Consider the following 60,948-nt stretch of genomic DNA (forward strand, 5'->3'; position numbering starts at 1 on the left):
CCTTCACCCACAGAGCAGTTCAGGACTTGCTATCCACATGGCAACTACGGGGATATCCCAGAGTGTTCTGAGCCTTGCACATAGGCAAGGCATAAGCTTGGTTTGGTTTTCTTACCTAGGCAAGTGAGGGAGGTGTCAACAGTGCCTTTGCCAGAGTCAAATTTTCCTAGTAAAGCTGGGCTGTTAATGGTTCCTAGCCCCTTCAAGGGCAGTACCAGTTAGGATGATCCATCGCAATGTCTGATTAATCCAAATGGCTGGCTGTAAGAGACATTCTTTGCTGTAACTTAACACTTCAGGCATAAAAGTCACTCACAAGGTTGGAGCAGTATTGTCACCCCTAGTCACTTCCCTATGACAAATTATCAGACTGGAAATTTGTAAAAAGAAAAAAGAAACATCTACAGAGAGTATAGCAATTTTACCATGGCCCACAACAACTCTGCTGAGATTCATCAGTCATGGAGTGGCATGCCAGCAAAAGCCGCCATTATGGGTAGAGATAGCAGAGATGGAAGCAGCCTGTGCAGGCAGATGTGACCTTGCCTTCTTGATGTCTGCCTACTGGTAATTCATAATGAGCTTTGCAAGAAGGCAAATTTCACCTTGTGGCCAACGACAGGCTGATCAATAGCAAAAGATTTCTGGACTCCCAGAGGGATTCCTAACGCCCTATGCTATGCCTCTTCTGTGAGATAGCTGCCTGGGAACCTTGGCACCTGTGAAGAGAGCACTTAAACACTGAAGGGATTAAAGATGGGGTCGGTTAAGCAAAGCAGTACAATACAGCATTCTGAACCTGACATTCTGCCCCCTCTAAGATGCCCCCCCAGGTTTATGTGGGTAACGGGAGTGAAATGTTTTAACTAATCTAGGAGCATGGACATGTACAGAATTCACCCACTCATCGAACCCAGAGTCAAAGTCCTTCCATCTGATGAGGTAAAACAATTGATTTCGTTTTATTTTCGAGTCCAATATTTGTTGAACTTCATAGTGGGTTTGATCATCAATTAACGTAGGGATGGGAGGGGCACGGGTGTGCCATTGGTTTGCAGAAGGGGCTTTTTTCAATAAACTAACATGGAAGGTATCATGTACGTGGCGTAGATTCTTTGGTAAATCCAAGGCAACAGTCACTTTGTTGATTACTTTGCGAACAGGAAAAGGTCCCAGATACTTTAACGCTAGCTTGCGGCTGGTTTGGGTTGCTTTCAAGTTCTTTGTAGAAAGGTAAACGAGATCCCCAGGTTGCAATTCCCATTCCGCTACACGGTGGCGGTCAGCGTATTTTTTGTAATCCTGTTTGGCTTTGATGAGGTGTTTTCTAATTTGAGTCCATTGTTGGGCTGCCTCCCCCCACCACTCGGTGACATCTTTGGAAACTGGAATAGGAGGGGGGAGCGCTTCAAATGGAAATGGCTTGAAGTGAAAGCCATAGACGACTTTGAAGGGAGTTTCCCCCGTGGAAGCGTGCACGCTGTTATTATATGAAAACTCTGCTAAGGGGAGCAAGTCAAACCAGTCATCCTGTTGGAAATTAATGTAACAGCGTAGAAATTGTTCTAATATCTGGTTAGTTTTTTCCGACTGACCGTCTGTTTCCGGGTGATGGCTTGAACTCAAACCTTGTTCAATACCCAGCAGTTGTAAAAGCTCCCGCCAGAAGTTGGCAACGAATTGTCCGCCGCGATCCGAGATCACCTTGGATGGAAAAGAATGTATTTTTACAATGTTTTTTATGAAAATGTCGGCTAGCTTTCTAGCAGAGGGAATTGTGGTGCAAGGTATAAAATGAGCTTGCTTGGAGAACAAATCAACCGCGACTAAAATACAGGAGTGCCCCTTTGAGGGGGGTAAGTCAGTGATAAAGTCCATAGAGATTATTTCCCACGGTCTACTTGGCGTTTCTAAAGGTTGTAAGAGGCCTGGAGGTTTGCCTTTTCGGGACTTGGCGCTGAGACAAATGGGGCAAGACGCTACATATTGGGAGATGTCTTTGCGCATGCCCGGCCACCAAAATTGGCATTGCACTAAGTGAAGCGTCTTTAAGTACCCATAGTGCCCCGCCGTGGGAGCATCATGACAACGTTGCAAAACTTCTTTTCTTAAACTTTTGGGTACATAGAAACGATCTCCCCAAAGCCACTCCCCTTGATCGGAACGTTGCAGTCTGTCTTTGGGCACATCCTCCCCCTCCTTCTCCACTTCAGCTTTCAGTTTTTGTCTCCACCCTTGATCGGGTTGAGGGGATAGAGTTGCGCGACTGCGTGTGGTCACCACGCCCCCCAACTGCGTAGGCAAAAAGACCGTGTCAATTGTCTCCTCCCGTTTGCTCTTGTGTTGGGGCATGCGCGATAGCGCGTCGGCCAAGAAGTTGGTTTTGCCGGGGAGAAAATTTAAAGTGAAATCGAACTTGGAGAAGTATTCTGCCCATCTCAATTGCTTGGCGTTTAATCTGCGAGGGCTGCGTAGGGCCTCTAAATTTTTATGGTCCGTCCAGACCTCGAATGGATGACGGGCTCCTTCTAACCAATGCCTCCAGGTAGTGAGAGCCGCTTTTACAGCAAAGGCCTCTTTTTCCCACACATTCCAATTCCTTTCCGCCTCTGAAAACTTTCTGGAGAGGAAGGCGCAGGGTCTGAGTTTATCATCCGCCCCCCGCTGTAGCAGCACCCCCCCAATTGCAGCGTCGCTGGCGTCGACCTGCACGATGAAGGGGCGATTTTCATCGGGGTGCTGTAGAACGGGCTCTGAAACAAACTGTGTTTTGAGGTGATGGAACGCGGCTTGGCAGTCAGGCGTCCAAGACAATTTTGCACTCGGTTTTTTAGCTTGGTCCCCCTTGTCTTTGGTTTTTAACAGTTCGGTTAGGGGGAGCGTGATTTGAGCGAAGTTCGCAATGAACTCTCTATAGAAGTTGGCAAAGCCCAAGAAGGATTGTAATTCTTTGCGGGTCGCGGGGGTTTGCCAATTTAATACAGCCTGTATTTTGCCTGGATCCATTTTCAAGCCCTCCTGGGAAATGCAGTAGCCTAAGTAAGTGAGTTCTGTTTTGTGGAACTCACACTTAGAGAGCTTAATGGGCAGTTTGTTATTCATGAGAGTGGTTAAGACTCTTTTTACAAGGTCCACGTGTTCCTCCTCAGTTTCCGAATAAATTAACACGTCATCTAGGTACACTACAACGCCTTTGTAGAGAAATTCATGCAGCACTTCATTGATCATGGACATGAAAACCGAAGGGGCCCCGGCCAGGCCAAATGGCATAACCAAATATTCATATTGGCCGAGGGGCGTGTTAAAAGCGGTTTTCCATTCATCCCCCTCTCGGATACGGACATGGAAGTAAGCGTCTTTTAAGTCTAATTTCGTAAAGACCTTACCTTGAGCCACGACGTTGAGTAGATCTCTGATGAGCGGGATGGGGTAGGCGTTGCTGGAGGGGACCGCATTGAGACCCCTAAAGTCCGTGCACAGTCTTAGGCCCCCGTCTTTCTTTTTGACGAAAAGCACAGGAGCTGCGTGGGGGCTGTTAGCCAGGCGAATGAATCCTCTTTGAAGGTTTAAGTCTATGAACTTGCGAAGCTCCTCTCTTTCGTTAGGGCTCATGGGATACAGACGGCCCTTGGGCAGCGCGGCGCCCGGTAATATTTCCATGGCACAGTCCGTCCTCCTGTGAGGAGGTAAAGTATTAGCTTCTTCCTCTGTGAAGGCTTGGGTGTATGCTCTGTATTGCTTGGGTATTTGGTTAATTTCTTCCTGGGTGAGGAGAGCAGGCTCAGTTATAGTAGGGTTAATACCCCAGTTCTGATTCCAATGATGATTTTTGCACGATTCATGGGTGAATGTGATGCTTCCCTCTGCCCAGTTGATATACGGGTTATGATCGCATAACCACCGGCTTCCCAGGATCGAGGGGTATTTTGCCGTGGCACTAATGACGAATGATCTTACTTCCCAATGTTGCCCCATGCCGGTTATGACCGGAGTGGTTTCGGTAGTAACTGGATTCATGTTAGTGCCATCCATTTGCTCGAAAATTACGGGTATTTCCAGATCTTTCACAGGAAGCACTAGTCTGTTTACTAGGGCTGGTGCGATAATGTCTCTGGAGCAGCCTGAGTCAATTAGGGCTTGTATGCGAATGTGCATTTTCTTGTCAGGATTCACTAAAGTTACTGGTATGAAGAGAATGGACCCAGGAGGTCGGTTCGGAACCGGAACTGACTGAGGTTTGATCTGCCGTTTGGGTCCTTTTACGACAGATCCATTTCGTTTCCCGAGGCGGGGCTCTCTGGATTCTCCCCCCCCCCCCGTTAGGGCTGTTGGATCGTATTCCATAACTTCTTCCAATTCTAGTCCTCTTTCGGGGGGGGTTCCTCCTCGATGCTCCCCTACCTCGTGCGGTTCTCGGAGCTGGGGTAGGGCGCGGTGGCGCCGGGTAAGCTGCGGGGGATGGGCGTCTTAGCTGGAGCAGAGGTCTTTGCACAGGCCGATAAGGGCATTGCGCCGCAAAATGACCACCTTGACCACACTGCAAACACAGCCCTTGTTGCCATCTAGCATCTCTTGCTCCACGAGTAGCATATCCAGCCCCCCTGCTCCCTCGGATAGGAGTGGAGGAGCGTCTTTGGCCCGGAGGTTGTTGGTGTTGTTCCACTAAACGAACTTCTAGCAGGCGGTTTTCTACTTTGCAGGTTAATTGTATCCACCCTAACAGCGTAGGAGGGTTATCCTGCATGAGGGCTCTGTCCAACAATTTAGGGTTTAAACCCTGTTTGTATAAAATAATCTTGGTGGACTCTTCGCACCTTGGGCATTTGGCAGCAAGTTGTCAGAATTTTGTGGCATAGTCTCTAGCCGACATGCTGCCTTGTCTAATGGCCTGCAATTCCGTTCGGGCCCTAGTTTCTTCTAGGGGGGTCTTCATATTGGGCTCGAATTGCATCCACTAGCCCTTGGAGCGTATCTAACTCAGGGGCCCCCACGTTATAAAGTCCCACATACCAGTCGGCTGCTTTACCTTGGAGACATGATCCCAGGTGCTCTATTTGACTGGCCTCACTTCCGAAGAGATGCCCCCAACGATTGAAAAATTGTACTACTTGTACCAGAAAGAATCCCAATTTGGAAGGGTCTCCATCAAACGTAGCGTCCAGTTTGACCCATCCCATGGGAAGATCTTGTCTGGGAGCTGGTGCCGGCATTGGGTAGGCATCGAGCGGAGCGAGTTGTAAAGGAGGCTGTCGCGGCGTTGGCGGTAGCTGTGGCGGAGGTTGCTGAGGGTAGGGTTGAGGTTGGTGCGGTAAAGGCGCTCCCGGAATCGGCTGAGGAGGTCCCCTCGGTGCCGGATGCACTGGTGCTGGCCGGAAAGGTGTCGGCCGCCCCCGCGGTAGGCCTCCTGGCACTGGTTGAAGGGGAGTGGGAGCCGGCCGCAACGGAGGCGGGTGAGAAGAGATGGGTTGGAGAGGAACCGTATCCCCTCGCGGCCCCGGTGTCGGTAGAGGCCTACCCGCTCCTGGGACGACCGGTGGTGTGGTTCCTCCCGGTAGGCTTGGGGGCTGGTTCGCTTGTGTCGTGGGTGGTGGGACTATCGGGGAAGCTGGCTCTAGCGGTCGTCCTGGTTCTCCCCCTCCTCCTCCAGTCCCACTACCAGCCGGAGTGATAAGGCGATCGGGACGAGGGTCTTCCGGACACGGTTCTCCACCTCCCCCACCAGCGCCGTCGTCTCCTGATGGAGCCGGTTGCTCGGGACGGGGTTCATCTGGACATGGATCGTCTGGGCAGGGCCCTTCCCCGGTGACAGAATCCTTGTCTCCCGTCTCTGGTGGCTGTTTCGGCCACAGTTGATTTTGCAGGTTAGCCAAACTTTGGCTGATGTCAGGCAGACCAGCTGGCGGATCACGGTCTCTGTCCCCCGCTACTAGCACTGAAAGCAGGTGGACGGCATTGGCCAAACTTTCTTCCATATTTACGAGTCTGTTCTCCAACAGCTGCACTCTATCTGTAGTTTCCTCCCCCCGTAGTTCCGTGTACTCGCTAGCTCCAGCAGACTGCGAGGTCAGCATAGTTTCGGGCGGCGGTCCCGTGGTTAGCGACTGCTGCCACGGCAAGGGTGCTTCTAGTCCTTGTTCCTCTTGAGATCTCGCGGCTAAAACTCCTTTTGTCAGGCCAGTGATTGCTGATATTCCTGAATCAATGGCAATCGTTCGGCTCTGGAGCTGTACCCATTGGTGCTCACTTACATCTTGTTGCCCCGACCACGGGGTGACTTCCGCATAATCCCAACTCAGGGCACCACGGCGGGATGTTTCCCACTCCGTTTGTTCGGTCGTCCTGTTCCAGAACAGCCACGGTCGGCCCCCGGTTTGTTCGGGTATGGATTCCAAACTGCGACGACTATCCAGCTGCAACTGCGTGAACATCGTGCTGGCCCTCCGGTCCCTCGTTTCCCTTGGTCTTGCACCCCACTGCATCGGGGTGGGCAAGGAGAAAAGTGGTGCGGCTGTGGCTCTAGGCCGTGTATTAGCGCTGCTGGGAGCGAGGGTATAAATCGTTGTAACCGAGGAGCCGTCTCCTCTCGGTACAGGTTCTTGGGCTTCCAAGCCTTGAGAGCCAGGGGAGGCATACGGGTCAAACAAAGGATCCCTGACTGGGACAGCTTTGGAGTCCGTTTGATCCGGCTTAGGCAGTGGAAGAGGTGATTGGTAACAAAATGTCAGAACTGTGGCTAGATAATGTCCTTACTCCAGACTACCTCCTGCAATCAGACAACAGTCCATTGTTTCCAAAAGGCTTTTACTGAAGAAATAGTCCATTATAGTCCACTAGCCTGAATGCAATATTCCGGATGGTACATGTGCATTGTTACCAATGAAGAGCAAAGCATGAGGTACAAAGTAACAGATCACAGTCGGCCCAGCCTCCCCCCATAGTTCTCAAAACAACCCCTTTGAAGTCAGGATAGCGAAAGTTTCCCAAGGCCGGTTCTTGGTGGAACATCGGTAGCCAAAACAATCCTCTTCTGTGAGATAGCTGCCTGGGAACCTTGGCACCTGTGAAGAGAGCACTTAAACACTGAAAGGATTAAAAATGGAGTTGGTTAAGCGAAGCAGTACAATACAGCATTCTGAACCTGACAGTTTCTGCATGCCCATCTGGGTGCATGGTCAGAGGACTGCTAGTAAGTGTGTGAGATGGTTCTAGTCCAGAGAAAAGTATACCACAGTGGAAATGCACAGGCATAGCATAACCCTTGTTCCTTGGTTGAAGCACATAGGGATAGTTGCCAAACAGCCCTGAAAGGAATCCCAGGCAGAGCTGATGTTTTGCTTGATCAAACACTATAAAGTGAGCTCACTCATCATATATCAGTCATCATGGTTGTCAAGTCCCAGGTGTACAGCTGGAGTAACATTATGCCATTGTTAGAATGCAGGCTAGGAGGGCTAAGGGTACCAACTGGGCCCTGGCCTACCCATAACATTGCCCATTTCTACACTACCAGCAAACTTGCACTGGAGCAACCCCAGCATGGCTTGGCACTGGTGTATGTATCTTCAGATGTGCCAGTGTTGCTATTAATCTCTATCTCTGTCTGATCCCAACAGTTTAAAATTGCCAATGAGTTGGCAATAATAGCAACAGCAAAAAGTAAATGTAACTATATAAGAAATACATAAGACATGCTGCAAAAAAAACCCTTTTCCCATATTAAAAATAATCTTAGCTGTGTGGACAAGGAAAAAAATGCTTGCCATTCTCCATTGCTCTGAGAGTCTGTGCCATTTTATAATAAGATTTTTGATGATAAAAATGGGATGATCTATGACTTTTAAGTCTTTTTTTCATTTCTAATTATAAAACTGATGGGAGCAAACGACCTTTCAATCTCAGAGGTATAAGCTCAAAAATATTCTTATGGGATTCTAGTATTTATTCAGGAGGGGGATAAAAATGAGATACAGAAAGCAATAAGCCAGAAGAGTTTTCAGTTCTAGGGGAAAAGAGAGTGAAAAAGAACAATATGTCTGATCATTCACTGCTACTTTATGGAAACCAAGAGTTCCATGCTCCTTATTTCCTATAACAAGAGGAATTGGGCTGCCAAGAGCCATTACTCCTTCCTCCAACTAGTATTCTCCCTGAGGCCTCCACACATCAAATGCGGCCCATCTCACATTCAGAAGATCATACACAAGATCCTTGACTAGAAGATGCATGCTGTTAATATTCCTATATTTACCAGGCCTTCAGAGCCCCTTGGGCAATCAGACTCCATCCCTAGCAGCCCTCCTGGACCTCATCTGTAATACTGACTTATTCCCAAATAAACAGGACAAATTGGTTGGAAGTAAATAGGAGCCTAATCAGGCAGTGCTAAAGCAGCATCTGTCCTTCCAGACTGCAGCACCTACTAGAAGTTCCTTGAGGCTGTTTCTTATCGGCCAACCCCCAAACAACTCTATGACATTTAGGTTAAGCTGAGAAAGGGTGACTGACCAAGAATATGCAGAGGAATTTGTGTGCGGAGAAGGATTTGAAGCCAAGTCTCTCCAGTCCTAGTCTGATATGCTAAACATGACATCATACTGATTTACAGATGTAGAGTCTCTCCCAAAGGAACTCTAGGAACTTGCAGTGTGACGGGGGCTTTGGGTCTCTATAACAGAGAATTCATTGCACCTTATCCAAACTACAGTTCCCAGTATTCTTTGATGGGAGCCATGATAGTTAATCTGGTATAGAAAGACTGAACTATAGTGAACTGTATGATCCTTTGTCATTGTTGTGCTTAGAAAGAAAAATTCTTCTTCCTTCAGATACATACTCTCCAAAAAAAAACAACCCTTCAGGGATGGTTAAATTGTATTGCTTTAAGCTCGTATGTTTTCCAGAAGTAGTGTGCAGAAGTATTTTCCTTATATGTGCCTACTCACAGAGATATTCTTAAAATAATTGTCTTGATCGAGCTACTTACACTCAAGAGGTCAACAATGGTCTTAACTCATTTGGAAGATATAAAGGGCAACTGATTGCTCTGGGGCTTGATACTCTTTGCAAATAGCATTTCTGTTGGCAGATGGCCAAGCCAAGAGGGAAACTACAATAAGATAAGCAAGACAGAACTATTGTGTTCACTTTGTCCTCGTGCTGATAAGCTAAACAGACTGTCTTTGCTGGAAAGAGACTGATTTTGGATTTGTTAATAAACAAGGCAAAATGTACTTTGTTTGGAAGTCCTGCTAAAAATAGAAGCATCTGCATGGCCGCTGCTGGATAAATTTGGTGAGAGCAAAAAGGGATAATGATAAAAGTCAAAGAAAATTCAAAGAATTATTGCAGTTAAGAAAGCATGACCCAGGCCACAGAACTTCACATAGTACTTTATCAGACTATGTCTAGGGAGGTCCAGGTGCAAAGCCTTTCACTGCTGGGAAGCTCACTGAGGCGACCTTGGGACAGTCTCTCTCTCTCTCTCTCTCTCAGCCTAACCTTCCTGACAGGGTTACCAGCCTCAGCATGGGTCCTGGAGTTCTCCCAGAATGACAACTGATCTCCACACTATAGAGACCAGGTCCCCTGGGGGAAATGACAGCTTCAGAGGATAGACTATATGTCACATTCCCACTGAGCTTCCTCCCCTTCCCAAACTCTACCCTCCCCAGGCATTGCCCCTCAAACTCCATGAATTTCCCAAACCAGTGGCATCAACTATATCTTCAAAAGGTTTTTGCAAGGATAAAATGAGGGGAGCAATGTATACTTCCCTAAGCTCCTTGCAGAATGGATGTGATAAAATATAATTAATAAATGAATAAAAATAAAGCAAAGTAGAAACAGGGAAAACTTCATGGAAAGGGTTGATCATAGAATCATAGAGCATAGGGTTGGAAGCAACCTCCAGGGTCCTCTAGTCCAGCCCCCTGCACCGAGCAGGAAATCTCTCTGGTTTAGTCTTCATTCAGCTCTACACATGTCTCTGCACGTATTCCTGCTCAAGAGTACTCCTCCCCTTATAATGCCAAACCTTTTCTGAAGATTACTTAAGATGATTTTCTAAAGTTGATAACTTAAGAGTGTTTGTGATCATTCCATGGCAGAACAGAAGTTTAGCCCCTTGTTCCTATTGTGTGTGAGTGTACATATAAGAAGGGAGACTAATTTCAATAAACCAAAGCCACATCTCTTGCAGTACATGCTTCCAGACATTACAGCAGTTCAGCAAAAATCAAAGAACCACTCAGAGATTTACAATGTACAGTTATATTTTCAGAAAACGTATGTGTACTATGCTTTTACTGAACTTCATTTACATGCTCCCAATTGCATTGGGCCTCTGCCCTGAATACAATCCCCTAGAAGACAGGATAATTTTTAAAAGGATATAGAAGATCTATATTTGAGTCGATACTAATCAAGTGATTTTGAGTTTTCTCTATACTAAAGGAGTAGGTAAGTGTAAACAATGGATCATGAACACTGGCTCATGCATGAAAGTACAGAAAGTATAAAAATATATTTCAAGGAAATGCAACATTTTGCTATTAGCAAAGATGGAAAGTATCAATTGTTTGATAATAGCTTAATATCTAGAATTTTGATTTCCTAAAGACGCTTTTAACTGTGATATGAACAAAAACGGATATTGCTAGGATATAATGTATGAGGAACATCATGTCATTAGTGTATATCCGGCCAAATCTGTTTAACCAAAACCAGTGAGGACCATTCCCAGCACAATAAATGACAAACATCCTCTGAAACTGAAAGCAGTTCATTTCAGAGGTACTTCCTGTTTGTAAAGTGAGCTACTGACACCATTTAGGTACTGCGCTAGCCCAATCTTGTCAGATTTCAGAAGCTAAGCAGGGTTGGCCTTGATTAGTAATTGGGTTAGAGACCACCAGGCAAGACCAGGATCACAACGCACAGGCAAGCAATGGCAAACTTCCTCTGTTAGTCTCTTGCCTTGAAAACCTTAGCAGGGGGTGCCATGTCAGCCACAACCTGATAGTACTTTCCACCACCACCACCTGGTTGTTCATGTGAACTCACAGTGATCAAAAAGTAATGATCCTGCATCTTTTCCATTTGAACATATGATTTGTGGGTGATTAGTATTCTGAATAAGTGTGACAGTCTGCCACCAAAGCATTATATCACTTTGAAACTGTCAGGGTCTGCTAATGCCCAGAGGGTTCAAACCATGTGCAATAACAGCTTTCCCATAACATAATATTCTCTTTAAAAACAACCCCCCCCCAATAGTCTGTCTCCATCTGCTGTGTGGGAATGCCATATGATTTTTCTGAGGATCACCATTATTACCATGTCTACACATGGATATTTCATACTTTGGTCTTCAAATGTTCCCCTTTGCTAAGGGGGAAAAATAACTTCCCTTCTGGCAGGCTTGTAAGGGATAGTGCAGGCAGCTGGAAGAAACTAGAAAGACTTTCAAAGCCAGTGCAAAGTTGACCTGCCAGATGTGGTAGGCCATGGAATCTCACTGTAGCCCAGAGTCCTTTGGGACTACTTTCCACAGACTGTCTATCAACTTCTCTGGAGCAGTATACAAGGTCCATTCACCAAACTCATTTCTGGAAGCAGATGGAACGGCACATAGTAAAACAGACATTTCAGTGGAATAAATCTACGGTTCCTTAAGCCAACAGCATGCTTCTTATTTCCTGGATAAAGATGAGAACTAGAAGCATAAGTCTTTCTTTTGTGTTTACATTGCATGTGGAGTCAACCAACTACACCAGGGTCTCCATCTGGAGTCATTTTACAGCACAAGAGTGAGTCTCTTTGAGAAGAAGCTAATATAAAAATACTGGTTTGGAGAAAAAGCAATATGTTTTATTGAGCTGGTAATAATATATATATTATTGGGTTCAGCCATATGTATATGGCTGAACTCGAGGCTTCCATTAATGTCAATGAATATATCTAAAGAGATTTATTTTTATAACAACTTCAAAGTGGTAAGGCAAAACCAAGGTTGGGGTTTTCTAATACTCACAGTAGCAAAACTCTCCAGAAGAAAACTCCGGTGGATTTGCAGGCCAAAGCTTTCAAAGTCCATCACATGAATAACATCATTCAAAGCACAAGGAAGGATGCTCTGGTGGTTCATAAGGCACACTGTGTGTCTTCTGGAGACCCCTTTTGACAAGGCACATTTACCTGTGAGTAAGGCCCATTGAGTTCAGAGGGGGTTGCTCCCAACTCAAATAATACAGGCATAGGGTTACTTCCTCTTATTGATGGTAGTGGTAGACAAATGAGTTGATTGCTGTCTTAATTTTTGTATCCTTAATGACTAGCAAGTCTTGAATGTACCCTTTTTTACTTTCAAGATATTATGTTAATGGAAATTTCTTGTATACCTTCACAAGAATGTATCTGTGAATATTAAGTTGCTCATAGTACAGCCACAGGGAAGAAAGATTTGTAGTATGTATTATCTACCTATCTACAAGTACATGTTTTGAAAGAAAGCACTGGGGGCAATTTGGAGAAAGAAAGGGCAGGCAAGCAAAGGATGAATACTCCCTTCCCTCCCACTGTTTCTCCACTTTAGTTCAGCACCCAAAGTGCATTAAAAAAGAAGTGTAGGGAATCTTGTTAACATTCACATGTGTGACAGACTGCACTTTTTGAAAGTTTAGAACTGCTGTACACGACAGCTGTAGGACTGTGAAGAGTTAATTCTGATTGGGTAGCATAAGCTGAACAGAGAAAGACTTCTGAACTGAATGCTGGGGAGAGGGGAGTCTGATCTCACGCCTAGCTGAGAGGAGTTGAGTACTGACAGTTTGCAGATTAATCCCTGACTGAGACAACACAGACAGTAGAACTGGGGGAAAGTTGGTAAGGAAGTTTGGGAAGTAGGCACAGAGTCCCATTCAGTTCAAAGAAAGGGGCTAGATCATCTAGAGAGAGGAGAATTTTCCTACCCAATCAAACAAGGAGTTAGGTCTGAACAGATCTCTGGCCTGGTGTGGTTAGCAACTGCCTTGTCTTGAGTTTTTAACTTAAGGTCTTCTAAGTTAAAAACTCAAGACAAGTACTGATGTTTCAAGAGAGGGGTTTGGGTACTGGTAAGCGGGTACCAGCCTTTTGGAAACCAAAAAGAGTAAGAGAATACTCAAAGAAAGTTTACTAGAGTGTTTAGGAAAACACTGGAACAAGAAACCTCTCAACATAAAGATTTAAGTAACTGTGAAGAGCTTAAGAAACTCTCAGTAGTCTGAAATATAAAAACTAAAGTCTGTGCATGTACTGATTTTACCTCAGAGTTATTTATATTGAGTTACTTCAGAAATTTTCAACCCTTGATTTCACCTGACCTTTCCCTTCTATGTTAAATAAAATATTTTGTTATTTTTGAATTTAAAAATGCCTCTAGTGCCATTTAAGCTAAAATCAAAAGTATGGGTGGGGGAGGGGGCTCATAACATGTAACATACAGTTAGCCCATGATGACTAAAATAGGTTAGTAGAGTTTACCTTTTCATATCATATGTGATTGCATATCCCCTTCAAGCACATATTTGCAGCCATAAACCTAGAAATGTAATAGACAGGCAGATGAATGAACAGACTGATAGATCGATCTGAAATTCTTAGGAAGCTGAATTCTGCACCCAGTACTAAGTTCTATGACCTTTTTACACATACATAGAATTGCAGCATTCAGATAGTCCAAGGATCCCTTGGAAGACATGAAGCAGTGCAAATAGCATACTATACAGTCCTTAATCAATGGATGTGGACTAAAATTACTGTGGACTGATATCCTTATTGCTTTTCTGCCGCTTCAAGAACTGGGACCACACAGCCTTTAGAGTTAAAAATAACTTTTAAAAAGAGGAATGTGCAAATAATTGCAGGGAAGTTTCAGGAGGGGGTATCAAACACTGACAATTAACCATCATTTAAATGTAGTCAAATATTGTCAAAGATTCCCTGAAGATGAGTGTGTCCTCATGGAGGTGGCAACCAGCCTGTATTTTTAATTAAATCCCTAGGAACCTCTGATTGCAGAGGAAGAAGCCAAGGTTCCTTGCTCCCTAGTCCTTCAGGAATTAAGGATCCCAGAAGTGAGATTCTATGGTCACTAACACAACATGTGTCCCAAATAAATTGAATAACATCCCGCAAAGTTGGGGATCAAAATACTTCCTACCTGTTAGAAATGAAGATGGTGCCGACGGACTGCCAAGCCTGTGTCCAACTCTTTATTAATTTCTTTAGGGCACGCTAAGTGAAAGAGTGCAGTAGGCTGTGCAGCAAAATTATCTTCTCCATCCAGATGTTCACTACTCAGGATCTCCCACAATTAGGTTAGGCAACAAAATTATCACACAGTTTAATACATTTGTAACAGCTGGGAGTAACTTCTAAATCTGATTATAATGCTGCCTGGGGAACAGTTTAGCTGTTTAAACTGTCAGGCTTTCACAGGGCTGTTTTACAAGCAGCATCTCTGCAACGAACGTCTCTGCAGAACATTAGATCTGGAGAAAGTGGTGAGGTCTTCAGAATCCCAAAGTCAAAAGTCTCTAGCTATTTTGCTCTCACAAGAACTTTCAGTTTAGTCCCACAAAATAGCCTGGGTATAGTCACACTGGTCATACCATCCAAATGCACTCTGGCTGTATAAAAGCCATTATGTATACTTGGTGTTAGATTAGGACTTGGAAGTTGTGGTTCAAATCTCTGTTATGGTGCTTTGATTCAGCACGGCAACTATGAGAATGAGCTGTGATCCGAGAGGTCCTCAGTTAAAAAACACAGCATCATAATGGTACTGGCCTCTTCCAAAAACTCACTAGCAGCACAATCCTAAGCAGAGCACTGAAGTCAGACAACCAGTGTGGTAGAGTACTTAGAATGTTGGATTAGGATCTGGGAGGCCCAGGTTTGAATTCCTTCTTTGCCATGGAAGTTTGCTGGATGACCTTGGGACAGTCACACACTCTCAGCCTAACCTACCTCATAGGGTTGTTGTGAGGATAAAATGGAGGAGAAGAGAACGATGTAAGGCACTCTGAGTCCCCGTTAGAGAGAAAGGCGGGGTTTAAATGATTATAAATAAATAAATCTGGGCTGTCCACCATCCTGTTTTAAATGTGTTGTTTTTAATTAACATGAATTTTAATTGTATTTTTAATATGTTGTTATCCGCCCTGAGCCCGCTTGTGGGGAGGGCGGAACACAAATTTGAAACAAACAAACAAACAAACAACATTGAAGTCCTAAATCAATAGGCTTAGAATTGTTCTGTAGGTGACCTGAAACTGATCTGAGGGGGAAAGTTCTTCTTTTCCTTCTGGGTTTTAGAAGAAAGGTTTTCAAACAAACAAACAAGGGCCTATAGAGCATGACCTTTCCAGATATCAGTTCAAACACCCAAGAGAAGAAAAAAATGTAGATAATCCTCCTCCTCCTCCTCTTCCTCATCATTAATAATAACAGCCCTCTGAAATAACAGCCCTTACCACTTATCTGCATCATTTCCTTATCCATATAGTGGGGGGGGGCTATATTTCAGAATAACATTTTTATTTTAAAAGAAGCTAAAACAGGGCAATATTCAGGAGGTGCAAGAAGAGTCCTCTTACAAACTGCCCTTTATACCTTCTGTTTGAGGCAGAAGAAGCATCCCAAGACTGAGAGCCAAGCTACAAGTGATGCCTGACACAGGTTGGACACTTGTCGGCTTCCCTCAAGTTTTGATGGGAAATGTAGGCATCCTGGTCTTGCAGCTGTAATGGAGAGCCAAGCTGTAAAACCAGGACGCCTACATTTCCCATCGAAACTTGAGGGAAGCTGACAAGTGTCCAACCTGTGTAAGGCGTCACTTGTAGCTTGGCTCTGAGTGATCAGCAGTGTAATCCTACACAGAATTACTCCAATCTAAGTCTATTGATTTCGATAGGCTTAGGCTGGAGTAACTCTGGTTAGGATTGCACTGCAAAAAAGGCAAAAGCTCTTCAGTGATTGGTGAACCTAATCACGCTATCAGAATATGGACCTTGTTGGCCATATATTTGGTCTAACATACAAAAGTGTTTAAATGTGCTGAAATTCTACAAAACTAGCTCTCTCCAAAGACAATTTCTTCACTTTACAATTTTTAACAAATTCTGCTGGGCTTGGCTGCCCTCTACATTCAGATAGGGGAAATACAGCATACCTTGAACAATTAATCTGATGTTATTGAGAAGAAGAGTTATATGCCTCTATTTCTTAAGATGCGTGAAAATGTACTATATGAAAGCATAAATATATCTGTGATAATATATAACATTAATATATTTGTGATAATGACTTTACCAGGTTATGAGGAAGTTTTTACAATTGCACCGAATGATTCGGTGAAACTCAAATTATGCCTTTTGTAGATGAGGAGGAAAAGTAAATTCTGGCAGAGGGATGCTTCTACAGCCAACAACAAAGCTAAAGTTTCCTCCTTATGGCAAAAAATAGCTGCAGCTCTGGATTCAGGTTATCAAAAGATCATTTGCAAGATTTAAGCATGATTACTGGAAGTAACCCTGGAGAGTCCTGAGGTACGCATGGGGGAAGGGTGAGCATCTGAAGTAACAACTGGGATCAACATTTGGAAAGAGATATGGAAGTTGGTTCCAAGAGAAGCTTCAGGAATAAGAAATCCTTCTGAGCATGAAAATTGCTCAAAGCAGCCAAACAAGTTTGTTGAAGTGATTGAAACAACAAGCCTTTGAGGTAGGTTAGGCTGAGAGAGAGACTGAGAAATTGAGATTGGCCCAAGGTCACCTTGGGCAAAGTACATTTAAACCCTAAATCCTAATCTGGCATTATAACCACAATAGCACACCAGCTCTCAATCCAGAATCAAGGCTGTGTCTATGCAAACACAAAAACAATGTGTGAGAAGTGGATTTAAATTTCAAGAAATTTCATCTTCCCTCATGTTATGCCAAGATGCCACCATGTAAAAAAATATGGCACTGCAAATGTTTACAGTATCTGATTTAAAGTTATACAGTTTCCCTTCAGCCATAAACCAGAACAAATACTTAAAAGATTTATTACATCCTTCCCCCCAGAGATTTAAGTAACTGCAGTTAAATAATAGAGCAGTTAAACAACACAGAGACCCATTATTCTGCTTCCTGGATTCTTGAGAGGCATATTGTTTTTCAAAAGGATTAAGGTCTAAAATCAGAGACTCTAAATATGTCCTTTATCATTTCAATTGAATAAAGGGCACATTTGTAATTTTTTCCCTTATGTGCCTTGTTGCACTGCACTGACAGTACAGGCCTAAGTAGAATTACACTGTTCTGAGCCCATAAAGTCAACAGATTTAGAACTGTGTAGACTTTCTTAAGATTTCACCACGAGTTTCCCTCTTGTCCTTGAACAGAAAATGATCTGCTCTTGGAGGCTTGAGGTCTTGCTTCAAGCTGGGCTATACATTTTCCTTAATATGAAGAAACTTCTCAAAACCAACTCCATTTAGAAGAAATTATACCCATCTTTCTGCCCTCATAAGGACCACCAAGGTGGCTAACAAATTAAAACATACATAATAGAACCACATTTTAAAATGATTAAAACCAACCAAAACACATCATTAAGCCAGAACTAAAAATATAAAAAGACAAAACAACAATTAAAGCAATTAAATCATTCGATACACAGGAAGGATCACTGAAGGAATGCCAAATGAAACAATTGTCTTCACCCACTGGTGGAAGATGGCAACAGAAGGAGACAGATGAATCTCCCTGAGGAAAGAGTTCCAGAGTTTTGATGCCATGAAAGAGAAATCCATTTCCCAGGTCACCACTGAGCTAAGGGTAGGCACTCAAAGCAGGGACTCCAAAGATGACTGCAGTTCATAAGGGAGTAGGCTGTGAGGCGGGCAAGCCAGCCTGCCTGCCATCACTGTGAATGCATATCTACTGGGGGGGGGGCGGCTTTCTTCCTGTAGTGTAGCTTTCTTCCTTCACTGTACTCGGCTATGCTTTGCTAAGAGGCCTTATCAGTACAGCTGGAAACGTGTGGGAACCAGCCGTGGGAAATTCAGCTTGGCATCTTTTGCAGGACTTTTGCTGACTTCAACTGACTAGTTTGGACTGGGGAGAGGAGGGCTGGGGTATAACCTCTCGGGGAAGACTTTACTTCAGCATTCTAGGCAAGCTCTATGTATCAGTGCACTTCTTGTAACTCATACAACCATATTGGATGAAGTGGATAGTCTGAGAGAATCCCCTAGCCAGGCCTGACATAGGCAGTCCCTCAGACATGATTACAAGCACACTTCATTCTATATGTCCCAGAGGAGTAATCACAAGGATATACTATAAGTATTCAATGAGTATCATGTGCTGTTCTACGTGAAATTCTTTATCCATATTTTTTCTGTATATATTCTGTATATATTTATCTATTACCTTGGAAAGTTGATGTATTTTGAGTATATTGTATATGAAATTCACTATATGAGTGCTTTGCACTTTGTAGAAATTGAGGACTTTTATTGGTCTTACTGGGTTGATTGTATCCCACAGGGGACCATCGGTCCATTTTGGCTGTGAGGCTAGCCAGCTGAAGCAGGTAAAAGGCACTCCTGGCCACATCGGTGGTGGTGGAGAGTGCCCTCAAGTCATAGCTGACTTATAGCGACCTCAGGCGGGGTTTTCATGGCAAGAGACTAACAGAGGTGGTTTGCATTGCCTGTCTCTGCAACCCTGGTCTTTGTTGGAGGTCTCCTAACCAATTACTAACCAAGGCCTGGCCACATCTACCACCAGCTTATCCAGCAGGTCCAAGAACACCCCCAAACTATGGACCTGTTCCTTTAAGGAGAGTGCAACCCCCTCCAGAACAGGCAACACCTTAAATCCTAGGTCAGATCTTCTGCTCCCCCGTAGCTCTTCATTGGAAGAGTCTATCTACAACTAGGGTAACACTGAGCCACATTGTGGCATACCAGAACAGCATATCCCTGGAAACAATTGCTAAAATCCATGCTGCTGGTATGAACACATTCCAAGAGATGTGGAAGAACAAGGTTATGAAATGTAACTGGAGGCAGGAATAGAGAGGCTGCTTTAATTATGGAGTGGTGGTAGCTTATGAGACAATCCCTTAAGTCACTGTGTGTTCCTTTTGCTGATGTATCGTTGCAAGCATCCTTTCCACTAAGGGAAGGTATGTCAGGCCATTGCATATCTTAAAAAGTATGAAACAGCCTCTTGGCTATCAAGTCCCATGGAAGTGATCTTGTCAGTTCTGTGTTAGGTACCAATCTTGATACACTGTTGATGCTGAATTTTTAACTCACCCCATTGCACATGGAATTTTCTCATGAAATTACTGTGTATTATATTAAACTGAAAATACTCTTACCGTAGCTTGGTCTACCTGATCAACTATCCAGATTTTCATGGAAAATGCTCAGGTTCACATTTCAGTAAGTTTCCAGCATTAAGCCACGTGCATTGCTCTATGAGGGACAGGGATATATGCTTGGTATGCTGAAGTTATTGCTGTATCAGCAGCCACCCCACTCCAGCAAATCTGAAAATGTGAACCTCTGCTGAGCTTACACAAAGCTTCCGTCATGATGGCTGTGTTAGCAGTCCAACCCTCTCTCATGCTGAAAGGACAGTTTATGAATATGGTTATATCATAAACCCCTTCTCCCCATGTGCTTCAAGCACCAGACATGCTGCCTGGATAAGCAGAACTGTTCCCAACTCCAGCTGGAGACAGAAAAATACTGGAATGTGAGTCATGAGGCAAGATTGACTATCAACCCCACACCTTGGAGATGTGCAAAGACTTAAGACAAAAGAAGCTCCTGCTTTATCTCATGACCCTTCCAAATCTCCCCTCATCCTCCTTCCCATTCTGGGCTATTCAGAGACTTGATAAGCCCTTCCCATCCAAATATCACGGGTCATCAGTGACTATTTTTACTTACAGTTCCTCCCAGATATGCACAATCATACCTTTCCCAATTTTATTGTCTCACCTCTGGAGACAGCTGTTATTGTTTTGGGGAAGAAGCTGCAATCCTGCCCAGGGTACGTTCCACAGTATAATTACCCCATTAGGGTAACAGCTGATTATCAACAAAATTATAACCATGCAACACACTGCAGAGGCAGTTTCCTTATCAAAAGTTCTTGCATCTAGCCATTGGTTATTCTGAATTTAAAACTCTGGAGATTAGTTAGTTTGGCTTCCAAGAGGCAATTCAACTGATCTTGGTAGCATGTCAATGTGTGGGCTCAGTGAATCTTTATTGGAGATGGCTGATTAGGACATTGCCTTTTCTTCCATGCTAGGTGATAAATACAGAGCAAAAAGTGGAAAAGATGTATTTGCCCAGTGATCTCTCAGTTACACCACGGTTGGCCCACTATGACCAGAGCTCTGTCTGATAACGTATTTAGTATGAAGGCCAGCCCAACTTGAATAGTACTCTCACTCTCTCTGTCATGTTTGTGTTTTTTGCGTAGCACTTAATTTGTTCTTGTATGCATCCAAAGTACAGTTTATTTATTTTGTACATTTTCTTCTGCCCTTCCTTCAAATGACTCAGTGTGACTTTGCCTCCCCCTTTTTATAGTCACAACAATACTCACAAGGTGGCTTAGTCTAAGAGACAGTGACTGGCCCAAAGTCCCCCAACAAGGTCTGTGACACAGTGGAGATTTGAAAATGGTCCTGGTCCAACAATCTAACCACTATACTATATTCTCATTTTAAAACTTTCTTTTTTAAAAAGAGCATCTTTGTTTGTCTTCCTACATAATAATTTAGTTGTTCAAAAAACTCTCCTGCACTTCCTATTGTGTGGTGGAAAGGACAATATGAAATGCTATTTTGCCACCATATTTAGTTAACAGACAACCCATTCTTGTATATGTGTACTCAGAAGTAAGTCTTACTATGTTCGACGGAGTTTAAGGTAAAGTCCTACTATGTTTGATGGTGCTTAGTCTGGTAAATATTCATAGATAGGATTGTGGCTTAAGATTTTTCATTAGCCTTGGTACCTTTCTCTAAAAGGATAGTTACGAGTATGAGCTTCCTGCCTCTTAATTTTACACTGCATGCTTCTTCTTCCAAACCCACAAAGGAGAAAGACCTCAAAAACACATGAATACATGAAGCTGCTCATCCTGTGCCAGGCCACTGGTCCATCCTATCCCTCCCTAAATGCAACCAAAACCGAAGTATGTGTAATTAGAATAAATCTTTCCCTGTTTATCGCCTCCCCCACATTCCTCCCTCATCCATGTCTCTTTTATGGAAAATTTTAAACTACAAGTTCCTCAGTGCAGAAATCTGTTTTCTTATACTCTGTAAAGTGCTGCGCACATTGAAGGCATAATCATTGTTATTAATAATAATAATAATGTCTACTGTGAGTGGCAGTGGCTCTAGAAGATCTCAGACGGAGAAGTACGTCATTATTTTACCAAAGAAAAACTAGCAGCACTGAGAGGAAAAAGTCATGTTAACAGCCATTTGACAACAGTGTATTTCAGCTGACTCTCACATTCACACACACCAGCTCTGTGTGGTTCCACTGGTTTGAAATATAGCTTCACATTTATCTTGGCTGCATTAACAAGATCTGTTTTACCAATACATTTATATTTATGATGACTAAGGGCAGATTATAGCTGTTAAAGTTGGTTCTCCTGACATGAAAACACTACTTTGTCATTAATACATTTTCTAGTATAAACTGTGATGTCAGGTCAATGGAAAGGGTGAAAACTTTCCTAAAGCATGCACACATTGGGGGTTTTTTTCCAAGCAATTGAGCCCTAATGGAATAACAAAAGGTCATCATAACAAACCATTACAGCTTTGGTCTTGGCAAGGAGGCCTACAGAAGAATCTCCCAAGCAACAGCCATCATTTCTCCAGTGTTATGGCATGAGGATGACAGGAACGGTACACAGATGGGAGCGCAGCACAGCAGTAGCCATATGAAAAGCAGAGCGATCAATTAGTCAATTGTTTACCAAGAGCCTTCCTAGCTGATGCTGTCCAGAGCTCTGCTAAAGAAAGAAGATCACACCAGCTGTCACAGGGCAGGCACCCACAGAGCATGTGCTTGGCAGCTGCTTGATTCAATGTGCTACGTTGGGTGAGACTAGCGGGCCAGAACAAGAGGGGTGAGCATGCCTGATCCATTTGTCCTGCTCAATACCAGCATTTTCTGTGAGCCACATCTGCAGCTACTTATTGAGCTTTGTGCCAGCAGTATGATGTGCAGGAAGCTAGGGGATTACTACTACTCTATGCTGTAATCATTTTTTCCTACATCATTTGAGCCAAGCATTTTGTGGGTCATCAGGACAAATACAGCCATCCAACCTGTAGAACCAAAAATCTCCAGGTAGAACAAGAGATGAATGAACTGCCCATTTTCCTTTCCTTTATTCTTCCATGGCATCACCCAGATCCACGTTCTGCTCCTCCTAAGTTTCTGCTTAACCTGAAGAATGTCTAACATTCATTTTTAAAAATTAGCACATGCAACTTTTTTCTCCTTTTTTACACAAGCACAGGTGAAATGGCATTTAAATTTTGTGAAAAGGACTGACTTTTTAAACAATTCAGATCTTAGCTCAGTCCCTAGAAATGTGGCTATGCATTAAATCAAAATGATCTGATGAATGAGTGCCATTCTTGTAAACAGAGGTGGTCTTAGTGAGCATATTACCAATCTATTCTGTTAGTTGCTGTTGAATCTCACTGCATCCTGCTTCCCTTCCAAGACACTTGACCTTGCCTGCAGTATAAAATATTGTTTGTGGTACATCTAGAATGTGGGACTTGACCAGATATAATGTAGTGCATTCTAATGTATGTGTAGATGCAGTACATTTATTTTTATACATGATTTATTCATTTAAAGGAATCACACCAAAACCAGTTGTTCACAGTGAACCACAACAGTAAAGACAGATAAAAATAAAAACGAAACACATGCACAATTTAGGCATCTCTTGAGAGTGGCTTTTGAGTTTAGGGCTAAGAACATCTCTTGTAACCTTTATTTTAAAACTTAATTTTAATTGAAAATTCCCAAACTACTTTACACTTAATCAAAGCTGGGTAAATTTTACAAAAAATGCTTCCTGTTTCTAGAAATCAGAATTTAAAATCTTAAATTTTCAACAAGTATAAATGTTTAAAGTTAATGGCTGTTAGTTAAGTTACCAAAGTTACATAAGTGGTACAGACTAGGTATAAAAACAAATTGTCGAATAGTTGTCATTTGTACCTTTGTTTCTTTTGTGATGCATCTTGAGGGTTTGGAGGGGCCTGGCCAAGATGGGGTTCATGGCTCTTCTCCATGTTACCGATGCCACCACCTCATTCTTCTCCATTCTATCGGCTTTTAACATACGTGTGCATGCACACCCACATTTCTCTGGAGTCAGTGTTAGAAGGGCTAACATGAGCCAGACAGAAACATGGCTCCACTCCCTCCAACATCTTTGCACCCCAGACACGTTTGCTGAGTCACAGAGACTTCTTGGACAATCTCCCATTCTCTGGAAGAGACGCTTGGTAGGAGCACAGTACAACTATCATATGGTTGCAGCAGCTTTTAGGATGATCTCCCATTCTCTTGTGAGAATGGACGGGTCAGTCATCTCCAGCTGGTGGTGGGCCATGTGCAAGGTCACACTACTCAGAAGGTGCCTGACCATACCAATCCCTGATGTTGGTTCTGTTTGTGGCTATGTGTAAGATCAGAATACAAATACTTTCATCCAAAGCCTAAACTATGTAGGATTAGAACGGGAAGAATGCATGACTATTTTAGCCAAAGTTACGCACTTCTAAATCCCTCTGATTTCAAAAGGGGACCTAAATACAAACGAAAATCTCGCTCATCAAAAATAAGAACACAGGAGATTTTCTGCTGGATCAGACCAGTGGTTCATCTAGTACAGCATCCTGCTTCATACAGTGGCCAGCCAGCACTCCTTAAGGGTCAATTAATGGAACAGAAGCCAAGAGCTGCTACTTATATTGCCTTCTAGTATGGATAGTCAGGTGTTTACTGCCTCTGGATGTGGGGGTTCCTTTTAGTCACCATGTAAAAGGTAAAGGGAGTCCCCAGTGCAAGCACCGAGTCATTACTGACCCAGGGGGGGACATCGCATTATGACGTTTTCTTGGCAGACTTTTTGTTACGGGGTGGTTTGGCATTGCCTTCCCCAGTCATCTACACTTTATTCCCAGGAAACTGGGCTAGTAGCCATTCATGGACTTCTTCATGAATCTGTCAAATTCTCTTTTAAAGCCATCTATGCTTGTAGTCATCACTACATCCACTGACAGTAACTTCCACAATTTAATTAATTGCTGAGTGAAGGAGTACTTCCTTTTGTCTGTCCTTGGGACAAAATTCATGGGACTTACACTGAAGTGCTGATTTGGCCAGACTGGATCCTGCATTACTTTAACATTACAGTTATTGAATAAGATACTCATTGTTCTAAGACAGTTGGATAGGATACTCATTGTTTTAAGACAAATCATTCTCTTGATCAAAAGACTTTTTCTAACACCCGGTTATCTTGTATACTGGATCTCCTATTTTAATGGTTCCAATTTTATCTACTCCAAAAAAGCTTCCAAACAATGGAGCTGATTTGTAGATATGTTTCTGAGCTGGATCACACATACGATAACTGTAAACAACAAAGAATCTTTATTAGTGAAGTTTTGGAAAGAGACAATTGTCAAAGTAAATTGATATGAAAGCAGAAAATCGACATTAGTGGTTCAATGGCTCATGTGGCACAGTGGTTAGACGAGAACTGAGGACCCCTAGGTTCAAATCCTCTCTAGCCATAAAGCTGACTGAGCCAGTCTCTCTCGGCCTAACCTACTCATAGCATTGTTGTGAGGACAAACAGGAGGAGGGGAGTGAACCATGCACTTCCTGAGAACTCCTTCTGAGCTGCTTTGAGGAAGGAGGCAATAAAAACCTGGATGTGGTAGATGTGCCAAAACAATGCCGCTGATTTCAAGATATTTCAATTATCTTTTGGTGCTTATACAAAATATTTATCGGCAGAGCACAACATAGCAAACCCAAATCTTAGCTATACAACTAGACATTTTTAAAAATCCCTAAAATAAAGGCCAGACTAGAAGAGTTGCAAGGAGATCAATGGTCAGATTTACCCAGCATTTTCAAAGCAGGTGGCTTGACTCAGACTTGGGCCATAACACAGACGGAAAAACAGTTCCTTCCCCTCATAGAGATTTTTGCCAGCTGGAACCCCCTCCAGGTTGGTATATTAACAGAAGAAGGGGAAAGACAGGGCTTGGTTTTGGTTGGTGTAACTGCAGCGGAGGAGTTCATATTCTGCTCCCAAGCACCATGGCTACGATCTGAATTTGGAGCACCTCCGCAGCTGCAATTTACATTTTAAAAATTTCTAGGCAGATTTATTCACAATCTCTTGGTATCTTGTCTAGTCTGATTGGAAGTTCTTTGGGTAGGTTGACTGGGGACAGGGGTCGTTATTCCAGGATTCCTCCAAGGAGCATGGGACGATGTGTATCATCCCTGGTTCTGTCCTCACAACAGCCTTGGAGGCAAGTTAAGCTGAGAAACAGTGACTGGTTCAAGGGACATTTGGTGGCTGTGCAGTGAACTGAGGCCTCTCAAAGCTCAGAGACAAACTACTGTGACTGAAGCATCTGATGTTGTAGCTGTTAGTTGAAAGTTGGTCTCCAATTTTTATCAGAGCAACCTCATGGGAGGAGGGGGCTTAATCATTCTTCCCTTGCACCATTTTCCTAATCAAAATCAGTCTCCTCAGAAAGCTGCTATTCACCCAGCTACCGAAAAATAGGCACGCCTACCACTCCATTTCAGGGCAGTTTCCACACAGACGTTTTCCTCTGCCTTGGCTTCATTACTGCAATGCTGTTTTCAGGAGCATCCACCTGACATCCCCCCCTCTACTCATCCTGCTTCCATGCCTTCCCCACCCCCCCCCTTGCTGTGATCCTTCCCAAATCTTGATTGTTATGATCTTTTTGGAAAGATCACGGGCAAAGCACCTTTGGATGAAATGTGGTCAGGAAGCTGTGCGTTTTTTTCAGGCCCTGCTCACATTGGGACCTTACCTCAGTCTTTGTAGCAGCCGTTTTCCCCCTTAACTGGGGGGCTCAAAGCAGCACACAAAAAACAAAAAACGAATAACAATCTAAAATAACAATACAACAATAGCAAAGGAATAGTAGCGGGGGTGGGGCGGGCTGCTGGGCAGGTGGCAGAACTCAGATCCTGGTAGAATAGTCTTTCCTGACCAGCAGCAAGGTGCACATCTCTCCTTACAATTCTTCGACCAAAAGGGCCAAGGACTTGCTTTAAAAAAAAAATTAAAGCTAGGAATTAGTACGTTGTTGCAGAAGATTGCTACAACATAATAATGCTGTAGGTATTACGGCTTGTTTTTATCGGCCTGAAAAAATACCTCCAATGGCAGAGGGAAGTGGCAGCAGAGGTGAGCTGAGACATGGGAAGTGTGGTGAAAACTTCCAAGTGGATGCTCCATTGATGCTGTAAATGCCTCTGCATTCACAGCAGCTATGAGAGCTACACAGAGAATCCTCTCTGTGCGGAAGCAGCCCAGAGTTAGCAGCATATTTGGGAAATGGGTTAGAACAGGAAAAAAAGTCCAAGGAAAAGGGTTCTCTCTCTCCACGAGCATCTCTGCTTTGATCACAGTAGGAGCTCGATGGCGATCTCCTTTAAAGTAAAAACAGAAGAGTCTGGAGATCAATGTCTCATGTAGTTTGGCCTGACTTCAGTACTCAAGGCCTTACAGAGCTTCATACGCTTTCCACAAGCATCACTGTACAGCTAAGAGCTGGATCTATTATGCTAGCAACCAAAGTCCCACTGAAACTGTTTCTGCTATTATGAATTATCCATCAGTTATACATAACTTTTAATAGGGCTGTTGCCATATAATCTGAACATGCAGGTTGGGAGGTCCCTAGTTCTAATCTTGTTTAGTAATCAAATCACCAGGGAACCTGAGGCAAGCTTTGGATACCACCCCCTACTGGGGATAATACTGACCCACCTTATAAGACTGTTGTACTAGTTACCATGACAATATATGTGAAGCAACTTCATATATTCAAAGTACAATATAAACATGCTCAACTAATGTCACGGCTGAGCTAAAAAGACCAAAGTCTGCCAAGTACCAGACCACAGCATTTACACACCGAAGCACCCTGGCTCTTCACACTGGCAGGCTGAGGCAAACAAGTGGCACTATAATGAACCTGGTTCTGCAGGCTGGTTAACCGGCAGTAAGATGTTACCCTAAGAACACTTTCCTCAGAGTAAGCACCATTGAATATAATGGCACTTCCAGTAGCTATGCTTAGGATTGCTTCCTTAGAGAACCAGTTTTCTTCCAGCATGTGATGCAACTTGTAGTCACTGAGTGGTGGGAATCCAGGGGAACTAGCTGGTCTGGAGAGGCCCACTTAGTCAATGGACTCGACTATCACAATATTTTGACCATTCAATACAGTTTTAATCAGTTCACAGTGGTGTGGGAGGGAGGAAGCATTGCAACCATTCAGACCACCTTGTTCCATTGGGTTCCCACTCTGAAATGACAGCAAATGTTATGAGGGAAGGGGTCTTGAACCCAGTGACTTCAATGCTGTTAAATGCAAATATTTCAACCTCAGTGGAGCTTAGCAGAGGTCGGCAATCTCAGAGAGATATGGAAAAGTGTGTTGATTTCACCAGCCATGAGAATAAATGCACTATATATGAAGAAGTCCCAAGGCTACACTTGCGATAAACATTCTAAACACAATATGCCTGATCTTCCATCTTTTGAGAATAATGTATCATCGGATTCTCATAGGTGGCTGCAGAAAGTGTGTGGTGAAGGAGTTGAAAGAGTTAAAACTGCTTTTCAACCCCTTGTCCACATTTATTTCCAAAGCTTCAGTGCTGTCAAATAGCTGACAGAGGTGGAGATCACCACTACTGTTTGGAAAGCTTGGAGACAGAGTGTTGAGAGAATTGTTTTCTTTTGACCATTTACTCAGTAGAGATTTAGTACCCTGACATGCTCAACTCTCCCCACACAGGTACGCAAGGCACTTTCCATTTGCCAGTTTTGCCCTTCAGATGATTATGGAAGACCTTTTCTCACTCAAATTTATGGTGTCCTTCTTGGGGTTTATATTTACATTTATATATTTATGACAAGTTAAAGGCTCTATAAACTCTTGAGCGTTAACATCACTGTATAAAAATTTTGCTTAACTACAGCAAATTTAGATAGATACTGTTATATGACAGGTCAATTTATAGAGAGGTAACCTATTAAATCATCTGTTTTATCATGAGGTCTGTTCCCCTGACCACAAAAAACCCTATTATCATTCATCATCTGCTTTAAAATAATTAACTGATTAAAATGAAATATATTTGCATATTACCAAAACTTAAATATAGATACCTTTTTGAGATATGGGAGGAAATATAAGATAAACTGCAGTTTAATAAACATAAGATACTATTTTTGTTAGAAAGAAAGATCATAATTAATATTCTCTTTTGTCATTTCCTACTGCAATAATTCATCACAACCAAAATAAAGCCTAATAAAATTTTAAAAGTATGAACTTTCAAAATAACTGTTTTACTGCATTGTTGATTATATATAATTATGCTGCTCTGATTGCATTGTTTTTAATAGTGTAATCCACTGTGTCAGTGAGAAAGACTGACTATAAACAAAGTAAATAAATGAATAAAACAACCATTTAAAGTTGGCCACAGTCATTAATCAACTGAAGTGTAAACTGATTCATCTGTGGGGCAATTAATCTAATCTGTATCAGTACAGGAAAACAGACTTACTTAACTAAGACTGCAATTAGGCTACATAAGTCTCAGTCACATTTCTTCTGCAGGCATAGTACTACACAGTATTAAATTGGACTGTGGATGCTCAGTACTAATAATAGCAGCTAAAGCTGTAGCAAATACTCCACTGCAGTTCAGTGGCTAACTCTGAAGTTGCTCAGTATGTTACCTTATCAACTTGAGTGGCTGCCTCTGAGTACCGTCTTTCTATGTCTTTAATGTTTGGCATAGCTTGCCATGAGGATACTCCTGATCACTGGGAGAATTCCCTGCCAGCTCTGGATATCCCTGGAGATGGCCAGCACTGGCATGGAAATTCTGTAAGAGTCCCACAACAAGACACAGTATTAGAGATGAATGTGAAGAGTTGTGAACCAAATATGGCTTCCCACATAAAAAGGGGTGATCTTTAATCTATTTCAGATCCTGACTTGAAGTTTACTGCATTGCATTGTAAAGTAGCCTTCTAGAAAATTGGCAACACCTGTTATGTATTAGATCACTGATACTCAACCCTTCCATCCATAAAATGGATCCCTGCGATAGATAACAGCATGTTAAAAACACAGAAGTTACCATAACAATAAAACATCAAAGTCACTGAAGTCTAAGGAGTACAAATTGCTTACTGCTCATTAAGCCATGTCTTCACTCAATCAGCAGGTTAGCTGGAAGGCACCAGCCATGTACTGATAATCTACCATAGGAACTACACTAAACTGTGACTGAGGCGTGGCTGTGCAATGATGGGTAACTAAAGGTTATGGACTCTGTCTCTGAGGTGACTGAGATCTTGCCTACAACTTGAAACAGTGTCAGCATGGAGTCCTCACCTACTATTCCATTCCTCTTGTTTAAACACCAAAGTATTTAATGAACTCAATGGAAGCTAAAGCAGTGGAAGATTCTGTACCAATTCTAACCAGGCTATAGTACTAACTGTCATATTAATTTTGGATCAGGTTATTTAGATGCAGGTCAAAATGACCTATACTGTCACCTAACATTAGGATCAAAGTCCTGGAGAGCTTTAAAAAAAAAGAACAAGGATCAATAGTGTATACCCAAGATCACCTGATGCAAATCATTTAGCTCAGAAATCCCTCTAAATACCATCAGAGATTGTTTTAGAATATGAATTTTCCCCACATCCTTTCAGAGCATTTTTGCAGATGAAGCACGGATTTCGAATCAATATCAGCTTGGTATGAAATGCAATGTACAAAGTACAATCAAGCAGAATTTATTTGTTAACTTAGATTTATTAGTTCCAAGCACAAGGCCATGAATTTGTCCATATGGTGAAAATTCAGTCCATTTTGTTGGAACTAACTTCCACCTAATGTACTTAAGATTGGAGTGCCAGTTCTGTAAATCTACTTATTTTTTTATTTGTATCTTGTCTTTCTCCATAATGGAGACCCTAAGTTGCTTACCTAATTCTCCTTTCTTCCACTTTATCCTCCCAACAATCCTGTGAAGTAGGTTAGGCTATGTATGTGTGTGCCGGGCCCAAGGTCACCCAGCAAGGTTCCACAGCAGAGCAAGGATTTGAACCTGAGTCTCCCAGATCCTAGCCCAACACTGAAACCACTATACCAAGCTGGCTCTCATTACTCATGCAATAGTATAAAGAATACTATTCCATAGAGTTGAATATAAATATACACAGCAACATGTGCAATAAAGAAGACAGAAATAATTGCTAGACATTATTTAGAAATATACAGGCTATACCTTTGAAGTTTAAAAAGCTACTTAGTTTCAGAAGTAATGTCATCTTGAGCCATCAACCCTATTCTAAAAATGGAATTGATAAAGTGCACTGTTGTTTTACCTTTTCAGTGTTTCCAGTGGCTCTTTTCTGTCTATGATTCCAGTATCTGGATCAACGGTTGTCAAAATGCATCTGCAATGGCAATCAAGGTTTTTGTAGAAAATACAGGCAACTAAGCAAAGCTAAACTCTCATGATTTTTCTTGCCTTCTGCAACATACTCACCTGCCACATGCCATCACCTTTTTCAATTCCACATCACCAATTATAACTTTGTCCCAGGTATCCTAGGGAACATTAAATAATTCAGATGGATTTTAATAATAGCTAAGTAGACATGTTTTCCCATTCATTAACATGCAGACCCTGAATATCTTGGGTACTTCTGATCAGGAGGACAGCACGATATAAATATCTTAAATATATTACACATAAATAAATACAATGAAGATTCGTATTTCCCTAGGGGATGGAGGAAGATATAGTTAAATCACAGGAAGGAAAAGCAAGAGAGAATGAATTGGCATGGGCTCTTCCTTTTGCGTTCTCATTCAAAGAAAGAGCCCTGATTGAGCTAAATGGCGGAATATTGTAAATAAATAAATTGTAAATAAGGAATGGGTACCTTGACCTGTATAGCCCAGGCTAGCCTCGATCTTGTCAGATCTCAGAAGCTGAGCAGGGTTGGCCCTGATTAGTACTTGGATGAGAGACCACCAAGGAAGTCCAGGGTTGCTAGACAAAGGCAAGCAATGACAAACCACCTTTGAACATCTCTTGCCTTGAAAACTCTACAGGGTCACCATAAATTGGCTGTGACTTCATGGCAAAAAGAAAACGAAAGAAAATTTACTAGATGGATAATTCTTCTGAGCCACAAAGGCTATGATCACCTTATTTGAGCCAATTCACATGATGCAATAAGGTGACTTTCTTCTTCAACTGCCTTGTCTTATAGCAACCATGTAAAAACACCCCTGTGTGTCAAGTTTTACTCAATATATGATAATTTGTCATTTTACAATCTGGAGCCTTTTCCTCAAAACTAGTCTCACATGAGAACTGAGATGGACGTTATTGTGTGGTGAATCTTCTACCTTAAAAATGGTCCTGTTACCAATATTTTCCAGGTGTATTCTGGAATCCAGATTTATACCTGAGATTCTTAGATATACTGATATTTTCTGACCCTGCTTATTCACAAAAATATTCAGGAATAACCAGGGCTGGCATTTTAAACATCACTGCAGCGTGGGTTTTTGCTTTTGGAGGTTTCCTGGGCAAAAAAAAGTGAGGGAGGTGACTCTCACAGGCAAATGACATTGCATGTAAGGGGTGCTCCACTCTCTGACCAATCAGGCAATTCTCGTACAGCCCACAGAAACACTGGTCTAGCTGCAGGTAGCGTCAGGGTGAAATTTTTTGGAAAGCACGCTTTTGACTGCTCTGTTCTGTCTGTGCCTTACATCTGTTGTCAGGTTGCTGGGATTCTCTGGTTCTGCTGGGCTTTGTTGGTTCTTTTGCATTGGGAGGTGTTTGGGCAGTGATGGCTCTTGTGTGTAAGGCTAAAGATTCTTTACCTTGGAGAAAGCATTGAATTCTTTCCCCCATAGGAAACAATGAAGAGTAGCTGAGGCATTTTATTCAAGGGCCTGTAAAATTGGGCCCCTTGACTTAATCTACTTGAAATGTATGGGGAAGGTCTTATGTAAACTGGCAGAAGTTGCAATTTTGTTGTAAATTAGCATGAACAACAGTGACTTCGGCCCACTCAAAAGATTCCCCATAGGGAATAATGGACCTAGTTAATTTCAGCATCCTGGGGGAAAAAAACAGATCCAAATACCAAGCTGCTTTAGAAGGACCCAGATATCAGGAATATGAATATTATGGTCTTCCCAATACTCACATCTGAAAAATACCGATTTTTGTAGTGCACACTCTTAGTCCTGTGAGCTGTCTCCAAAGAAGGAGAATTCAGCTGCCCTCAAAATTCCACGATTGGCTGAATATCAGTTCCGTTAGGAGTGGACCTCATTAGAAGTTGAGGGAATAAAGAAGGGGAGTTGGGGGGGGGGGAAGAGTTTGAGCAGACAAGAAGTCTGGGGAAAATCTTGCACAATAATTTGGAACAAAAGTGCTAAATACTAACAGGAGGAATAGGAATTAACTGTGAAGAGGATCATGAGGATCTGAGTCCGCAGGCTCCTTAGCAACCAACAAGATTTTCAGAGTGTAAGCTTTTGAGAGTCAGAGCTCCCTTCTTCATAAGAGGCCTGTTATTTTAGGGGCGTAATTCTCAGTCCAAGTGTGAGAGGTCTTGAGCTCAATTACCAAAGAAATCTATGCTAGTAAGGGCAGAGAGACCACATGTAAGAACAGATGATGAGCCCTGCTGGATAAGACTAGTCGTCTAGTCTGGCATCCTTTTTCATACATTGGCTCACCAGTTGCCCTGAAAGGACAACAAAAAGAGCATAGAAGTCAAGGCCTTCTCCTGATAGTGCCTTCTTGCACTAATATTCAGAGGTTTACTGCCTCTGAATGTAGAGGTTGTCTCTAGTCATCATGGATACTGATGAGTAGTACCTGTTCTCCATGAATCTGTCTAAGAGAAGCCATTACTCAGTGGCAGAGCATTTGCTTTGCATACAGGTCTCCAGTTCAATCCACAGCATCGTCAGTTAAAAAGCACCAGATAATAATGTAAAAGATCTCTGCCTGAGACCCTGGAGAACCACTGCCAGTAAGAACAGACAACACTGACCTTAAATAGACTGACGAAGAGAGCTGTGGGGCATCTGACGAAGAGAGCTGTGGTTCACGAAAGCTAAAGTTGGTTAGTCTTAAAGGTGCTACTGGACTCTCTACTATTTTGCAACTACAGACTAACATGGCTAACTCCCCTGAATCTTAAATAGATTGCCTCAGTTAGTATAAGGCTCTTTCATGTGTTCATGTAGGCCAAAGAGATTGAAGGGGTTACTGTCATAAATTGATTCTCAGTAGCTTTGACTATAAATCTCAATACTTTCACAATCATGTTATATCTAGAAAGTGTCTTCACTGTAGTCACTCTTTCACGCTCTTTTCCCCTACAGTGTTAACAAAAATATTATCTCTACACTGATTACAACACAAAAATGCAATAAAATCATTTCATTCCGTTGCTTCTAGGTAGACTGCTTGATCAAGGCATCCAAGCTGCTTGTTGTTCCACACTTCACCACAAGATGGCAATGATTCCCCTCTGAAGTTGTCAACCCTGTAATAAAGCCCAACCTACTGTTGGACCAAAAACAAGCCAGTTTACATAATCTCAGCATGAATGTCAGAAAACACTGAAACCAGGACTGTATTATAACACTAATAGCAATTCATTACCTCACCAAAGATGGTGGATGTAGGGCTGTGGATTTCCCCCCTTTTCATAATAATCCTTTTCATACTAGACGAACAAGAGAGTACTACACTAATATAATCAAAAAGAGTCCAGTAGTACCTTTAAGACTAACCAATTTTATTGTAGCATAAGCTTTCGAGAATCAAGTTCTGTTCGTCAGATGCATGATACAGAGACTGGTCAAATATAGAAGACCAGTCTCTGTATCATGCATCTGACGAACAGAACTTGATTCTCGAAAGCTTATGCTACAATAAAATTGGTTAGTCTTAAAGGTGCTACTGGACTCTTTTTGATTTTGCTACCACAGACTAACACGGCTAACTCCTCTGCATCTACACTAATATAAATATTCTGGTACTTCACTGAAGAGTAAACCCAGAACAAATTTCCTACTCCTTTAAGTTCTTTCAACACCTGAGCCAGGGGAGACGCCATGACTCACTAGCAGACCACTTGTTTTGCATGCAGAAGGCCCCAGGTTCAGTCCCTGACATCTCCAGTTTAAAAGGATCAGGTAGTAATTGATATGAAAGACCTCTGCCTGAAACTCGGGAGCACTGCTGCCTGTCAGAGAAGAAAATACTGACACTGACAGACCAATGGTCTGATTCCGTTTAAGGCAGTTTTGTGTATGTAAGACTAGCTTCTAAATGACCATCTCCTGATAGGCAAGCCATATCCTCCACCTTTTTGTGTGTGAGTGGGAAACAATTCCTGCAGTAGAGCAAGTCAATTTTACTAGAAATGGACCCAGGCCATTTTCACACTGCTTACCGGCCACAGAACATCGCACTGAGCTCCCGGAACGACAGTGTCTTTCTGGCACGATTTCAAAATTGCGCCAGGAAGACGCTGTCGTTCCGGGAGCTCGGCACGATGTTCCATAGCCGGTAAGCAGTGTGAAAACGGCCCCAGTCTTGCTGGGACTGATACCTTCTGCCTACCTTTGCTCAGCTGCCTATAGCCTTGCACTGACATAGGACACTATCTTCATTTCCTGTCCAAGAGGCTGAAAGAATGGTAATTTGCCCCCAAAGGAAACAGCAGCCTTCCTAGTCTGTAAAGAAAGAGGTGTGCTCCGTGAGCAAATAAACACTGTTTCTCTATTGCACTCATCTCCTTCATTATTACTGTATCTTCCAAAGTCGAATATTAGCAGCTCTATAAACATGTGCAAAGCTGAGGCAATTTGGTACTGATTTTTTTGGCTGGGTATGTTCTAATATGCTGTCCTGGAAAATCCTGATTCATCCTGACTATGCTGTTTCTAATATAACTTATTAATTATTAGAAAAATACTTGGGGTATTTTAAAGTCATGGGAGGTAACCTTACACTGCCAGAATTCTAAAACAGGATGTTTATAGAACATTTTCTAGTAAAGAGAATTAACATTTGCATTCTAATGCCGTTAAGACTCAGCTCAAGCGATTTCCAAATGACCACAGAAAGATTTTGTAAAATTTTAAAAAGAACCATTTCAGAAAAATTTTAACAGTTCCAAGGAAGAATCGTTTACCTCTTCATAAGCACCGCAGCCAGAAACAGTAATACTTGGTCTAAAATTACGCATATCCACTTTCTTTTCCATCCTAGATTTTAGGTCTTCCATTGAAGCTTCTGAGATGATCAGAAGAGGACCACAGTCGCTGTAAGGAACCTGTGTTGCAAAAATGCAGAAATGTTATCACATGTCTCTGCAAGAATGCACTTACTAGTAGCTCTCAAGAGTTCCTCATTGCTTAGTGCATTCCATGGGTTTGTTTTTGTCGAAAAGCTGTCTTTTTCTGGATTTGCATAGTCATATTTGCATAGCTTTGACTTCCTTCAACCTCTGAGTAGGCAAGTCTTCGGCAAACACCTTATCTAACAGCTATCCTTTAAAGGTTCATCGACCAATAGGGTTGCCATATGGGCTGCAGAAAAATGGTCTGGCCCTTTCACAGAGGTTTAATGGACTGTTATTTACCTGGTAATGTTGTCTACCTCTATGCCAAGAAAAGCTTCACTTGCCCATTTCTACACATTAAGCTTCTATTAAAGGACCAGGGCATTTTTCTTAAGGCTACTTGGCAACCCTATCTACAGATCTAATCATTCCCCCCAGCCCAATTTCAATTGGCTGGCTATATTTTATTTCAGAAATCCCAAAGATTTCAAGTAGACCTTGACCAATTTTCATCCTTGTTTAGAAAATTGTTGAGATAGGACCTTTACTTTACAGGCAAATCTTAGGAGAACTGGAGTGGTCCCAAACTGAGCAAAGAAATGGCAGGAAGGAATGGGCGCACTTCCCTGAGAGCAGAACTAATAAAAGGAGGAAGGAACAGAAATTAAAACCCAGTAAAAGCTTCCATGGCAATAAATGAGTTGAGAAGAATCTGCTGTCCATGTGGCTGAATAACTGGGCTGCCCCTCATTCTCCCCTGAGCCTACCATTCCATGGCAATAAAAAAAAATACCCTCAGCTCTATGATTTCTGGATTGACCTACTAGCATCTTCATAGGGGTCATCCAAATGGCAACTTTTAGCAAAGCTGGTTAGTACTGCTGCACTGAACATAAAGTGTGGTGGAAGGCACCCAGGTAGTCCAGAGATTTTAGTGCAGCTCAGAGTAAACAGGAATACTTTTTGAATTGACTATAACCATTTCACCGTTGCTCTCTGCTTCTTTACATACTGCGACTTCCTGATTTTACATCTAACAGTGAAATCCTAAGAAAAGTTACTCCCGTCTAAGCCAGGAAGACTGCTTAGGATTTCACTGTAACTGCAATTCATTGTGAAGTCCAGCTATGAGCTACCAGTTCAGATGTCTAAAAAGTGGCAAGGATGAGATAAATTTACAGACTGTTTTTAAATGAAGTAGTAAGCACATAATGATCACAATTAAAAATATCTGCCGAACCTCATCCTTAGTTCGAAAAGGAAACTCAATCTTATTGCATTTCCTTGGTGTCATCTGAGCCTCAAAGTGCACCAGCCGATATGGTTCTGAATTCAAGAAAGCAGTGAGCCATTGTGCTACATCATCACCACAGTCCCGTCCTTGAATATCAAGCCCAAAGACCCTGGCAGAGGTTACAAAAGAGATGTTACACTTGATAAAGAATAATCTGGATTAATCCTGGTGTAATACAATAAAATCACAAAGTTCAGCATCTAAGCGATAAACATTATTCAGGATGTGATAACCTGCATCTTATTCCATGGAGCTGCTTTCCCAAGACCCTTTTACCATGTGAATACTGCAGTGGAAATATGACTTTAAAAATGGTTGTGCACAAATTGCTGCTCTTGATCCCTTGAATGAATGCAACTGAACCAGTTTGGTGTAGTGATTAGGAGCGCAGGACTCTAATCTGGAGAGCTGGGTTTGATTCCCCGCTCCTCCACTTGAAGCCAGCTGGGTGACCTTGGGCGAGTCACGGCTCTCTGGAGCTCTCTCAGCCCCACCCACCTCACAGGGTGTTTTGTTGTGGGGATAATAATGGCATACTTTGTAAACCGCTCTGAGTGGGCATTCAGTTGTCCTGAAGGGAGGTATATAAATCGAATGTTATTATTGCTGTTGTTATTGTAACAGCCATGGAGGACCATAAAGTTTATTTTGAGTTGCGTTACTTACAGCCAAATAGTACAATTGTTTTAGCATAATGAGGTGCTAAATTTATTGACCCAATGGTGTGAATCAACATGAAAGAAGACTTCTGGCTGCTAAACTGTTAGGGAATTTTTAGGCCCAAATCACAGGATACAATAAACTACTCGAGCCACCTTTGGAAGGCTTGCAGTTGCATGGCGGGGCATGATCTAAGCGTATGATCAGTCCGATGATCACTACCAAATCATGATTTAGTTGGCCTTCACCCTGTGAATTTCATTACACTTGCCCAAAGACATCTATGTACAATGGGCATGCAATTATCCCAAAGTCCCATTAATGTATTGCCACAGCACATCCAACTGATAGCGCCATCTCTAAATATTAAAAGAAACTTTCTAGAGGTAAGAGATGTTCAGCAATGGAACAGACTGCCAGGAGGGGGCGGTGGTCTCTCTTTCACTGGAACTATCTGTTGAGGATGCTGCATTTATGTACTCCTGCAGTAAGCAGGAGGTTGGACTAGATGACTTCCAAAACCCATCTCAGCTCTGTGACTCATACAGTACTCCATTTGCACTACAAAATATCACACAGTAAGAAGTCTGGGCTGAATCCACACACCTGTGGAGTGTCCCGGCATTGCGCTAAATGTTCGCTAAACACCCGGAAGTGTAGCGTCTTTCTAGCACGATTCCGCGCTAGAAAGACGCTACACTTACGGGTGTTTAGCAAACATTTAGCACAACGCCGGGACACACCGCAGGTGTGTGGATTCAGCCCTGGTTTTATCTACTCATCTGAAAGGAAGTCATTATCAAATGGGAATACATCCCAAGTATCTTTAAGATCCCATGGATTCAAGAGGGCTGCATTACTACTTTAAACATGGCAAGCATTTTTGTTATTTCAATTCAGTGTTTTACTTTCATCCATCTATAGCACACCCTCTTCTCTTCACTCTGTACTACAAAGTCTCTGTTAACCCTTCTACCTTTTCTCTGTTTGCTCACTAGCCTCTCTCTGCACTTGCACAGATCTGCATACCCAGCTCGGGTATCTCCTCTTTTTTCCTGCTTCCCTATCTATAGTCTTTCTCTAGCCTGATTTCTCAGTTATCCACTCTTTGTCTCTTCCTACACAGTGCCTTTTCTCCTTGCTGAATTGGATAGAACACAACTTATATTAACAAAAGGAGTCTCACGCATGATCTAAACAACAAAAATGTTAAAGGTATGTTTTCCCTGCACATCAAAGGTGGCCAGTTTCAGCAGACAAGTAAATACTTAAACACAAAAGGCATGTAATATCTTATTTACCTCTGTACTTAATTTATTGACTTTGTTTATATTCCACATCTCACCAGAGGAGAAAATGATCTACAATATTCTCTCCCTTCTCTGTTTAATCCACACAATAACCCTGTGAATTAGGTTAGGTTGTTTATGTATGGAGCTTTAAGCACATTTGCTGTCTGATACATTTTGCATAAAAATAAGGCAAAGAAAAAAATATAAATGGGAAGAACATCTCGAACAGTGTAAAATAAAAAAAAAAGCAATGAATTCAGCACCTGCAATTCTTGACCGGATTTTCCTCAGGGAGCTTGACAGGAAATCTCAATTCCTTCATCTCTGGAGCATTCAGGATCAAGTGGCCATTTTCACAAGTTACAGAAATCAGCACCAGGCGGGGCTCCTGCCGAGCTGTGACCATGTGTCCATCTTTTTTAATTATGAGCCAGAACCTACAGTTTAATATGGAGATCACATTACACTTGTCTCTCAATTGCTATGGAAGATTGCAGAAAATTAGCATAGCAAGCCTCCTAATTCATAAGAGAAGCTGTTTGCCACCCAAAAGCATTTTAATGCCATTTTGTTCCAATGATATCATCGCTGAAACCCAGTTTTGAAGAATATTTCAACCCTGTCATATTTTCTAAATTAAAAATGTATATTACTGAAGAGCTGATTTTGACCTCAATTTCGAATTTTAATGTCAAGAATTAAGTAAGAATCACCTCTCTTCTCAAATTGTTTTAGCTTTGCTTAAAATCAGGATAGGATAAACCTACCTCAGCATACTATAATGGAAACCACGAGCCCATATCATACAATTGTTTAAGTAAGTCTCTGGAGACGCAGCACATAACTTTTCTACACAAATACAAAATAAATTGCAGGTCTGCCTTTGAAATTAATGTAGGAGTAACTTGCTGTGATGTTTATTAACAAATTGCAACCCCTGCTATATTAGCTGTGCATGCTCACACTTGCATGGTGGTATTTTCAAAAAAACAGGCGCTGCCGCTATGCCAAAACTACCTACAGCTATAATTCAGGAGTGCATGTGTTAATGAAACGGCAGTGGCAGGCATTCAAATGTTATGTAAATGCTTCTGCACAGTGCATAAATGATCTTGAACAAAGTATAGAACAATCAATTTAAGTTACAAGAAAAAGTATAAGCAAGATATATAACAACTCAGCTAAATTTCATAATATTGCTCTTCTCCCTCTCCTCAATTACTTAAACTTTAAAAAAAATAGTTTATAAAAATTCAAAAACAAAAAGTAAATGCTTCTGCACAATCAGGCAGCAGCAACTGATTCTGAAAGTTGTTGGCTGTGTGAATTTTTTTTCACCAAACTGACACCTGGGTCTTCCAATAGAAAACTGATTGTCTATGTTTGCTAAGAGAGAGCATATTATTAGCTTTAAAAATTATAAAATTATGCTCCAATGGTTCAGCCTTTTGGACAGTGATATATTTGACTGATTTGTGTAGAAAATTGAGCGCTTCAGCTGTGGATCAGGGCCACAGCATTGGGGAAGGAAAGGTTAACTCTTTGTCTTCCTGAACTAAAATTGCCTTTCCCCAATTAAAAATGTACCACCTTTGCTTTAAGCCCCAGCAGGAGAACACAGACATTGCAAAGAACCTTTCCCCTACTAAAGTAGTTGTGTGTGGGGAGGTATTTCCAACTGAGTATAGGGCAGGGGTGGAGGGGAGTTTAAAATGGCTTCTAGGGTTCCATCCCCCAACACACACAAATATTGACCTTTTTTTGCAATTAAACTAGATGTTCAGCATTCCAGTTACAGAGTATCTTGTGTAATCTGACTGGCAGACTGCAGGTCAAAATCCACATTTTTAATACTACCTTATAAATATTACTCCCTGATAATAGCAAATCAATACAGCAGGCAAAAAAAGCTATAGCCTTTGTTAGTTGTGTTATCGTTATTTGCAAGAAGTTTCTTACGTGGGTCAGCATTCACCCACCATTAGTCTGAAATGTGCTGTCTATTCTATCATCTCATTCCCTACCTCCTTCTGCCTCACGTGTAGACCCAGCCATTAAAAGACATGGAGTGACCCACCCCAAGCAGAGTGCCAGGGCCTCAATGTTTTTTTCAGTAGGTGATAGTTATGAGTGAGACAGGCTGAGATGGTCTTGTGGATTCGGTTTTGCCAGGCTGTTCAAGTGCTCAAGTCATCATCCTGCACCATATGCTACCCCTGATACTGCCAGTGCAGCGTTCACACGACCACCTTTAAAAAAAACCCCGAAATCCTGTAGCTATCATAAACAGAGAAGGTGCGAGCTCTGGCCCTGAACCTGCCGAACTGGCACACGACTAAATAGTCAGGAGGAGGAGGACACACACCACCACCATCGGGCCATAGACGGCCACACTGTCGAGTCAGCTCACACGAGACTGCCGTCCACGAGCGCCAGCTCCATGCCCGCGTCCTGCTATAAAGGTTGGCGCCGGAGGGTTCCAGTCCCCACGTGGTTAGTCTTGTGGCCGGAGCTGCCCACGCAAGTTGGAAACAGCCCCCCCCCCCCGCTCGTGTGGCTCCTGCTCTCTTTTGCCCTCATCAGGCAGCCTCTCCAGCGCAAACCGCCATTGCGGGGCACTGGCTGCTTCCCACCGGCCCTGCAACCGTCGCTTCGCGGCCGCGACTGCAGTTCCCACGACCGCCTCCCTCTCTCGTACCTGTCGCGCAGATCCCCTTTGCGGAGGCCCAGGCTAGTCACCTCGGCGTCCTCCACAGACACCCTCCGGCACGACTTGAGCGGGTAGATGAAGAGCCCCGTCACTGTCCCCACCTGCTCCAGGCTCTGGCGAGATTGGCGCCGCCGCCGCCGCCAGGCCGCCGCGACCCCTAGGGCCAAAGCGGCCCCGGCAACGCACAGCCAAGCGACCCGGGACGGGGACAGCGCGGGCGGCCCAACAGGCATAGCTAGGCTGCTGTGGGGACTGAAGGCCCGTCGGGCGGAGAGAGGGGCGGGTCCACTAGGCCGAGCCAGCCTCCTTCGAGCGCCAGCTGCCGCTGCTGCTTTCTCCGCAGACTCCTCAGAATAAGCATTCCCCGCGGTAGAACTTAGCTGGGAAGAAACACTCCTATGACTTTTAACAGTGTTTTTAAAACAAAGTAAAAGTGACGAGAAATATGTATTCGTTTCAGTTACATATTACTAAGCTTACAGTTTCTATAGGGGATTGTGCCAGAGGCTTCACGGTAAAAGCTGGTTTTGAGGGTGAAAAGACAGTCTGTCTGAGGCGGACCGAGATCTTCAGGAGGCTGCGGTGGTGGCTGGTGGAGTGCTTGTTATATTAGTCTTGGGATGGACGGTGAAAGTAAGTTGTAATGGCCCCATCCCTCCTCCTGTTCCTACTCTGAAAACAGTTCTTACTAGCTGCCAAGTATTTCAGATATCTGTTTTTTTCACTTGGACTTTGATTCCTATGCCAAATTCCAGTTCCATGATCACTTTTCCAGGTCCCCTTGTGGAAATATGTGGAACCTGCTCCTTTACATAGAGATCACTTCTCCGCCAAAGAGACCTCCTAGAGGCACATCCAGGTATGTGGGCTAGTCTTTCAATATGACATAAATAATACAACCAACTAGCAAAAAAATATGTATAGCCACGCCTCTACCTATAGCCCTGCATACTCACATGGAGGGAAACTATCACAACTAAACCAGCTTTTGACAGCAAGAATGCATGTGAGGATAATCTTTACACATTTTTATCCAGGCAGAGAAATCATTTGTGAAAATGATCTCTGAACTGAGAAGTGAAATGCATTTATGAGTCTAAAAGGGCAGAATACCACTCTTATAATTTAGGAGCCACTGCTACAGGCTACACCACAATGTGTCTATGGCTATGGAATTCTCCCACCCCCTGCGTGAGGCATAAACAAACTGTTTAAAGCTCCAGTCTTATGTTCACTGTCCTAGAAGGAAGTTGCAATGAATTTAGTAGGAACTGATGCATTTTTACATGTTGAAGATCAGCATATAAGAGACTACAACAGAAAGCTTGGAAATCTCACAGAAATCAGTGGGACCTGAGAGTCAAAAATAGGAGTATTGTTTCAATTTTTGAACTACTTACAATTAGTTGCAAAAGAAACTATTATGGTTTGAGAATTGTAGTAGCAACAAGGAATTACTGCTATCAATTAACAAATAAATGGATGAATAAACAAGTCACTAATGTTTTACATAATAGCTTGAAGACATTACAACCTTTCAATCTTTTTACTTCAGTTTATTTTTTCTTGGTATTTTCTCTGAGGCAAGTAGTTCCTAATGTATAGTTCAAGTACATAAACTTATTGACCAAGCAATTTTCCTTACTCGACGAGTCTTTTTTGGTCATCTACCTCAAACTAGAATAATGCAGGATTCATACTTTTAACATTTGTACAGTTGTAAATAGCATAAGTTTACAGCAGTTCTGCACTTTATGTATTTGTATTTGCTAGGATTAAAGTTTTGTTTTGCAGCAAATATGTAAAGTGGGAATGATATATGTTTGTCTTTAAAAACCCATGTACATGCACTAGTGGGCCCTGTATATGCTGTGGCTTCCCAACACATTGTACATGGGTGCGCTTGCATTTGGACATCACATTTGCTACATGAAACACAGCTATTCCTGAAGCAAATGTCTTTTGAAAGAGCCCCAGTTCACACATCTGGGGTGGTACTGAACAAGCATGGTGGGAGAAACTGTGCCTCTCTTCTCAATCATATACAGAGTCTCCAGTGTGAATCAGTGTTTCTGCATGAACAGCTGATCACATACAGCTGTATGTGATCAGCTGTATGTACAGTATGATCACATACTGTAGCCTGGAAGATGGCTTTTTACCTTAACATGGCCGACCTGGCCACCTGGATTCATTCTATGGTAACATCAAGACTTGACTATTGTAATGCACTATACATAGGTCTCCCATCCAAATTAACTAGGAGACTCCAGTTGGTGCAAAATGCTGCAGCTCAACTGCTATCAGGAGCAAGCAGGAGCATGAACATCACCCCCATTCTGCAGTCACTTCACTGGCAACCTATCAACTACCATGCTCAGTTCAAGGTATTGGTTATCGCATACAAAGCTCTTCATGGCCTTGGCCCGGCATACCTACAGGACTGCCTCCCTCCCTATCTTCCTCCACGGCAGGTTCGCTCATCTGAATAGGGTCTCCTACAGGTGCCACCTTGCACATGGGCAAAATCAACAGCAGCCCATACACAAGCTTTCTCTACGGTGGTCCCTACCCTGTGGAACAGCCTGCCTGAGGAGGTCAGGAAAGCCCCCTCTCCTAGCTTTCTACAAATGATGCAAAACCGATGATTCAAAGAGGCTTTTGTACTGTAGGGAGGGGCTCTTGGATGCTTCGCTAATGAGTTAAGGACCATAGGCTTCACCACTATGTTGCTTTATGTACTACCTGTTAGCTTAAATATGTGCTTCTATGAGCTACTTGTGCTTCATGTGGTCTAATGTCAGCCCTACAATTGCTTATGTTCTTTTTCAACATTCCTTCAACTCTGTATGGATTCTTACTAATGCTATGTATGAAGAATTTAACCCCATTCATGCATTACTCAATCACATGCATGACTAGTGGCACTGGGGTCAGTGTGCTAGGTGTACACTCTACCCCTGCTTCCCAATGCTTGTAGGGTCAGGTACCATTCAAGCCAACCTAATAAAAGCAATAAAGATATGGGTGCAGTCAAACTGTATAGAAATTAGTATCTTGAAAGATCAAGTTAAAGATTTCAAACTCTGAACATCTCTCAAAGGGTTCCAAAACAAGACTTTCATATTTAACAAACTGAAAAGGGTAGCTTAGCCAAATTCATGAAGAAAGTCCATTTGCTCATTTCTACATAAGCCCTTTTTGGTCATTACACTTCCAGAGTGCCTAGCACATGAAATGGGAAAGAGTGTTACATGCAGTTGCCTCAATATGCATGATCACCATTTTGTCTGAACAGGGAAATGCACTTCTGGCTTCAGCATGCCAGTCAAAAACCTTGGGGTTTTTCCAGGATATGCATTCACATCTACTTGAGATAGAATAAACAGGCATTGCCCCCTTCAGATAAAATAGCTATTGCACATATTGTGACTATCATGCACAGTGTGCTTTCCCAGTACATGCAGAAGGAGGCACCAAAAACATAACGCTGAAAATAACTATACATATCTTCAGTCAGCAGATTATCTTGTACACAGGGTCTCCAACTTGGAGTACTCCAGTTTTATCAACTCCATATAGCCATCCAAAAGGAGGATCATTCTTAAAGGCATGTTGTTCAGAAGGACCACACTTGCGATAACTGAAAACAAGGAAGGCAGAAAAATGTGCAATCAGTGAGAAAATAAAATTAAGCTAAACAAATTTTGACATTAAAAAGGAAAACATATAGCAGGTCAGTATAAGGACAATGAATGCACATTCTTGTATGAATTGAGAGAATGTAATCAGTTGCACTACAATAGAAGAATAATTTTTAGGGTGTAACTTTCTGAATCTAAAAAGGTTGTCAGGATTTTTATTAAAGAATATAATATAAGGACATGTAACACGACAGCCATATATGTATCAGTTTAGCTCTTTGGTACTAAACGAGAGCATGGTAAGTACTCAGTGAAAAGGAAATACTTTTTTCCCCCTCTTCAAAACAAAAGAGTCAATCAAGTACCACTGTACAATTAGCTGTGTAGTTAATTGCTCCTATACAGTGAACTGCCAGGAACAGAAATAGGAGAAACATGTTATAAACACTTCTATGGTTATACTGGAAAAGAATCAATTAACTTCTAAGAACCCTTTCAAACCTTCCATGTAGATGTGTTTTAAAAAGCACACATCCCTTTTAAACTGTATAATGTATTATACAATGTTTAAACATGGTATAATGTATTATAAATCGTTATAATTTTAATTATCAAGTTGCTGTTGTTCAGAACTGGTTAATAGAGGGGTGCAAGAGGGAGACCAGTCCGGGAAACCTTAGAAGTGTACAAGGATCAGTTAAGTTATTAAAAGGAAACTCGTCTGTGGAAGAGTATCTTGATTCTGTGTGCAGTGGGCCTTAATAAATTAGCTGGAAGGACTGGTTTCATACACGATTGCTCAATGACTGATGACTTACAGTGAGCCAACTCCATTGGAAAGCAGCGTCTTTGGTGCTGTGAGATCAGGGGTGGAATGGGAAGTTTCAGTGGTTTGGGGACAAGCTAGCACTGCAGGAATTCCTCAGCTCTGTCCTGGCTAGCAGTGCCAATGGTGGGCATCAGCTCACCCTCTGACTTGGGTGGTTGCACAGGAAGGAGACAGCTCGTGAACTGATACTAATCACTGTAGCTGACTCCAGTCACTGATGGGCCTGATCCAAGGAGCTCCTCCTGCAGGGCTGGGGGCATGGCTCTCCTCCTTCCTGCCCATGTGCAGCCCACTGCAAACTTTCCTGGGAAGTTAAATGGCCAGTTTGCCTTGTATGAGATGATATGATCTTTCTATCAAGTTGGAACTGTGAAGGCTTGTTCACATGCACAGGTCACCACTTGATCCTGAACACCATTTTGCTGAACACGTAAATGCAAACAAGCATACCGAAACACAAAGTACACAGAACAAGTAGTATGTTTGCTACCTTTTCAGTGTTTTTAGTGGTTCGTTCTTATCCATAACCCCAGTGTTTGGATCAACTGTTGTGAAAATGCACCTGCAGGTACACAAAACATTAAAATAAGAGGTATATCGTACTAATATATTCCATTAAGAACAGTCTTACCTTTCCTAACAGTCTTAATGCTTGGTAATGTGCAATATGGGCTTGACTGTCTGTTTTAAACTTTACTGCACCGACTGATATGTTTTAATATAATTTATGCTATCTGTTTTTATTGTATTCATTATTGACCGTGATCCACTCTGAGCCCGCTTGTGGGGAGAGCAGAATATAAATTGAATAAAATACATTTCTAATGAGGACTACTTTTTAGTTACTGAATTCAAAGACTGCTGGCCGCAAAATCCACCCTGACACCTCATTCCAGTGTGGGCCCAGTTTGTGGTAGAAATACTCAAAAGTTGTGTTGGCATAAACACAAGTGCTACAAAGACCAACGCTTGGTGCTCTTACCTGGGACAAGACATTCGTCCTCTCAACTGCACTTGGCCAATGAGTATTTCAATCCATGTATCCTACAGAAACACAGAACTGTCACACATTAGGGCAGGACTCTGATGAGACAGCATAAAATCTGAATTTTTAAAAAAGATCTAAAAGGTTTAGACAAGGGTTTTCATTCTAACTTTTGTACAAAAATTTGTGCGGATGCTATAGCAGACAGCTATTTCTAAAACTAACTGCATATTTTAATGACTTCGTATACTGGTTTTTGAACTCAAGTTCCCAAAGCATCTCTCTCACAAGATGCAAAACTAAACTATTTTAAAATTCAAAATAATAAAAATGGACCTTTGTGGGTATGGAGAAAGGTAAAAAGATTTTTAAAAACAGAATTTTAAAATACTGAACTCAAGCAAAGCAAAATATAACTACACAGAAGATTTCTCGCAAATGGAGAACACACAGGAGGGGCAAGGTGAAAAGGCAAATCTGAGCTGAACCAAGAGCAGGCATGTGATGCTAGTATCTTTGCATCAGTTAGTCATATTATAAAACTGTAAATATATTTATTGGCCAATATGGTACTTCACTTAAAGCTACACACTCAGTTTTTTAGACCTTTCTTTCAGATGTATTTTGAGGGTGGAGTAAAAGGAAATAACAATTTTGAATGCAGTATTCCCAATACTCATTTTAAGAACTCTTTACTAACCTCCTCATAAGGAGCACAACCTGTAACAACTATATTTGGCCGGAAATTAGTCATTGCAATTTTCTTCTCTAACCGGGCATTTAGATCTTCCAAGGAAGCTTCAGAAATTAACAAGATTGGACTGGCTTCAGCATAGGCAACCTATACACAAAAATACAAAGAGGACTGATGTTGATAGTTTCCATGATCATTCTCTTATTGAACCAGTTTCTTTTGGGGGCAAAAAAACCTTTTGTATGACTTCTTATCAAATAGTAGAATCATCCTGTACAGCTTGGAAAAAACAGCTTCTAGTAATTGCATCTTAGCAATTGCTCCAACAGAGACAAACTCTAATAGCTTTGCAAGATCACACCAGGATTACTGCCTTACCTAGCTAAGCAAAAAAAGAAAAAAGAAAAAGGATAGTTAACATATGTTAAGGGCATGATTCAGTCAAATACAAGCATTTTTATATCCTTTTGATTTCAGTGGAGGAGGTTAACACATGCTCATCTCTTCCTCTGAAATCAATGGGGCTTTGCATTTCTTAACTTTAGGTGGATGATGCACTAAAAGTACATCTGTTCTTTACTTCAGCTAATTCATTCCAATAAACAAACAGGAATGGGACTATAAATTGGCTCAGGATGCAAAAGTATCAGGCAATAAATGCCTAGTAATATAAAAAAGGTACCCAAAGGAAGGAAAACGTGGCACCATTTCTAGGAATAGTGTTCTCAGTACTGTATACAAAGATCAAAAACAATCATGACAATAAGTTATATTTCTCCAGCTTGTGAAGAAACAGTCAGAAAACAGATGAAGGCAAACACTTCTGAATTATCAAAAAAGAGCGATACTCAGATATAAGAAGCATGAACTCTATTTCAAGTCCCTGGAGTTTTGCTAGAAATCGATATCATGATTACATTGACCTTTTCTGGCCACTTCCCAACATGCAGTTTTTAAAATATGAGTAGGAAGATGCCTCCCAAAACAGCAGGGAGAGATCAACTGGTATGAAGGCAAGCCCGTGGACCCTCAAAGGGAAAGACCATTCATATCTAATTTACTTCATGAAACTATTAATCTTTTAAGCAGTATGTCATGCTCTCCTCAGTTGAACACCACATGATCAAAGTCAGTAAGAAACCAATATCTTATTTTCCAGCAAATGACATCATGCAGTACTCATTCTAAACACATTTCAGGAGTCTTTTACTAATTCCAACAGAACTTATTTCCAAACTAGTACGCAACCACAAAATCAGAAGGAGATTGAAACCTGGAAGGGCAGCCATGAAGGAACTAGAAAAGGTCCTTAAGGATAAGGAAGTGTTAGATCATTCATACTATGGTATTCCCATTACTATGCATGGATGTGAAAATTGGACAGTTTCATTATGTATACCATGGACTGCCAAAAAGACAAATAAGTGGGTTCTAGATCAAATCAAGCCTGAATTCTCCCTAGAAGCTAAAATGACTGAACTGAGGTTTATCATATTTTGGTCACTTCATGAGAAGACAAGATTCACTGGAAAAGAATAATACTAGGAAAAGTTGAAGGCAGTAGAAAGAGAAGAAAACCCAGCATGAAATGGGTTGACTCAGTGAAGGAAGCCATGGCCTCCAGTTTGCTAGGTCTGAGCAAGGCTGTCAATGATAGGATGTTTTAGAGGTCATTAATTCATTGGGTCACCATAAGTTAGAAGCAACTTAATGGCACATTCCATACACACATACACACACACACTTGGGATTTCAATCTGAAACCAATACAACAGCAGCATTCTTTGATACACAAAAGCATTAAGCAAAAATAACTAGCAACCCAAATACTTAGCAATAGATACTGAAAAATGTTTGGGGGAGAAATTGGACTCTAACCTCATCTGTCGGTTGGAAAAGAGGCAGGAAACTAACTGGCTTCCTTGTCTTCATATCAGTTTCATAATGCACCAGTCTGTAAGGCTTTGAGTTCAGGAAGGTAGTGATCCACTGAGCTGCTTCATCTCCACAGTCCCTACCTTCAGCATGGACTCCAAAGTGACTGAAGGACCATAAAAAGGCACATATGAACCCTTTTAAAAACATGTGCATTTAGTGTAATACTTCACCTCTCAAAATCACCTTCAACCCATTTCACCTGCGTCCCATATTCCGCTTTTACCCAGATGGTGACTGGTAGTATCATCCTAAACAGAGCTATACTCTGGCCCATGGACTTAAAAGGATGTAGAAAGATGTAATTCATCTTAGGATGGTGTTGTGGGTCTACTATTGTATGGAGAAATGAGCAGGGAAGTGAGATATATATGCAGTGATAAAGAACATAAACATACAAACGTGAGATCCTGCTGGATCAGACTAGCGGTCCATCTAGTGCAGCAATGATAGAGTATGTAAGATGTTTATGAGAGAAAGGAAAGGGGAGAGAAAAAGCTCTTGCATACAAACATATACCGTGCATGCAGTTTAATCTTTCCTAATCTAAACTGAGAGAGAAAATCATGGTAAATAGAAAGCTACAGTTGCTAGGGAGCAAGGAGAAAAATCATCTGCTACCTGCAATTGCAGATGGAATTTGTCACAGGAAGTTTGACAGGAATACTCAGTGTTTTCATTCCTGGAGCACTTAAGGTTAAATAGCCAGATTCATAGGATACAGAAACTAGCACCAAGCGAGGTTTCTGTTTAGCAGACAGTATACATCCATCTTCCTTGATCACAGTCCAACATCTGACATTGAAAATAAACAGAAATAATGCTCAGTAAAGAGATACAAACTTATATTACATACAAATACTTCAATCTTAAAATGCTAAATCAGTACATAACATTGGCATTATCAGAGCACAGATAAACAGAGCACAAAATATAAAAACAAGAAACAGAATGCTAACTTTGCAGCATCACGGTGCCCTGTAGAGTAAAAGTTGGGACTTCAGACTCCCAAGGAATTCTGAAATCCCTTTGAAAATGTTGTCTGCTGGATTCTATTTCTCCATTTGGGTCTAGTAACAAGACAAAAGGCACAGGAGTTATGACTTTAGTTGGGTAACTCTTGTCATAAGCACACACAAAACACCTTGAACCAATTAGCAGGAATTGGAGAAATGAATATTTGCCTTATGCTCAGCAAATATACTAGAAACCTCCTCAGAAGGTTTCTAGTAAACAATGGATGAAATGCAGCCAGAAAATGTCCCCTGATGCAATTTCTAAGCCCCTTGGTGTGCATTAAGTAAGAATGGACTACTTCACAGAAGTCACCGTGGAAATTGGGAATGAGGGTTGCAGCAATTAGGGGAAGTATAAGCACTCACCTGGAAGGCTCCATCCTCTCTTCCTTCACTGCCCTTGCACACTTCTCCTTTACTGCACTGCCCATCACAGCACTTCTTGTTCCCTCCCTTCTTTCTCCTCAATTCTGCACCATGCTGTCTCTCCTTCCCATCTCATCTGCCCAGAACCCCTGTTTACACTTTGATCGAAGGTCATTCTGCAGCCCCTTTAGCCTAGTCGTCTCTGGCTTATTTACCCTTCCTTGTCCTCCTCTTCTAGGCCAATTAACTTACCAAGGAAGTTGTCCAGAGGGCTGCTGGCAGCCAGGAATGGAGCCCCTATAGTGCTGGTAGTGCAGCAGTGGGCTGCAGTGCTTGGACCTGAGGAAGGCTTGCCCATAACCTCCCCTCATGCCACTGCTCAGCTGGTAGTAGCACAGGAGGAAATGATGAGGAAAGCTTACTCGCATCATCAAGGTTCAGATCCAAGCCAGCACCATAGGATCACTTGGTTTGGCATGTTCCTGGGCTGGTTTGATGTCCCAGTCTATGTATCTACATTTCTTTCCTGTTCATACATAGGAAGAGAGATAGGATGTATGTCTAGCACAAGATCACCCAATTCATGTGCTCCAGGGCTGACCAGGGATTTACCCCAGTTCTCATGGTGCCCTTTGCTCGTTTAATAGACATTCATCCATTTTTGTGCTCCTCCAATTCTAATCAACTGTGGACCAGGCCATAGAAAGCAGAGCTGTGAGCAAGAACAGTAGGTAGCCCATCATGAATGAGTTTGTGTAACCAGATTGCCCAAATCACCTAGGATGAAATCCTGGGCTGTTGCCAGTGTCTCATACCAGGCAGGGCATTAAAGAAATGAATGAAGAATCTGTAACTTCCTCAAAGCCAGGAGATATTTCTGAAATGTCAACAAATCTATTACTTGTTGACATTTCAACATGAAAAGTCATTAAGAACTGTTAACTTTAATGTCTTAAGCTTTTTTTGTTTTCTTATAATGAACACCTCCCTTAAACAACCTCCCTTCCTTAACTTCGTCCTTACTTCTTATCCAGTTGGCACCTTATGACATTTACAGATAGTTATGAGCTACTACTGCCAAGACTTTATTTCAGAAAGTACTCTACAGAAGAAAGTACCTGTCCCTTCCCTTTAAAATAAATTAAAATATTGCAGCACATAACTACCCCTTGTGTTTGGAGATTGTGCAAGCAAACCTGCATAGCCAAAAACGAAGGATCGACTTTCCAGTGGGTCAGCAGATATGTAAGGGAGGAGAAGGGTGCATAAATAAGGCCGATATTACATGGAATTGATTTCATGCATATCTTTGGATAGCCAGAGCTCAGTCTGCTTTGCGGCTGAGATCATTACTGACAAGGAGAGACAGAAGCCGGGAGAGGAGCAGTCCACGCCAAGTCTTGCTAGTCGGGATAGCTGGCTTGTCCCGCAAGTCTTATGCTGTCTGAAGAAGGGAGCTCCGACTCTCGAAAGCTCAGATTTGAAAAAAATTTGTTGGTCTCTAAGAGCCAAGCTACAAGTGACGAATTACACTTGCCTGGCAAGTGAACAGACTCGCGTGTATTCCTCCCTGTTCACTTGCCATTCACTTCAGCTCCATTTGATCAAGTGGAGAGCAAGTGAATGGCAAGTGAACAGGGAGGAATACAGGTGAGTCTGTTCACTTGCCAGGCAAGTGTAATTCGTCACTTGTAGCTTGGCTCTAAGGCGCAGCTGGACTCATATGCTGCTGCTGTACCACGGACTAACACTGTCACCCACCCAGGGCTCATTTCGAGGGGGAACGCACAGGAACGCAGTTCTGGCAGTTCCCCAAAGAGGTCATATGGCAGGTGGCCCTGCCCACCTGACTCTCGGCCATTTTGGGCCCGTTTCGGCCTGGATTGGGGCTGAAACGGCCTGGATCTAGCCTATAATGGATGGTGGATCACTCTCCCGCTCAGCAGCGGCCTGATCCTGACCATTTTGGGCCCCTTTTCAGCCATTTTCAGCCCCTTTTTGCCATTTTGGGCCCAATTTCGGCCCTGAATAGCCAGGATTGGGTCCAAAACAGCCAGAATAGGGGATGTCGGGTGTGGCATATGCAAATCAGTTATACTAATGACACACTTCCAGTGATGGCAAGAGGCATGGCATATGCTAATAAGTTATGGTAATGAGTAATGCTAAGGAGTTCCTCCAGCTCTTTTTCTACAAAATGACCCCTGCACCCGCCTAAAACTATCCAAGTCTTGAGCGCCAGCTCAAGTCCAAAAACGATCTGCCAAAGGTGCAGCCCAACGATCGCGGGGGCAAGTTGGAAGGAATCTGCCATTCCCCGCCGCATCCCTACCTGTCGCGAAGGTCTCCTTTGCGGAGGCCCAGCTCGGTCACTTCGGCCCGCTGCACAGACACCCCCCGGCAAGATTTGACCGGGTAAATGAAGAGCTCCGACACCGTCCCCACCCGCACCAGTCTTCGGCCAGGCCGCCGTCGACGCCAGGCCGCGGCCACCCCCAGGGCCACCCCGACGGCGGCAACGGCGCACAGCCAGGCGAGCCGCGGCAGCGGAGGCAGCGCACGCGGGGAAAGACCAGCCGCGGCCCCGTCCATGATGTGCGCCCAGCAGGTAGAGACCGCCCCTTGGCCACTGACGCCAGAGCTTCTCTCACCTGTTTATAGCCGTGCTGGGAGGTAACAGCGGCCAGTTCAGTCCCCCTCTGGCCCTTGGGCGCCGCAGAAAACCGTCCCGGCCTCTCCCCCCCTTTCCCGGGCTCCAAGCACAGGCTGCCTCTCACTGGCACACACACACACACACACACACACACACACACACACACACACACCCCAAATAACAAGGAGCCTCTCCCTTAGCACTAGAAGGACGAACCAGCGTGTTGGGGCGTACATACGCCTCGCTGAGGCAGAGTCCACTTCGTCAGATGCGCGAAGAGTTCTTACGGTATACCCAAAGCTACCAAGACGGCGAGAATTGTGTTTGCTTGTCTGACTCCGGGGGCTTTTGATACCGTCAAGCTGTTTGCACTTGCATAAAATGTAATCTCTCTCTCTCTCTCTCTCTCGCTGCACAAGTTGCTGCCTGAGGTCGATCACTTGCCATTTCAAACTGCTAAATTCTGGGCCTTCCCTGAAGGCAAATTCCGAGCGAGGAGGCAGGCCACCAGTAAGACCACAAGAGCGCTTTCTCTGGTGGTGCCCTTGCCCCCTCTCTGAAATGCTCTCCTTCTGGAAGTTTTCCCGCATCTGATGAATAATCAGGGCATCCACGTCCTACTTCAAGTGTCAAAGCCACTAAAAGCAAACACAACAGAAACATTAGAAAAGACTGAAAACCAACCTCCAGAGAAAGTCGTGTCTGGACAGTCAAACTCTCCTCCTTAAGAAGGAGGTAATAGAGGATTGGAACAATTCAACAGCTGTTAGAAATTCACATCATTTGGGCAGGATCCAGGAATGCAGCTTGCACTATGAATTTGGCTTGCCAAATGCTTTCCTAAGACAGAGTGAGCAGCACTAGACTTGCAATCCAGAGGCCTAGGCTTTTGCACAACAACAACAACACACATGAACGACGTTAAAGAAATTAAGATTTTAACTTGAGGCACTGATCCAACTGACTTTAAGTCATACATAAAACTGTAATCTCAGAAATGCTTGCTTTTAGTTTTTAGTCCCATGGCACTCTTGTAGAATTCATTTGCACAGACCAACTATCCATTTGTTATACTTAAGTTATCCCCAATGCAATGGGGACCGAGATTTTGGGAGTGGGTGGAAGGAGACAGAATGGACATTAATCTAGCATTTCCAAAGAAAAACACTTGTTTATCATGCAGCACTCCCCTCCCCTTTCAATTTGAATTTGGCAATAATGCCAAACAGGAAGGGGTGTTGGAATGAAGTATATCAACTTCAAGCAGACAAAAAACTGTAGATTAGTTGTGCTAGGCTTATTTACCTTACTAAAGTTTCCAGGACTGGTTCAGGTTAGTTCAAAATAATAAGAATAACATGCCTTGTTATTCCCCCACAGCTTTGATTCCATTAAAATCCATCCCTTTTTTAATCTACCATTTTCGTTATATTCAGAAAAACTTCACTTTATGATTAACCAACTCCTTTAGCAACTATCATGCTATCCCAGACTATCAACAAACAAAAGCTACAGTGACAAAGTTCACAGGTTAAAGTTTATAGCAGAGTTATATGAATCTTTTCAAAAGTTTTCTCCAGCAACTTAGAAAACAAATATACAGAATGAGGGTTGCTGGATTCCAGTGACACTTCATGCACAAACTTTGGGATTCAGTTGTTCATAAACCATACAAAGTTTCTGTAAATATCATTCCTTTTTTGAGAGAGCTAATTTGGCCATAGCAATTAAATAGGCTGTCACACATCACTGTTCCATTGCAAAAATTGCTAGGAATACTAGAATATACTCCATATTTATGGTTATTCATGACTAGGATGCCATACAATTTATGAGGACGTGGTATTTTAAATCAACCAATATTTTTTCCTCTTCTGATCAGCCCAGTGGAACATTCAAAGAATTTAATTGCAAAACAATTTCACCCTCACACTAACAGTAGCTGGTATCATTTCATTCTATTAGCAGAAATATTTAATCAATTCCAATTTTTTTTTTTAATGATGGGAACCACCTAAGGCAGTTTTCAGCGGAGAGTACAGATTAGAAATATTTTCAAGTAAAATATGTAAAAAGTAGAAAGTGGTAAAGACTTGGCATGATAGCCTCAATGTGAATTAACTGTGTTTCTTTTATGATGTTGCAAGCTTCAGCTGGAATTTACTTTGGAACGTGTTTTTCTAAAGTGTTGATCTTACCCACCCTTCCCTTCTTTCAATCACACCTTCAATCAGTTGCAGAACCATCTCCTTAACAATATTACCAGAAACTTTTTTTAATTCTTTCCCTTTTCCTTCTTTTTGCCAAATGTACTTCCATATGTCTCGGAGTTCAACCCCCTGGCCACCGTTCCAAGTGCTGATCACAGCCACTCAGACCCCTAGCAGCCCTCCTGGGAGGTATGAACTACCTGTTTTCACTTGAGACATACCAGTCTCCAGATTCTTTCTTTGGGTGGATTTGCACACAGCTGGTCAGTAACTCAAGACACAGGCTTATATATATATATAATGGTTGTTTATTAGCTTAGAAGAGTGTATGCAGGTTTGCAGGAACCACTCTATTAAGACACAAGCAGAAGGTGATAAAATAACAATTTGTCTATTCTTTACTAACCCTATCTGACTAAAATATAAGCTTGCTAATTTGCTTTTCTCTGAAGAGGCTTGTGGCTCATACTCACAAGCAAAGTCCATAAACCATACCAAGCAGGTCTGGTCATTTCAGGCCTGGCATGGAGCAAAGTTTCTCACATGCTGTTGGAATAAGGTAGCATGGAATGATCCAACGAAGTCTCTGTGAGAGTGTGTAGCGTGATGATGAGTGCACTGAGGAACCATCTTTTCTATGGGTGTCAGCCAATCAGAGGCACACTTGCAATCAGCATTGCTAGCCTGAGAACCGAGGAGGATGACGGAGCCAAGACTCCCTTGTGTCTCAAGGACACCTTGCCTGGGCAACAGCACACAGGTGCAATTAATTAACTGAGCTGCACATTCCACTCCCAGGGTGACAAGCCAAAACTGGGCCTGTGAGATCTTAGAAGCCTGAACCAATGTACTCAGTTGGGCTCGATGTGGCTCTGCTAGACAATATGCTAAATATCATTATTGTTACCAGAACTGCTATTTTATGGGGAAATTAGCACGCAGTCTGGGTTAAATTAGTGCAGATCTTAACCAACTATATCAGAGTACATCTTCCAGATTACTCATGCAAATAAAGAGGCAATGGCTAATAAGTATAAACGTGTTTACTAGAAGTGTTGTGTATGCCTACAATAACACACACAATCAAAGTACATACAAGAGCTAAGAAATAAAGAATAGGAAAATAGAGCCGTTTGCATTAGCAGGGAACCCACTTGAGATCGAAGAAGCGGGGTGATACGTACCTGGTCATGGCGAGAAGCAAAGAAGTAGCAGCAAAGCGGGGCGGTATCTAATGCCTGCACTAGACACGCAGAGTGCCGGTCGGGGTTCAAGAGAGGAATGGTGCGCCCGGTCGGGGTTGGGAGAGGAATGACCTGCACCTCATGGCAGGGAAAACCTGCTTAAGTACCCAGAAACGTACCCTGAGGTGAATGCCTTCCATGTGGTTCTCGGGGGGGGGGGACGACAAAGGCTTAATGGGTCTACAACTATCACTAATGGGCCACTTTAGTGTCTGAATATATGATTGTGACCCCTCGGGAAGAGGGGACAAAGGAGGGGAGGGGAGTGCCAGGCGAGTTGATTGAATCTGCCAGGAAGCTGGAGTTGTCTTGATGGCATCTGCCCTGGAATGTGGTGGTAGTATTGAAATGCGTCCATTAGGTGTTCTGGGCAGCCGGCACGTAGCTTCCATTCCAGGGCAGCTTCCAGCAATATGCATAGCAGGGTGGGGCTGGGCTTCATGAACGTGACAGGAGCTTGGTCTCGAAACGGCAGCCTCAGAGCAAACTGTCCATGGTGGTTCTCTGCTGCCTGGGAACATGGCTTCTTCCTTAGCACATCTTGTGGGCTGGCTAGCAGGCTGCCTAGTGGTGAGCAATAAAGCATATATTATTTAATATATTGTTTCCAAAATTATTTATTTAACAGTACATAAGGGATGTAATAAACAATTTCATATTCCAATTTATTTCTCCTAACACATTCAAGAACTGTACCACATATTGCAATTTCCCTCGACCTCAATCATGTAGGCATTCCATGTATCCTGTAATTAATCAATTAAAGTGTCTCGTGCTCAAAGTGCTACAATTATTACAATTAAAGTGCAATTGCTTTCTGGCATCCTATGACACTATTTCTTATATACAGAATCCAATTTGCCTTATAATCAATTACAGTATAGGCACAGTCCAAGAGTGGTTCCAGACACTGTGAGTGTCACAGATCATGAGTAGACCTATATTCTTTTGGTATAAGTTGTTAGTTCTGTGACAGGATTCTCTAACGGACGGTCCAGATCCTCATAGGGTCCGTTTCCAAGATTCTTTTTCAAAGAGCACAGTAGCTGGAAAAACATACACAATCAAAAGGAATCCCCGAATGTCTAATATTTACAATAATACATTCATAATGCAGCACACTTACTCAGAGATTCTTGAGATCAACCTTCCATATCCCTTTCCGATTTCACAATTACTTCCATCTGTACCCTATTAGCTGGTAGCCGTTTTATCTTCAAAAAGCAATCCACGCCCCAATCACATAGTTATTCTGTCTTAAAGTGATACTACTCCTAAATAATTACCCCAGAAAACAGGTATAGTCATTGGCTATATTTAAGCCGTAGGGTATGAGAGTATTGAGTTTATATATCCAAAACGTTTCTTTCTGATGCAGTTCCCTAGTGGCAGCCATATGTTCTTTCTTGCGAGTCTTGAACAGCACGGTAAATAACATTTCCATATCACTATGTTTCTTGTCTAAATAATGTTGGACTATAGGAGCCTCTAACACATTATTCTTTATTCTCGACTGGTGTTCACTGAGTCTTGTTCTGATGGAACGTACGGTACTTCCTATGTATAATAGACCACATGGGCATTTCAGAACATATACTACCCCTTCAGTGCCGCAATTGACAAATTCACATGTAGTCTTCAATCCCGACTGCTTCAAGTCCTCTGCAGTCATTATTAGAGAGCATTGTTTACATCGCCCGCATTTATATACACCCCTTGGTAGTCCCGTGTTTCTAGTGCCAGTGTCAAGATTTAAATCCGAATGTACAAGCTGGTCTTTGATATTTCGAGTCCTCCTAAAGGCTACTAATGGGGGAGTCCCACAGCCCGGGATGTCATTGACAAGCAGCCAGTGTTTCAGGATTGCCCGTCTGATGGCATTGGCTTTCTCACTGTAGTCAAAAACCCCCACAATGCGGTCCCCCGTCGTTCGTTCCTTTGGTCTAAGTAAATCCTCTCTGGTTGTTTCATCTGCACGTCGTCTTGCTCGAAGTAACACCCTGTCAGGGTACCCCCGTTGCTTCAGATGTTCTTGTAGCATATCACTTTGAAAAGTATAATCCGCATTTCTGGTAGAATTTCTTTTGAGTCGCAAGAATTGTCCAAATGGTAAGTTCGCCCTTAGATGTCCGGGGTGGAAGGATCTATAATGAAGTAATAAGTTCTTATCCGTTTGTTTCCTAAATGGTCTTACCGCCAAGGTGCCATCCTCCCCCTTATATACTGTCACGTCCAGGTAATTCACATGATCCCTACTTGCGCTCCAAGTGAATTTGATATTAGGATGTATGCCATTCATCCATTCTCCTAGCTTCTGGATGTTGACGTTTTCATTTATCACTAGGAAGAGGTCGTCAATAAAACGGACGAATATGATGATATCTTTCCAAAATGGATTGACTACAGGATTGCAAAAATAGTCCCTTTCCAGTCGTCCCATAAAGAGATTCGCTATGCAGGGTGCTGCAGAGCATCCCATTGCGACCCCTCGAAGCTGAACAAAAAATTGGTCTTCTACTCTAAAGTAGTTGTTTTCCAGTATTATCTCCAAAAGTGATGTCAGGAAGAAGGTAGGTGGATGCATACACTCCCTCTGGTCTAAAGTTTCCATTACTACTAGGCGTGCCTCTTCATGCGGAATGTTGGTATACAGTGAAGCAACATCCAGTGTGGCTAATATTGCTCCTGCTGGTAATTTAAAACCCTCAAACTTCTTAACAAAGTCACCTGTGTCCAGCAAAAAAGTCGGTAATCTTCTTACAAAGTCCTGAAGAAAAAAATCCAAATATTTAGACAGTGGTTCCAGGATCGAATTACTTCCCGATATGATTGGTCGTCCCGGGGGGGGGGGGAACCTTCTTTATGGATTTTTGGCAATATATACATCACTGGTGTCCTAGGAGACAAGTTAATTAAACCTTTGTGTTCCAGTTCTGTAATATGTCCTAATGCCAAGGCTTCATCTACGGTCACCTTAATTAGAAAGCCGATCTTCTTCACAGGATCATTGGGGATGGGTCTGTAGTCCAATTCGTTATTCAACTGTCTCTTCATCTCCATCATGTAGTCTTTTTTATCCATCACTACAATTGCACCCCCCTTATCAGCCTCTTTTATTATGATAGATCGGTCAGATTGCAAATTTTTTAAGGCCATCCTTTCTCCCCTCGGCAGGTTGTTATATCCAATACCTTCACGGGCTTCTATATCATTAATTTCCTTCAATAACATTTTCTCAAAGGTCTGTACATAGGGATTGTTAACAGTAGGATTATATGAGGAGCGTGTAGAAATGCCCGTTTCCTTTTTCTTAGATGCAGTTCCACCAAAAACAATCCTCAGCTTAATTTGTCTTATTAACTTAAAGACGTCTACCCTGGTTTGAAAATCATTATATCTGGGAGTTGGTACAAACCCGAGACCTTTATTTAAGGCCATTTTTTCTAAATCTGAAAGAGTTCTACTTGAGAGATTAACCACTAGGTCAGTTTCCCTTATTGGTGTCAGGTCCGTCTCCCTCTGTTGTGCCTGCCCCCTCGTAAAAAACGGCCCTTACCTTCATAATTATATGTCTTATTA

At 42.5% G+C, this 60,948-nt stretch overlaps 2 protein-coding genes across 2 annotated transcripts; both read right to left on the minus strand.

Annotated features, from left to right (window-relative positions):
• Positions 1-22,925: 22,925 nt before the first annotated feature.
• Positions 22,926-42,107, minus strand: LOC129330302 (mitochondrial amidoxime reducing component 2-like). Its single transcript, XM_054980340.1, has 7 exons — positions 41,782-42,107; positions 39,347-39,520; positions 37,078-37,240; positions 35,688-35,828; positions 30,989-31,050; positions 30,825-30,896; positions 22,926-24,749 (listed from the first exon to the last, which is right to left on the minus strand). Exons 1-7 carry the CDS (start codon positions 42,024-42,026, stop codon positions 24,620-24,622), a joined length of 987 nt encoding a protein of 328 aa, XP_054836315.1. The 5' UTR covers positions 42,027-42,107; the 3' UTR covers positions 22,926-24,619.
• Positions 42,108-43,219: 1,112 nt separating this feature from the next.
• LOC129330292 (mitochondrial amidoxime reducing component 2-like) lies at positions 43,220-53,885 on the minus strand. Its single transcript, XM_054980330.1, has 7 exons — positions 53,595-53,885; positions 50,502-50,675; positions 49,824-49,986; positions 47,952-48,092; positions 47,249-47,310; positions 46,757-46,828; positions 43,220-45,436 (listed from the first exon to the last, which is right to left on the minus strand). Exons 1-7 carry the CDS (start codon positions 53,852-53,854, stop codon positions 45,310-45,312), a joined length of 999 nt encoding a protein of 332 aa, XP_054836305.1. The 5' UTR covers positions 53,855-53,885; the 3' UTR covers positions 43,220-45,309.
• Between the last annotated feature and the right edge of the window lie 7,063 nt (positions 53,886-60,948).

This window comes from Eublepharis macularius, chromosome 1, assembly GCF_028583425.1.
Source record: "Eublepharis macularius isolate TG4126 chromosome 1, MPM_Emac_v1.0, whole genome shotgun sequence".
NCBI classification, from domain to species: domain Eukaryota; kingdom Metazoa; phylum Chordata; class Lepidosauria; order Squamata; family Eublepharidae; genus Eublepharis; species Eublepharis macularius.

Bases quoted from the DNA above. Each gene is read 5' to 3' on its own strand.
- LOC129330302 (XM_054980340.1), bottom strand. From the start codon at position 42,026: ATGCCTGTTGGGCCGCCCGCGCTGTCCCCGTCCCGGGTCGCTTGGCTG. The intron at 39,521-41,781 runs GTACGAGAGAGG...ATTAAACTGTAG, and splicing joins AAAGGGGATCTGCGCGACAG to GTTCTGGCTCATAATTAAAA. The intron at 31,051-35,687 runs GTAAACGATTCT...AATGTTCCCTAG, and splicing joins GCTGCGGTGCTTATGAAGAG to GATACCTGGGACAAAGTTAT.
- LOC129330292 (XM_054980330.1), bottom strand. From the start codon at position 53,854: ATGGACGGGGCCGCGGCTGGTCTTTCCCCGCGTGCGCTGCCTCCGCTG. The intron at 47,311-47,951 runs GTTAGTAAAGAG...GTGTTTCTGTAG, and splicing joins GTTGTGCTCCTTATGAGGAG to GATACATGGATTGAAATACT. The intron at 46,829-47,248 runs GTAAGAGCACCA...GTGTACCTGCAG, and splicing joins GGACGAATGTCTTGTCCCAG to GTGCATTTTCACAACAGTTG.